The following is a 72,089-nucleotide window of genomic DNA, read 5'->3' on the forward strand; positions in this document are numbered from 1 at the left end:
ACAGAACTGGACCAGTCACAGAGGTGGTTTGATCCATATCCATATTCTACATCTTATCCATTTTTACATGGAATATGCATATTAAAAGTAGAATCATTTATGTCAGTTACTGTTAACACTTTCTACTGAGTGCCAACTCATTTTGCAGTAACTCAGGCACCAGTCTTCCTACTCTAAGTTAATATTCTGCAAAACGCAAAGGTTAGCTGGCTCACTTCCTTTTAATTTTTCAACACTACAAAGATATTCTTGGATAGATTCACTAGTTATTTTAGTTTCTAATAAGGCTACATAAAACTTTAAGCATTCTTTACCCTTACTAGATTCTAAGAAAGACCTAAAAATTCCTTTAAAAAAAAAAAAAACAACTTCATACCACCAGTTCTCAAAATTTAGGTGTCTCAGAATTATGATGAGTGCACGTGACAATACAGATTTTGAGGATTCTATCTCCAGAGATTATCGCTGAGTTTAGGTGTGGCCTAAGGTTTCGTGTTTCTAAAAATTACAAGTAACATTAATGAGATGGTTTCAGATACTACCCTTTAAGAAATGTAGTTTTGTCTGTTTTTTTTCTGAAAATTTATTATACCAATTAGGGGCATAAGAAACATCCTTTTTCTTTACTTTTTCCCCTTTTATCCAACACAGAATAAATATTCACCATTCAGTATGTCTGCTTCTTACAGATTTTTTGTACAATTCAGATATGCCAAATACCACATTGATACTCAGTTTTATTCCTTACTTTCAAATTAACTTCTAGATTGCAGAGCCCAAAAATCCATAAAAATTTTGCAATGACATTTCTGTATTTCACCAGAGAGATGTGCTATTAGAATATTTTAGCTACCCATCAACTAATTAATGAACAAAGAAACTGTAGTATGTGTGTATGTGTGTGTGTATGTATATATATATATATATATATATATATATATACAACTGAATATAATTATACCATAAATGTCATTTGCAGAAAAATGGATGAAATCTGAATCATCATGCTAAGTAAAGTCAGACCTAAAAACTTAAATATTGCATTACTTCTCTTATGGGAGAACCCAAAATAAAAATAAATAAATAAAATGAGAGACGATAAAACACTGAAAGGCAGATGTTTGGAGTTCGTGAAGCAAGCTGCATGGTGGTGGGGATATTTGAAAATTATGTGCACGTACTGGCTCCCTAAGATTAATCCTCCTACTCTGTATTTCACACATACACTAATTTTAAAAAAACAAAACAAGCAAATGACAAAAATATGTCATTCTTTTCTGATGGTTTTTGTGGAAAAGTATTATGGGCTCTGATAGACTGCAGGTATGAGGTTTTGTCCTCAGTTTTAATAATCCTTATTATAGATACTTTGTCACCAGAGGCAGGCTTTGTGATACTTGAAATTCCAAAGGCATAGAAGGCAGCCCCCCTCACTTTCCCAGGGTTTCAAAGGTTGTGAATTTTTGCTGCTAATCTTGTTTTTAGCTCTTTTATGGTAAAGTGCTCAGGTGATGGTTGCTTTACTGTACAAAACAAGAACTAAACACAAACTAATGTGTTTAGGGCAGTGGTGATGAACCTAGAATGCATATTATTTGGTGTTGTTTTAAGACAAAATACATTAATGTATGAATTGTTTTTTTCTCTTTTTTCTAAACTGAAATGTCAGTATTAAAGTTTAATTGCAGGGTTGGCACTTTGAAACAAATAAATAGGTTCTGATCGTTAAAAGATTCACCGTTACTGGCCTAAAAGAAAGATGAAATTCTAAGACGGATAATGCCAAATGTGGTTTTTAGAAAATATGAAATGAACTGCCATTTTTCTTCTTCACAAAAGGAAAAGTAGACTTATCCTTGTGATACATATTTTTCTGTTCCTTGAAGAGCTGTTTAGATGACTCCAGAATTGAGATTTAATATTGCCTGAAGAAAAAATTGTAGTATGCCAGTACTCTCTGCTGAAAATTTTAAAAACAAACATGAAATAAAAAAATAAAACTTGTATAGTTAAGCACATTTGAGAAATGATTACTACTCTGTCCATCTCACAGTGTTTCCTTGCATGGAAGCACACTAGTGTCTACTGAAAGTCTTTAGTAAGGAAGCAATCACTATGCAATCGAATCAGAAAAGCCAAAGCAATAGAACATGTGTGTGTGCGTACACACACACACACCTATAGGCCAGACTGTCATACAGAGATTATCAGTCGCAGAGAGGGAGGCACACAGAAAAAGAGACCAAAGAAACACATAAAGGCAGAGAAAGAACATATTGACTTTGCTTTATTATAAGAAGTTGCTCCTCACACTTAAGGGGGAGAGAAGTTCTAAGATGCAAGTGCAAAATGCCAGTGGGTTCTGTCCTAAGAACCAGTAGAACTGATTTTCCAAGTATCAAAATTAAAGTTCGTCACATGTGATATTTAGGAATGAATGAAACTTTTCCAGTCTAAAGACCAGAAGAAGCCAATGCAGGAAAAGCCGGTAGGCAGTTGGAGTTTCCTGTTAGCCTTTTTGTTCAGTTCGGGTCTTCAGCTCTTTAGATGCGACTTATTTCCCAATAGCGTTAGAATACCAAATCCTCTTTGTATGTACATGAAGTGATGTTTGTCAAATATCCTGAACTCTGTAACTCAGTCAAGTTGACACATAAATTAACCATCACGGTACTTATGCTGTAGCACTTACCTGATTTCAGTGACCAAATGATCCTTCTTTCAAGAAACATCCACTTATGTTCCTCAATAATACTGCAGATCAAGTAAGAAGTAACTAAAAATATGTTATTGGAATGAGTAGGGAGGCCTGGGCAATGAAACCCCTGATATAATTATTTAAAACTTCTGAAGTCTCCAAGATTTTCAATAATAAAGACATGATGATGATGTGAAAACTATTAGGGCTAAGTTCTTTTCATTAATACATTCTAATAAATAATGTGGAAAATTTTTATTTAAATTCACTTAAAAATTTATCTGTCTCATGATGTTTCCTCCAGAATAAATCATTGAAATGCCTCCAGAAGTCTTTGTACTAATTTTATAATCAAGAAAGTAGGAGAATGAAACTGGATTTCACCCCACAGTGACTCACGGAAGGTGAACGGAAGAAATTCAATGAAATAACCTTCTCTTCCATGAAAGGACAATAAGGAATTCAAATCTTGAGACAAAATAAGAAGAGGAATGATACAGCCAAAAATCGGTTATGAAAAGAAATTCCAGGCTTTTAGAGGAAGAAGGGAACTTAAATATTGCAATAAATCCTCATCACGCATCTGCTGCTAGTGCCACACAGACGCTCCAGGAGTGTTCCTCAACCCACTTCCTCGGCAGCATTTCCACTTACAATAACCATCAGGAATAAGTAAAAGCGGAGCAAATATGTGATTATAGGATTACTATATTCAACTCAGAGGTCTTTTAACTCTTTAGATAATGGCAGTTTCAAGGAAATCTCAATTAAAGATCAAAATTCATAATACAAATCACTAATCTCTAATTAAATCTCCTTACATTTAAACTTCATTTCTTACAACTCTCTCTTTTTTTTGTCTGGATTCCAAAAGTTGTAAATAAATTGGCAAATGAGCCCTATAGTTTCTTGGCTAACATTTTGAGGGAAAAAAACAACAAAAATAAATCCAAAATGATTTTATGAAAGATGTGTCTGGTTCACTATACATAATAGAATGCATATTATAAGAGAACCACTTATTTCATCAAATTTAAAATGTCAAAACAAAGAGAAAAAGGGGACTCACAAAACTGTAAGATCCTAAAGGCAACAATTACTTTTGTGTGTGTGCGTGTGCGTGTGTGTGTGTGTGTGTGTGTGTGTGTGTGTGTGTGGTACTAGAGATTAAACTCGTGACTCCTCGCTTGTCAGGCAGGCATTTATGTTACTGAGCTAAATCCCATGCCCAATTATTACATTCTTATGAATTAAAAAGTTTTCCTTTTGATATGTATGTCTCTTTGACTGTAACCAAAAGGGGAGGAAAGTTCTTGACCAACCCACGTCTTTCAAAACACATCTAAGGTAGTGACCTTATTATATGAGTATGTTAACTATACCTAAATGTTTATGACAGAAATGTCAATGTTGCTAGTGTTGCTCATCTCTGTGTTAATTTGTCAGTGAACTCTTTAGGTACCTACTGTGAATACTATGCTAGGAGCAGCTCTGTGCATTGCTCATGTTCATAAAACAATTGTGGGACCCACTAGGTGCCCCTCCATTTACACTCCTGTGTGTGTCTTCCAAGGACTAAGGTACGGTTTGTTCCTCATTTACCAAAATACAAGCGTCCTTGTGTTTCTTGTGGTCCAGAATTTTCCTAACTGTAGCCAAAATAAGCTGTTGATTGCTATTGGCTCCATCTGTCAGTTGTGTGTTTAATAAGCATTCTCTGGGAACATATAATATGTTGGAGGATAAATAAATGAATATCAATAATATTAGCTGTAGTTAAGAAACTAACAGGCAATTACAAAATACTGTGATGAGCACCTGGGAAAGAAGTGCATTGGTAGGAAACTGAGAGAGGTCAGAGAATATTTTCTGAAGGGAGAGGTTTCTGAATCTGAAATAGGAATTGTTCAAAGGAAGAAAGGAAACAGTGAAGGGTGACTGACATTGGAAGAAATATTGCAGGGACCCCAGGAAATTGGAAACAAAAGTCAGAAGACTTCTGTGGCCTTTTTCACCATTCCTTGTCACTTGTTAGATCATCCCCACAGAGGACACAGCTGGGCACGGAGTGGTAAATATTTCTCTCTGTTGTCACTGCAAAAGAAATATGACCTTGGGCTGGTCTAGTGGTGCAGTGACACATGACACTGAAGTCAGTGCTGTGGGAGGCTCAGGAAGACAGATTGCAAGTCTGAGCCCAACTGGGCAACTTAACAAGACGGTGTAGGAAAACATTTAAAAAAAAAAAATAAAGAGAGATAAGGAGTGTAGTTCAGTGCAAAGTCCTGGGTTCAAACCTGAGTACTAGAAAAATAAAAAGACAGAGAAAAATGACCTTAGATTCATTCTTCTGTCAACATGTCATGCTAAGACATCTCACTGAAAGAACATAAACCCAATCCAAAGACGCATACACAAATCAGTCAGGGCAACATGTTTCATTCAATATGGGAATAGATGTTATGTCCCTAATAAACCGTACTTCACTATAGTATCCATTATCCAGATGACTTATTAAAGGCTATGTGGCTATTCAGAATTAAGATGTCTTACAAGTATAAAATATGCATCACATTTGAAATTCATAGTAAAAATATGTATTTGATATTATAATAATAAATATTAAATGGTTGTTTTACAGTTCACTAGATAAGCAGAATCAATGTAAAATATATGCATAATTGTACAAGGAATCCACCAGGGAGGCTCACAGGATCAGGGGGGAGGAATCCCAATGTCATCTATGCACTGGGAGCCCGAGGAGCCAGAAGCAGCCGAAGGTTGAAGACCTAGAAAATCACTACAGTCACCGGTGTGAACCTGCATTTGAAAACCAGAGTCTACACTGGAACCCTCCAACACTGGAGGACAGTATCCAAAGAAACGGCCAAGACTGGAGCTTCTCTAAGGGAAGAGGTCAAACCTTCTTTCCCTTTTTCATTCCATTCAATTTGCAAGCTTATTGTTGGTGCCACCCATATCCAGAGTGGATCTTCACTCCTCAGTCTGTGCAAGTTGTAGGACTCAAGGTTCAATCTCTGTAAGGAAAAAATATTTTTAGAAGAATGCACAAAATAGGAACAGTCACTTATTGTGTACTGTACATAGTTGGATACTCCGTACTTTTATGTGTCTGGCAGCAAAGTTTCTTTACACTAGCATCACAACAAATGTACAAGTTATGTGCTTTATGTACCACAATGTGATGGCTATCATCTCCCTTGGTGAATAAGAACTTTACAGTGCTCTTTGGAACTACCATTAGATAGGAGGCTTGTCTATGACTGTAATATCAGTATGCAGCACATAAGTACCGAACATAGATTCTTAGTGGCAGCTAAAAGCAATTCTACAATAAGACTTGGATAGTCAGGAGTTCTGTAGTTCATCTTGAATATGTTACTTTAATTGACTGTCAATAGATAAGCCTTATTTATCCTATGTAAAAGTAAAAATTAATGCATAATTTTATACATTATAGTATAAAACATTTTTAGTCAAAACAAATATTTAAATGCAACATGTTAGTAGCTTTTCCATTCAAATAATCAGAACTATTTATCAATCCTTTTTTTTTCACCCAAACTATAAAATTAAAATTCATTCTGAAATCATTAAGTGATGAACTGCTTAATAAACTATTCATTTTAGAGTAAATATATATTCTTATATTGTGATACACATAATAAATGATTTATTTTTAATAAATAGTATAAAAAGTATTTTAAATGGACAATATCATGTCCTAAAGCCCTTGTTTTAAAAATATACAGTCTCTTAGATCTGCATTATAAAACATCTTCCAAAATTGAACCTAATTTCTACTTGAAATAATTTTCAGCATTTTACCTGAGACATCATTGATTATCAATTTCAACAAAACCTGTGAAATGTTCTCAATCTTATTTTTCTAGTTTAATGTGTGTTCATTCATGGATTTCACAAGTATCTAAAAGAAAAAATCTTTCTGTAATTATTTTATTGATCTCTTTCATAATTCTGAAAAGTCTGACAACCCCCCTTTACCAAGAAAACATTTAAGTCACCATGAAATTTTATGACGGCTCAGTTATGCACCAGTGTCAGTTTTGCCTCTTCATGAGGATTTTGCGTAAAGCACATCTTCAATGCGGGGGCTGGAAGTGATCCTGAAGCTAGAGGTTTGTTATCTGCCCTGAGTGCTGACCTTCTGGTACTTACACCACTGACTTATCACGCACATTATCACAGCAAAGGACAGATCACAGTATTGGGAATCAACTGTCTTCCATCGCCAGCAGCCGTAGCTGTTGGTAAGTAAGAATTGAAGGTCAGACATCCTGACTTCCGGTTCATCTTCCCTTGAGAGAGATGACTCCAAGGAGTGTCCCACACTTTCTTGCCACACTCCACACCAGGACTGAGTGTCATTTACCCACTGGAGTGGTACCTCATCGTTACATGCTAAGGAATTCCTTGCCTTCTTTACCTCATCACCTCCAGCTGCAGTTTCAGGGTTGGCTTTCAAACACACTAATTGTACTCACATTTCTAGAGTAAAGATAAAATGAAAGTTAGAAAAACAGAAGTGTAGATTTTCTTTGAGATTGTGGTTGAGAGCTGTGTCTGAGGGAAACACAATGCTGATGTAGATGATCTCTTACCTGATAAATAGAAGAAATTATGCCATGATGGATATGAACCCATGCCCCATAGAGATTTTCCTTATTATTATCCATACCAAGAGGTGAAAAAAGTTTAAATATTAACCTTCTCTTTACTGCTATTCTTTCAACAATAGTGTGAGAAAATTAGGATTTCATTTTTGATGATTGTGAAATAAAATAGGTAATGTATGCTATAAGAAGGAAACTTTTCTACATGTTACATATAACTTATTATTTTTTATTAACTTATTGGATTCCATTTACTTAATTCAAAATATATGACTTGAGGGGCTGGGGATTTAGCTCAGCACCATAAGCGCCTGCCTTGCAAGCAGACAGTCGTGAGTTTGATCCCCGGTACTGATAAAAAGGAAAAAGACAAAAAAAAAAAAAAAAAAAAAAAAAAAAAAAAAAAAGAAGAATTATATATGACTTGATTCACATATTTAGCTTTGTTTTTATATGAAAGAGTAAATGATTTGTTTCAGAATCGTACTTTCGCTGGAGATTTAGCTCAGCGGCATAAGCATCTGCCTGGCAAGCACAAGGTTCTGAGTTTGATCCCCGGTGCCAAAAAAGAAAGAAAGAAAGGAAGGACGGAAAGAAGGAAGGAAGGAAGGAAGGAAGGAAGGAAGGAAGGAAGGAAGGAAGGAAGGAAGGAAGGAAGAAAGAAAGAAAGAAAGAAAGAAAGAAAGAAAGAAAGAAAGAAAGAAAGGCATACCCATATCAGAAGCATACTTTCTCACCAGACATGGTGGTGCATGTGTGTAATCCCAGCACTGAGGAGGCTGAGCCAGGAGGATTGCTGCAAGCTTGAGGCCAGCCAGGGTTACAAAATGAGTTAAAGGTAGTCTGAACTGCATAGTGAAACCCTGCCATGAAAAAGACAAACAAACAAAAAATATACAAACACACATTCTGAAGATTCAATTTTCTTGATACTATATTCATGGAAATTATATTACTTTGTAAATCAAAAATTATTTCTTCTTGACTCAACAGTAATTATTATTAACATTTGAAAGAATTAACTAATCATAGAACTCATAAACTTTTCATCAGAACTCATAAACTTAAAGTTTAATCTTCTTATGTTTTGATTATAATTTTTGATAAAGATTAAAATATTAAATAAATACATAAATAGAAGGTACATCCTACATTTGCCAAGTATAGATAGTGTTGAATTCCATGTCTACTTAAATTAACAACCTTCTTGTTGATTTTGTTGACTACTTGTTCAACAAAATGACAAAAATATGTAAGGATTTGTCAGTAAATTAAAATTTTTACTGATTGTTTAATAATATTTTTCTTGCTATTATGCTTTATACACAGAAAATTCATCCTAAATTTTAATATATCATAATCAAATTTCTTATTTCAAAAATTGTCATAAACAAAAAAATAAAATTTGAAAAATTCTGTCGGGAAATTAAGAATATATATAGTTTAACTTAATTTAATTTCTCAAATTTTATTTTTATTGGATAGTATGATTACAGTACATGATGGTTATTTTCCATATGGGTGTTGGCATACGTATATTCCACATTTTAGATCTTTTTACTCCCTCTTTCCCTCTGCTTTCTTATTCCCACAAGATCTGGTTTCCTTTCTTTTTGCAAAATATCTATCTCCATTTTTCTTACTATCTTTTATTTTTCTCTTCATTTGTATTTAGGTGGTTTCATAAAAGAGAAACCACATGATATTTAAGCTTGTATGAGAATTTTCTCCCAGAGTTAAAGACCTCATATTATAGTGACGCATGCACAGCAGTTCAACTAATAACAGCTAAATCTTCGAAGCAACCTATAGAAGAATGGATAAAGAAAATGGGATACCTACACACAATGTGTGAGGAAGAGCTGAGCTGGAGATCAACCACACATTCAGGACTAGAGCAAGGCCAGTCCAGCAGGTGTCCAGCCTTGGTGTTCCTCCCTGTTAACTACAGCACAGATGGTTTTGAGAATGTTTTATTTTCAATATAATCAGCAAAACATTGAGACCTTGCATTTTTTTACACTCTTGTGTGCATCCCCACTTTTTACCATGTATAAATGAAGAGACAGATCATGCTGGGTTTTTGCTCCCTCTTCATTGGAGAGATGAAGTCTCAACTGATCCAACTTTCCTTTTAGTATATGTCTATAGTTTTTTTCTTAATCACCTATTGCCCCTTTTCAGGACCCTGCTGGCTGAGCAACTCATGGCAGGTGGCACCCAAATGTGAGGCTTGCACATGGGGGAGCTCAGAAATCAAGACAAGGAGACAATCCCGGAGTGTGCAACTTTAATTGCCACATTTGGCACAACTCTTCAAACTCTGGAGGTGGGGATGGTGGAGGATAAAGAAAAACAAGAGTCAAGATGCAGAAAACTGAGGTCAGGTGGAGCCTCCTCTCCTGCTAAAAGATAAATAGCCACCCAGTGACTGCAGTGCATTTATTTATACACTCGGGATGTTGATGTCAGTTGAAACCCTTCCACCTAACAACTTGTTTGCCTGACTCACCTTGTGGAGCTGGAACAGCTTGTTCACATGTTTGCTTTGTGCAGTCCAAGTTCTCAGTACTGGCCTTGCTTTAGCCCTGCATGTGAAATCAATCTCTAGTTTCAGCTGTCCCCTACAACAAATAAAGTACAGAGTACATTGAGTAATCACTGGGTGTAGAACAATGGGGAATTCATGATCCAAAGTTAATTCTTTGTATATTGAAATGCTTAAAGCTTTGCTTAAGGTTAGAGGGATGTCTATCAAAATTGCATAGCTTGCTAAATGTCTTGAGTTTATTTGTTTGTTTCCAAAAGAACTAAATTTACGTACTTGGGAGCGGGGAGGAAAGCAGCTTGGATTGGGGCTGGAGGAAAAGCAGATCAGCACAGATCTATGTAGACCCCTATAGACTTTTAAAGGTTTAACAGGGAAAAAAAAGTTCTTTCCAGTATTCTTACCACTTCTCTCAAAACCCCAGATGGTGGAGGAAAAAGGGCCAATTTGCACAAGTTAGCAGCTCAAGGTGGGAACCAAAGTATTACACAACTGAGCCTGGAGCCTGACTCAAACAAGGGGAGTAGGAGGAAACAGGCTGTGCACACCGGCTCAGGGCACCCAGTGGCAACTGCATCTTTGTCTCGGAGAAGATGGACAACCACAGTTTGTCTTTTCTGAGCCTCAGTTAGCCAGTAGTGCACTGGTGCCAACCTCTTCTCCAAGCATGTAGTGTCACTGTTCTTCCATTAAATGGCTGCAGTATAGGCAACTGCCACTGAACTGTTTGGACACAGCGATAGAGATTCGGGATCAAAAGGGTAGTGCACGACCCTAGAAAAAGACAGATTAAAGGTATCAGCAAAAATAGTCTACTTAAGTGATAATATTAACCTAAATTATATTAAGTCTTATAGAATGCTCTAAGAAGAAAAGTTCTGAGTATGTGATAGAGTCTATATAGATAACTGAGCTGAGAGCTACATGAAAGAAAGGACACAAAAGTTGCCAGTATTCTTAAGACAAAGTAAGATACAAAAAACCTATTATACATAAAGAGGTTGTATTACTTCTGAATGCTTCTTATAAGAGATGTCTGCTAATTGACCTATGAAAAGTTCTCAGTAGTCTCTTTATAATTACAAACTTTTAAAATTATTTAAATTTAAAATTGGGCCAAAAATATTTTTGAGTGCATTTTTATTTTATAAACATGTTTGTCTTATGTATGTTTGTCTTTCTGTATGTCCAATATTTTTTTTATTTGAGTGCAATAAATCTTTCTTCTTTTAACCTTTTTGGATTTTTGAAGCAATTGTCTGATATGCTTCTACAAAAGCTGAAAGTTGGTAAAAATGTTATTAAGATTGGTTTTATAGGTGCAATGCAAATTATTGTTTTATACTAAAAATTGAGAGTCTCTTGTTGGTCAAAAAATTAATGTGTTAATTGTTATGATTTGTTACTCATAACTTATCAAACATTGGTAAGGTATGTAAACAGAAATCCCTTGGAAAAGGTATTGAAGCTATTGACAGGACTCCAATTAATGAACAAAGAAGCAGCCTGAAACAAAAATTACCCAGTTCTTGTTCATTAATGGGAGGTCCTACTTATCTCCATAGCCTAGGAAACACCACAATACTTTTGTTCAAAATATATTACTGTGATATGTTTACATCGGTCATTGTCAAAGCTTAAATTTTCTAGAAATAAGACAATAAATTTTTCTGATTTAAAATTGCTCTGGTACAAGGATAAGAAACAAAAGTTTTCATACAGCTATGATGATTGTTACCGATCTTATGATATATTAAACGCATCCATTCCTTCCACATATACAGATCTTTGAAAATATAAGACTGGAATTGTTTATGATGGTAAACATTTTTATTCAGATTCAGACATCTGCCCTTTTTCTTGTGCTCCAGATAGTTGTGATAGAAGGTTTATGACAAGCAAATATGAAGTTACCAGCCAATAAAAACACTTTCAACAAAAAATTTAGGTGATGCATATGCTTTATTTGTGCCACTACACTCAGTTATTAAAGTAAAACAAATTAGATGAGAGATTAGTATGTATTAGATAAAGACAACTGACTACAAGTGTTATTCCATATCACAATGGAAATTACAGTGTTACAAAAATGTCATCATGATTGTCATGCTAAAATATTATATATGGCTTTTTATCTCATTTTTTCTGTGTAAAGCTATTTAAGTGTTGTCTGTTAACAGTCTACAGGGTTTCATCTACTAGAACATCCATGGTTGGAAAAAATTTAAGTTCTTGGTCTATTCTTCATATTTCAAGGTACCTAACATTTAGTTAAAATTATAATAAGTAAGTTCAGTGCTCACAATACAATGTAATGTCATTTACCTGCTCTTCTTGGATGTTCAGCAACTAAACTTTAGAGGGCAAAATTAGAAGGATAGATAGGCTAAGAGAACAGTCAATATTTTGACATTGGCCCTTGAAGGTCAGGATCCAGGACAGGAGGGAACCTTTTCAGTGACATCCTAAAACACTAATGAGTTATATAATCTCCTGACCAAAAAGACTGCTGCACTACCGAGGAAAGAAATCCATGGTGTATAGTATACCTAAGGGGAGACATTTGGAAAAGTTTTTCAAGCTTTGTTGGAAAGCAACTTGGTCAAGCAAAGTCCACAACTCTTCCAGATGGCTGATACTGACAAGAACTGAGAGGCACTGCATGTATTTCCAAGATAAATTTTGAGGAGATTTAACTGATCTTGATAGATAGCAAAAGACTAATTTTAATTAATACAGGTCTTACTTTAACTTGGTCTTGAACATCCAGCAGAAAAGTATAACTACAATATGTATAAAACAATGCCATCCTAATAAACTAGCTATAAAAAGAAGCTCAAATAGCTGACACCTGACAGTTTTCATATACACTAAAACTGACTACTATTAGGTTGTATAGAGCTAAGTTGCTAAACATAGGGACCTGAAGTCCTTGGAGTGGGAATTTTTAGCCTAAATAAGTAAATCTATTCAGAAGGCAAAGCATTTAGATGAAAGAGCCTTCACAGATAAAAACTTCCCCTTGGACATCTGAAGAAGAGAAGCAAAGAAAGCCTTGCACAAGAAAATAGCTTTTCTATGCAGTCCTCTATAAACACAGCTTCTCCAACTGCAACTGACCACCCACCACTTGTGACTAATAAATATATGGAGGGCATGGCAAAGCTGGAGATCAACCACACATCCAGGGCTAGAGCAAGGCCAGCTCTGAGAATACGGAGCTCCAGAGCCCAGCCATGTATATAAATTATTGGGATTAGAGCAAAGCTAGTCCAACAGATGTCTGGCCTTGGTGTTTCTCCCTGTTAACTGCAGCGCAGACAGCTCTGAGAATGTTTCACTTTCAGTGTTCTCAGCAAAGCATTGAGACCTTGCACTTTTGACTGTATCACATGCTTCCTCCATTTTTACTGTGTATAAACAAGCAGGCCATACTTACTGTTCACTTTGTCTCCATTAGATAGATCATCTCCCAACTTACTTTTTGGTGTGTGTCTGCAGCCTTTGCTTAATCTCCCATCATCCCCTTCAGGACCCCAGTGGCTGAACTGGTCACTGCCCAATGTCGCACTAGTTTAGTCTGCCATAAAGAAGGATGTACTTGAGTCAGTAGGAAGATGGATGCATGTTGAGGCAATAATTTAAGTGAAATGGATTTCATTATTATACACCATTTTCCTCTCAGTATTTGAAATAATTTAACTTTTTGCTACTTGCAATTAGTAGATAAATGAATTCTACCTTGGTTCACTATTAAATTACATTTTAAAAAGAATTCAAATCATTTTGCTTCACTGTAAATCTTACTAAATTTAATGAGTATATCTTTAAAGTATCCTTGTTCTACAGTTTGCTAATATTTTGTGCTATCATTTTTGACAAAATTTATGAAAAAGTTTTCTCTAATAATAGCAATGCAATTTTTTAAAATTCTGTATTTTACTATGTGATATTTAGCCCTTTGCTTCCCATTTTCCTGAATTTTAAAGACAAATGCTGGCAAGGCTGTGGGGAAAAAGAATACCTCTCCACAGTTGGGTGGAGTGTAAATTAGTGCAACAATATGGAAATCAGTGTAGAGATTCCTCAAAAAACCGAAACTAGAGATTCCCATTCAACCCAGTTGTTTCTCCTCTTGGCACCTTTCTAAGTTAAAAGAACCACACCACATTATTATCTCCTCACCCAGGTTTATAACAGCACAACTTACAATAGCTAAATCTTGAAAACAGCCTAGATGATGCCCATCAACAGATGAAGGGATAAATTGTGGGTTTTTTATATGCAATGAAATACTATGCCACAAAGAAAGTAAATTTGAGACATTTTTAGGTAAATGGATGCACCTTGAAACTATAATTTTAAGTGAAATAAACACATGTTTAACTGTTGCATTTTTTCTCTGTGTTGGAAACTGAAGACACAAATAAAAGCCAAAATAGACTATAAATATTGGGAAGTAAAAAGAGAATTCTCCTATGGGAAGGGGAACAATGGGAGCATATGAGGGGAATGGAAGAAAGGGAAAAAATTAATTAAGATGTGTTATGTACGTATGCCAACTTCCCATGATGAATACAATCATTATTTTTTACATACATGTATTAATAAATGCTTTTTAAACAAAATTGTACTACCAAGTTCTTTTTTAACATTCTGCATTTCTTTATCTATAATGACCCTTTTAATTTCCTTTCCTGCTGAGCATTCTAAATTCAGAAGTAAACAATTATTGAAAAAATAATGAAGTTCAGATTAAAAGTCCACAAACAGTAGAATAATTAACTATCTTAATAAAGTTTTGGAAACAAGCACTGACTCAGATGCTAAGGAGCAGAAGGTAAACTAATGAAGACCTGAGAAAAGTCAGGCACCAGCTCATGGGAAATGTAAAACCACCCTGTTTCTCTTCTTCATTATCCTTGTTTAATCTTCTTCAGAAGAATCAGATCCCCAGGGTAATTTCAACTATGCACTCTAAAGTTAATTGCTCCTTTTTAAAAGATTTAATGGTTGGAATTTAGTGGGAAAATAAAACTAGCATTTAAAATGTAGCAGAATATGCAAATTATCCACATTTAAATATTGTTTTCATGCACTTTCAATGGTTTTAGTGAAACCAGATTTGAAGAACTGAACTAATCATTTGAATTCAATTTTACTTGCAGAGCCGTTACTCAGTACAGTGGTAACTTTAGAGTGAACAGCATCACTGTATAATGTTCTAAATTAACTCTTAATTTTGTCACATTGATAATGCAAAGTTAGAGGGAAACTTGAAGAGAACAATGCCAACATTTGAATTTCATTTCATTGAATAAATAAGTTGTACAATGTTATAAAATAATTTCATACCCCAGGGGTAGTAGCATAAAATAATTTACTGACCTGAAATCATGAATATCAATTTCTATTTTTCTGACCCTTTCCCCATAAACACAACTCATATTAAAATTACCACTGAATTACTTGAATACTAAAATACCTTTTGCTCACATTCACCTATTAATATATTTTATCTTATTCAGTTTTGTTCTTTGACAAACTACCTAATTATTCTGAATTTGAGTGATTTCACTGTATCATTTTCCATACTCTCTAAATACTTTAATATGTAACTTCTGAGAAAAAAGAATTATGTCTTACATATCTACAGCACCAAACTCCGCTTTTTACAATTTAAATTTTATCAAATGACTCAATAATCTGTACAAAAACCATTTGAAACTTGGTTACAGAAATTATTAGCTGCGTACTGTATACAACATACTGTTAGCAACATACTGTCTGCAAATGCCCACTCCCTGCACCTCAGTTTGCTAGTATGTGAAGCCAAGATAATAATAATACCTACTTCAAGTGGTGCCTAGAACAGAGTAAGGGCCATCCATGTGCTGGTAAGCACAATTAGGAATAAGTACAGTTTTTACTGTGCTTTCAAGGAACAGTTATTTGGAATTTTCTATGATCTTTACATTATCAGATTCCCAACATCTTTACTCTGATGCTCCAAGTCAGGATTCAGCACTGGAGAAATTGTCCAAAACACATTGTTCCTAGATTTGCTTCATTATCCTGTGCCTCTGCCTCTAAATCCTGATAGCTTGTTTCTACTCTTTTATGAATTCATGTCCATGTTTTCAAAATGACATATAGCAAACAACATGCCCCTTTTAGAAGGAAATTTGGCTGAAGACTATATAAGTTTTTTAAATATACAAATCATTGAAAATAAAAATTGAGATCGTGAAGACATCAAAATAGGAAGTTTGAAGAAGCACTCTACAGCCTTTTTAAATATCTAACTTCTATCAAAATATCACATACCTCATTCCAAATTATTATTATTTTATGGTATTTTTAATGGATGTGATTTATGTACCTTAGAAACTATGCAAGAAACAACAATGTCTTATTTTTCATAAATTATATCCAAGTAGTTTGTTCAACATTCTATCATAAACAGATGAGAAAGGGATTGTCACATGAATGATGAGCATGCTATAGGGGTGACCTTCAATTTGTTATTACTTGAAGTAATTTGGGGAGTAAAAATTAGAATTAAAGACCCACATGATATCTGACTGGGATTACTGGTGATGATAGCTTCATCCAGAAATACAAAGCTGAAGTGTTGTTACTTCAATAAGCATTAACCTTTAGTGTTAAGTCTAGGAAATAAAGTCTAGGAATAGGAAATAGTCTAGAAAATAGTTAAGTTTAAGAAAAAGCTGAGTGTAGATGAAAGGTCAGTGATGGATGTATAGTTCATGAGTTCTGAGCACATAAGAATAATATTAATTGAGGAAGAAAATGAATATGTAATGACAACTCTAAAAGAAATGCTTACTAGAGAACACAGGTTAATAAAGAAGTGGACTAGATGAAAAAAGAAAATAAAGGGGGGAAAGGAAATTAAAAAAGAATATAAGTAGACATGAAAATCAGTTTGAAGAAAAGTAATATAAGGAGCCAAACTAGAAAGCTGGAAGAAGAGACAATACACCATAAAGGCCATAGAGGAATCAATCTACATGGACACTAACGCCCCATTGAAAAGAAATGCCACACATGAACTGTGTTTGCATTTTTACGGTTTAGAGTGTCTGTAAAATGGTTCTCATTGCATTAATTTCCAGTGGAAAAAGTAATATACCTTTCAAAATACTACATTTGTAAATACCCTGGAATGTCTAATTTCTGCTATCCACATAATGTCCTGTAATAAAAGATGAAAAAGAGGGCTTTACAAGATGTTTAGAAATAGAGTAAGCAGTAGGGAGAAAATTTCCTTTTCCTTTTACACAAATTTGAAAATGGGAATGCTTCCAACTAATAAAAGAATGTTTACTTCCACCAGATCTACCCAGAAGACTGTTTTTCAGCTTTTGCAATCTTACCAAGCAAGCCCTCTTCTCAGAACTAATGTCAGTCTGTGCTACCGATAAGATGTGTAAGGAAAATCCTCATGAAGATAAGCACAGAACACTCAAAATGTTACCCAGCATGGATACGTACCCCCTATCCTCCAAAGAGCCACTTCTACTTAAAAGGAAATAAATTAAGCAAAAGCAGCCTGATTCATATCAGTGACTCATCGACAAACAGGCATTAAGTATGCTATCAAAGAATAGAATTGAGGCTTACTATACATTAGTCTTCACATATCAGTTTTCATTAGGTATCAATTTAGGAAATGAAAGCAGATGGAAGACTGAGTAAGCATGCATAGTGTTTTGCTAGTACATTTTGTTAATTGAAAAACTGACATCGTTATATGTTGACAATAAAGTATTAAATGGAATTTCAAAGACATGGTGGGTTTTAAACCTTGCTTTGTATCTACTCAGTGTGTAATCCTCAAGTAAGCTCTCTCTGCAGTGCCTTTAAAGGCAAAAAGAAAAAAAATGAACCATTCATTTTACCTCTTCCTAAGAAAATAAGTAGCTATTTTTCCACAGAGAAACCCTTTATAGAGCTCTAATTACTAGGTTGGTGAGTCTTCTCTCACTGTCCTTCTCCAGAGAATTACGGAGCTCCTCAAAATCAACAAGCAAATCACTTTTTGCTAATCATAGAGAATATAATAGGAATAACATCCACCCTGACCTGGGTTATATTATCATTACATACTAAACAATTTATGCTTCTCAGGTACCAAAAGAGTCAGATTTTACAATGAGAAACTCAGAATTTTGATGCTTATTCTTCAGCAGAATACTACTTCTCTCTAAACAAGTAAGTTTTATAACTGTAAACTTTAATTATGCAGCTCAACTCTTTATAGCTAAAGTTGAATATCTTCCAGATACTGTGGTTGTAACTGTGTTAAAATTCCATTGATTTAACTTACACTTAAAGTTGGTATACCGTTAGCCATTTCAATAAATGTTTTTCTTAAATTCTCTTTCCAACGTACTTTCAGAATTTGAGAATTCAGTCTTTTCCTATCTCAAAGAGTGACACTGCTATTATTGGTCCCCATCTAAGCCTGCCTCTTTGAAATCTCCAAGTTCCTAAACATGCTTCTATCTCAAAGAATATGTGTTCTGATTCTTGTTCCATTTCTATTATCTGATTCTTGTTTCAGTTCTATCATCATTTGGAAAACACTCAGCTGGGCCAAACTAACCCAGACAAATGAATGCATATATCACAATTTCATGGCACATTAAAGTGTTTTAAAATAAAGTTTAAGAGTCAGAGTCAATACAGAAGTGACCAGAAAAAGGAAAAATTCCAGAAATCCTTGAGATCCAGCTGTACACATACTGTGAGCCCTGAAAGGCTCTAGGATCTCCCTCAAATTTGTCAATATCCAATACCCAATATCCAATCAGCATCTTTTAGATTTTACCCCCTTGAACTTCATAACTTTTATAAGATGAAAGTTTTCTTGATTCTTAAGAGAATTTGATCTGTCACACAGCAGGCTGTTACTTTTGATATTTCCAAACACATTATATGTGAATCGTTAAGTAAACTTTGACATATCTGTAGTGCTCTTTTATTAATTAATTAATTTTAATGAACTTAATAACTACAGTTTTCTAATTATATTCATATTAAGCTATTAGAGGAACCATTAAGAAGAGAACAAATTCATACTGTATCTAACCAGTGATAAATTGCCTATAATGATATCAAGAAAATTTAATTGATCTTCATTTTCACATATTAATCAAACTTATGGAAGCAAGTTGATTACTTACCAATGTCTAGTTTTTGCAAGTCTGTAGATTTTACTGATTAATTCAGTTATTAAATATTAATCATGACTTAAAATTCTCTGGATTGCATTATTCTCCACAGATTTCCATAGCAGGGTATACATTTTTGCTGTATGGTTTCACCCCAGTAACATGAGTTGTGAGAATCTTCATTGACCAGATGCTGACTATTTCTACATCATATCACATTTTACCTTGTCCTTTTTCTTCCTCCAGCCGCATGTTCTCTTGTCGCTTGGTCCATTGATTTGTGCTGCCTTTTTCACTCTGCTTTATCTCTGATCCTCTTATCATGCATTGCCTTTGTTTACCTAAAGGCAGTTTCATCTTTCTGGCCTCAATAGCACTTTCTCAAGAGATGTCTGTGCTCTCTCAGGTACATTAGATTCATGCTCTAGCTCAGCGGCTTACCTTAGCATTGACATAAACTACTGCAATGACCAGTCCACCTTTCAGACTTCTGTATTGTAAGGAACCCGAAAGCAAGAACATGTCTACATAGCATGCTTTGTTTCTCAGCTTGAGCATCACGATTAGCCTGCCATTGGAAATAAAAAATTAATGTGGAATAAACGAAAAAAATGAGATGACATTTTACTTAGTTTTCCAAGAATTTTAGCTATTTTGGGCACACATGCACACATATATACACATACATATATAGATATACTATATACTTCCTTACACACATGCATACATGTATATGATGTTAAAGCCAGTATATAAGCACTGAGTAATTCATGTATATGTGTATATATGCATACATATATATTTATATTCATATGAGGAAAATGACAACTCTTATTCTGTGTTATAAAACATTTCGGTTTACTTTGCATATATCATTAGCCTTTCAGTTTTACAGCTTACTTTACAAATCAAAGCAAAATGAAAGCACAAAACAGTGCTGGATATATTTGTTTTTATAGGGAGAAAGTTTTAAGTAAAAATCTAACTTGCTTCAAAAAATGGAAATAAACTTTTGTTCAAATTCTGTCTCAGAATATATTTTAAATTAAAAACCAGTTTGCACACATCCTTTATGAATCATTAGATCATAGAAAGCTAGGAAAGAGATGGAACAAAAGTAGCTAATGAGCTGAGACGAAAATGAACAGTGATCTGCTCAGACTGCCTTAGTGTGGAGCCTTTTGTGAAGTTGCTATAGAAAAAAAAAAAAAAAAACTCACTGCCCACAATAAGCAGGGTGAAAATTTCCACTGTATTACATTGCTCCTGCATAGAGATCACCAAGTCACAGGAGTGGTAGTTTTAAGACTTTCTCATTATTGCCAAAAGAGCTCTGTTCCAAAATTAATAAAAATTGCTTAATATTTTTCCCTTCTATACATTTACATGTATGCTGTACATTTGGATCTATTTCTTGAAATACTATTGCAAAGGAAAGTTACCAACCCCACTTGTGTTTGTGAGAGCTATATAAGTGCCAACTGAAACAGGAATGTAATAACATTGTGCAATCACATTATCTGTCAAGTTTCTAAAGCTTATTCAGGTGCTTACTTAAAGCCTTGGAACCTGTAGGGAAATGAACATGTGATGACTTTTCATCCAGGTTGCCATAACATTTCAGTAGTGAAACTTCATAGTGTTTTACCAGAAACCAAAAATAAAGTTTCAGCAGTAAAACAAGTGTCAACAAACCTCATGCTTCTGTGCAGAAATAGCAGCTACTAATAAGGTAACATCAGTACATTATAAATAATCCCTGAGACAGTCTCCAAAGGGGTCTACAGTATCAAACACGTGCAGGAAAAATAAAGACACCTTCGAGGCCATTCAGAATGGCAAAATAGGGTAGTTTATAGTACCGGCTGTCTGAAATATGCCTGTCAGTTTAAGGTGCCAACATCTATGCTTTGGAGTAAAGCACTAGAAATTTTCATTATTCCATGAAACAAGCAGACAACAGGAATGTCTAAGTGTCAGTAGCTTTAGTGAAAGAAATTAATATTCATCAACACATCTTAATTCAGTCAACAGTTTAAAAGATGGAATGAAGCATGTCATTCAGGCTAGGAGGTTCATGGTCCAAGTTAAACAAACTTAGGGAGAATGTCTCGTTATAAAAATGCTTGTTCTATATCCTAATAGGACTATGCTTTCAGCATTAGATATACACAGGTGCTAAATTAACTCTGTAATTTTATTGTGGATAACTTAGTTAAATGAAATTTTATTAAGATTAGAAAAATATGGCATCAATATGTAATAGCAAATATATATGTTTGCCTTGCCAGACTGTGAGTTATTATATGTTTTGTCTGGTAAAACATATGATTCACATATAGCATGTATTCAAGTAGTTTTTCATGAATAAAGAGTTAGTGAATAAAGTTTTGAATCTCAACAAAGGACTAGCTAATAATTCAATTCAATAATTCAATAGCTAATAATTCAATAGGCTATGAAGAAGTTTCATCATTTAACAAAAAGTTAGGAAAACAAACTACCAATCTGATGACCAGTAAAAAGGTAGACTTTCTGTAGTAAAAAATAGCATGTAATAATATCAGCACATCAGTTTAAAAAACAAATGGTTCTGTAATAAAATAAAAATTCTGTCCTTCCATGAAACAATGAAAAAAACAGCAAAAATTGTCATGAACCTTCCCAGAATTCTGAAATTTATAAAGCTCTTGCAGTAACCCAGGAAATACTGATTAAAACAAAGAACAGTAGATTTATGAGTTTTTACAGTGTTAGAGAAAACAGAATGGTTCTGTTTCCCAAAGAATTATAATTAATGATAATTTTTTACCTCTCTGATGGTTTTCACTACCCAGATCAAATGTTGTCTTTGTTTTAAGTATTGTAACTGATTGGACTAGTTTTTAAGTTTATGCAACAATAAGAGGAATCTGTCAAAAATATTTTCAGGTTTCTGCTCCCTAATATATAATGAGGCAAATAATAGGTTAAACAAAATTATAGGAAGAAAGACTGGGGAATAATACCTGGAGGGCTTCGATGACCTTCGAAATTTTCTAGGAAAACTAGAAGGCATGGAACAGGTTCAGGGCTGTGTATCCGCTCAGGAAAGATCTGAGAAGGCCACAATCCTCCATAATTCCTTATAACCATGGAGTTGTATATAATCAGAAAGAATGACTTGGAGGAGGTTTGAATGTTATTCCAGTGCACACACAGAAGCCCTCAACAGCTATCAAAGATCTTTTTTGGTTCTATATGTTTAAATAAATATCAGTTCAAAAATCAGCTGACCCCCAGAAGCCAAACATGGACAAGTTGAATCCAGATTCATGGGGAAAGTTTTGGAATGTCACTCTCAGCTAGCATCCTAAATCATCGGAGAACTCATGGGAGATCCCCACCGGCCTAACTGGGCCATGCCCAGTAACCTCCTAGTGGCTAGCAGTTGTCTGCAATCTTCCCCGGGAGACAAAAGTGGGTCAGGTTATTCCCATCACACAAGGCTTTGGCACATCACTTGTAACCCAGAAATATAAGAAAATGACAAAACAAGAGAGCAAAATGCAATCTCAAACTTCCAGCCTAACCCAAGCTAGCATAAGAGATGTGGACACAGAAGATAATGTAAGCCATACACCTTAAATTCCTGAAATGATAACAACTGAAATAAAGAAACAACTCCAGGAAGCTATAAAAGAACTCAGATCAGAAACAATCTCCCAGATAAAAGAAGAAATGATAAATGTAATGAAAAAAATGCTGAGCACAACTAAAGAAGACATAGTTTAAAAAATCAGAAGAACAGTGAAAAAAGATGGAAACCCTGAATGAACAATGTAAGAAACAAACAGAATGCATGAAGCAGATTCAAGGAGATATACAGGAAACCAAACATTCCATCAAAAGTTGGCAAAACTGCCTCAATGAAAGTGAAGATAGAATTTCAAATCATGAAGACAAGATTTCAGCTAGTGAACAGGAAAAGAAAAATCTTTTAAAAATAACACGGAATTAGGAAATAACTCAACAGCTGCAACATGATGCTAAGAAAAACAACATTAGATTAATAGATATAACTGAAAAAGAAAGTGACAACAAAATAATATCAAGAGGCTATTTACAGAAGTAATAGCTGAAAATTTCCCAAACATGAGAATGGAAACTGATATACAGATCATTGAAGAATATATAGAATCTCAAATAGATATAAGCAAAATAAAACTACACTCAGTCATATAATAAACATCCCAGAAATCCAACAAAAGAACAGAATATTAAAATCTGCTAGAGAGAAGAGACAGATCACCTATAAAAGAAAGCCTATCAGAATCACAAAAGACTTCTCAACACAAACAGTGAAGTCAAGAGAACATGAAGTGAAGTATTTCAGATCCTAAAGGAAAACAACTTCCAACATAGACGAATGAACTTTGCAAAACTGTCTTTAAAAATGGATGTAGAAATTAGATACTTCCATACCAAGAACAGCTGAAGAAATTCATGACCACCAAACCAACCCTGAAGAGAATACTGAAAGACATTCTAGATAGACATAGGAACAAACCCCTAAGCAAGGCAAACAATTAAACAAAGTGGAAAGGTAAACAATCAACAGCAGAAAGATAACATGTCAAAAGTAAACCAATATATATCAATTATAACCATTAATGTAAATGGTCTAAATGCACAAATTAAAAGAAACAGAGAGACAGGATTAACCAATAAACAACATCCAAACACATGCTGTATACAGGAATCCCATCCCATCTAACCCAAAAGGAAACTCATAGACTGAAAGTCAAAGGATGAAAAACAATACTCCATGCAACAGGATAGAAAAAAAAAGCAGGAGTAGCTAATCGATTTGTAGACAATATGAATTTCTTTCTTTCTTTTTTTTTTTTTTTTTTTTTTGTCTTTTTCATTTTTATCGGTACCAGGGATCGAACTCACAACTGCCTGATTACAAGGCAGGCGCTTATGCTGCTGAGCTAAATCCCCAGCCCTGACAATATGAATTCCAAAACAAAAATAATCCAACGAGCTAAAGAAGGTCACTACTTGCTAGTTAGGGGAATACAATTTTAAATATCTATGCACCAAATTTGGGAGCACCAAGCTATACAAAACAAATATTAATAGAAATTTAAAAATCAAGCAAAAACATGATTATAACAGGAGACATCAACACACCATTGACACAAAGGGACAGATAACTAGACAGAAAATCAGCAAGGAAATAACAGAACTGAATCACACCTGTGAACAAATTGACTTGGTGAACATATGTAGAATGCTCCACCCAATAACAATGTATATTCTTCTCAGCAGCACATGGAGTGTTCTATAAAATAGACCATATACTAGCCTACAGAACATGCTTAAGTAAATGCAAAAGAACTGAAATTACCCCATGCATGTTATTGGATCATAAACCATGAAATTAGAAATTAATGATAAAAGAAACTGCAAAAACACATGGAAATACACTCCTGAGAAATCATTCGGTCACAGAGGAAATTAAAGAAGATATTAAATAATATCTACGAGCAAAAAAAAATTCAAATACATCTTACTGGAACCTGTAGGACACAATAAAAGCAGTCCTCAGAGAAAAATTTAATGCAGTGAAATCTCACATCAGGAAAACAGAATAAACACACACACACACACACACACACAAAATAAACAACCTGATGCTACACCTCAAACATCTAGAAAAAGAAGAGCAAGTCAAGCCTAAAGCCAAAAAAAGTAAGGAAATTTTAAAGGTGAGAGCAGAAAATCAATGCAACAGAGATTAAGAAAACACTACAAAGAATCAATGAATCGGAGTTGGTTCTTTGAAACAATAAAATTGATGAGCCCCTAGCCAACCTTATTTAAAAAATAAAAGAAAAACTCAAATTCATGCAATAAGGAATGAAAAGTGTGAAATCACTACAGACATTCAGTGCAGAAATACAGAAGATCAACTTGAAAAAACTCTATTCTCATAGGCTTGGTAATGTGGAGGAAATGGACAGATTCCTAAAACCACAAAAATTACCAAAGTAGGGTCAAGAAGTTGTAAAACTGCTGAATAACCCAATTTCATTTAATGAAATTGAAAATATAATTAAATCCTTACCAACAAAGAAAAGCCCAGGTCCAGATGGATTCATTGTGAAATTCTACAAGAAATTCAAAGAAGATTTAATGCCAACACTCCTCAAACTCTTCAATGAAATTCATTCCTAAAGCAAATAGTACTTTAATACCAAAACCAGAGAAAGATGCAACCAAAAAACAGAACTACAGAGCAATCTCCCTAATGAACATAGATGCAAAAATTCTCAATAAAATATTGGCAAACAGAATGCAGCAACTTATCAAGAAGAGATACACCATGACCTAGTGGGATTCATCCCATGAATACAGGGATGGTTCAACATATGCAAATAAATAAATGTAATCTACCATATCAATAGAAACAAAAATAAGAACCACATGATCATTTATACAGATGCAGAAAAGGGTTTTCTTAAGATCCAACACTTATTCATGATAAGAACCTTACAGAAAATTGGAATAGATAGTCTTTACCGCAATATGATAAAAGCCATCTATAACAAACCTACAGCCAGCATCATAATAAATGGCCCAAAACTGGAAAGTCTTTACCCTAAAATAAGGAACAAGGCAAGTATGTCAGTTATCACCACTCCTATTCAATGTAGCACTGGAATACTAGCCAGAGCACAGAGACAAGAGAGAGAAGTAAATGGAGTAAGGATAGGAAAAGAAGTTAAATTATCATAATTTGCAGATGACACCATACTCTACATAGATGATCCCCAAAACTCCATTGAAAGACTCCTAGGTATAATTAATAAATTCAGTAATGTACCTGAATACAAAGTCAATACTCAAAAATCAATAACATTCTTATACAATAACAACAAAATCACTGAGTCAGAAATAAGAGAAGCCACACCCTTCACAATAGCATCCAAAAATGAAATACTTAGGAATCAATCTAACAAAAGAAGCAAAAGATCTGTCCAGGTAAAATTATACTACCCTGAAAAAAGAAATTGAAGAGGACCTCAGAAAATGGAAAGACATCCCCTGTTCATGGATAGGAAGAACAAATATTGTGAAAATGGCCATTCTCTAAAATTGTTACAGAGATTTAATGCAATCTGAATCAAAATATCACTAGCTTGCTTCGTAGATTTAGAGACATCACTCATAAAATCCATCTGGAACCAGAAGAGAGCTAGAATAGCAAATGCAATTCCAAGAAATAAAGGCAAGGCAGGAGGCATACAATCTCTGATTTGAAGTTATACTATGAAGTTACTGTAATAAAATCAGCATGGTACTGAAATAAAAACAAACCTGAAGTTCAATGGAACAGACTAGAAGATACAACCATAACTACAAACACACTCTGCCATCTTGTCTTTGATAAAGGTGCCAAACACATCCACTGGAAGAAAGATAGTCTCTTTAATAAATGTGCAGCAAAAATTTGTACTTCATATGGCAAAATCTAAAACTAGACCCATGCCTATCACTATATACTAAACTAAAGTATAAGTGAATCAAATATCTAAATATTAAAACAGAAACACTAAATCAAAAATCAAAGTAATCAAAGGAAATCAAAGTAAATAGAAATCTCAAGGACATAGTAGGTAGAGAATTCATGAACAAGAACACACGAAATACTTCACAGAATCAATAACTGGGATCACATTCCAGATGCAAAAGAGTTTTTGCATGTTGAAAGAAATCTCCAACATAGTGAAAAGAAAACCCACAAAATGGGGAAAAAGTTTTAGTGAACTGTCCTTCAGACAAAGGACTTTTTTCTAGAACATATAAAGAATCAGATCACCAAAATTCAAAGACCTAATCCAAAAATGGGCATCTGAGATGAATACACAGTTCTCAGATGAAGAAATACAAATGGCAAATAAATATATGAAAAAATGGTCAGTATCAATGATCATTAGAGAAATGCAAATTAAAACAATACTGAGATTCCATCTCACTCCAGAAAGAATGGCTAGGATCAAGAAAACTACCAATAACAAATGCTGGAGAGGCTGTGGGTAAAAAGAACTCTTCAGCACTGTTGGTAAGAGTGCAGAGTGGTGCAACCACACTGGAGGTCAGTCTGTAGGTGTCTCAAAAAGCTGAGATTGGAAGTTCCATTTGAACCAGTTATTTCTCCTCTAGGCATATTTCCAAAAGAATTGAAAATGTCATATCACAGTGATATATGTGCACCCATGTTTATAGCAGCACAATTTGTAATAGCCAGATCTTGGAAACAACCTAAGTGTCCATCAACTGAGGAATGGATAAAAAATATGTGGTATTTTTATACAATGGAGTATTACTCAGCTATAAAGAATGATCACACTGAAATATTTATAAATAAATGGATGCAACTCAAGACCATACTATAAAGTGAAATAAATGAAACTCACATATGTAAATATGATATAGGGTTAGGGTTAGAGCCCTGGCTGTGACTTCTTTCTGCTGTTGTTCTGGAGAATATGGTGTTTTTTGTCTCTATCTAGTATGTCTTTCAGTACTCTTTCTAGGTTGGTTTGGTGGGCATAAATTTCTTTAGTTGTTTTTTGCCATGGAAATATCTTGTTTTTCCATTAAATTTGAAAGTTTTTCTGGGTACATCAGTGTGGGTTGTAAGTTGTTTTCTTTCAGGGTTTGAAATACTCAACTTAACGATTTGCACTGAAATGTCTACCGTGATTCCGATGTGTTTTCCTTGATAGGTGAGTTGTGTCTTTTCTCTTATGTTTATGTCTGGGATTCTAATTTTTATATGTCTGGGTGGAGATTTATGTTGGTTGTGACTGTTTGACATTCTATATGCCTCACTTATCTGTATATCGGATTTTTCTCCATGTTTGAGAAATTTGAATGGACAACTACTGTGAAGATGACAAGATATACTATGATGCCCATTACTGTTATCCTGGTATCCTGCTGTGAAGTTCTGTACCAGTTTCACTACATTGTCTCAGTTGCCTTTGTTGTGTCTTATTTTGTTGTATTTTACTACCTTCAAAATAAAAAAAAGAAAAGAAAATGTGGTCTGAACACAAGAAAATAAATCAGTAAATTTCAAAGTTTGGATTTTCTCTACAAAGTCTTCAGATCAGCTACTTTAAATATGTTTAATGAGCTCAAGAAAACTAAGTCTGGTAAATTAAAATGTAGATGAGAATAATGTCTCACCAAACTTAAAGTATTAATAAAATAATAAAAGCCATAAAATATAATTTAACAAAATTTTGAATTTGAGAAGTAAATTACCAAAAATAATAATTTATTAGCATCACTATAAATTGGATTTGAGAAGTCAAAAGAAATGATTAGCAAATTTGAAGATAAGTTACTAGAGTTTACTTAGTCTGATGAAAATAAATATATAGAGGAAAATAAACATAGCCATGCAACATTATGATGAACACCAACTTGCACGTAACAGAAGTGTCAGAAGGAGAGAAAAAGAAAAGGGCCAAAATAATAATTAAAACATAATAGCTAAAATTCCCCAAATGTATTGGAAAATATTAGTGTACAAATACAAAACTTTCATAAACTCTGATTTTGAAGAAATTCACATCTAGGTTTATAAGCTTAAAGAAATTCATATCTAGTCACAAGTTAAAAATGGAAGATAATTTTAAAAACAGATAAAGAAGTAATCCATCACATATTACCCTAAAATTAACAGCCTTTTTATCACAAACTATGAAAACCAAAATCCAGAAACGACATAGTCAAAATGCTGGTGAAAAAAATCCAAGCAAAATTAAGATCTATAGTAAAAGTATTTGCTAAAAAAAAATTTTTAAATGTATTAAAACTTTTAGATAAACTTGGTTTCTAGCATACTTTTCCAAAAAGGTACTAAGAGGGTCTTCCATACTGAAATGAAAGGGCACTGAATAGTAATTTAACTACAATAAGTAAAGGATAGCAATAAAATTAACCACACGAGAAAATATAAAGAACAAAATTAGTACACTTTATTTACAATTTATTTTCTCTGCTTCCAAAGACACCAGTGTGAAGCAAGAATTATAAATTATTTTAATGATCTCTGCAATGTAGAAAAGATATAATTTGTCATAGTAACAATATTAAGAATAGGGCATAATGGAAAACAACGTATAAAATAGTGTTGCAACTATTTTGAACTTTTATCTCCCAAGCTAGATTTTTGTAAGGTAAGACATTAATTTCATTCTTCCTTTGAAAATATTTCAAAATGTGAAAGGAATGACAAGATACATTAAGCAATATTTAGTCAACACGTAAAATGCTGAAATAGCTGAACAACAAAATAAGACATGATTTTTAGAAAATGGTAAATGATACAAGTAAATCTTTTTGATAAGCAATTACATTATATATGAATTTATTAAACTTTCCATTTTAAAAGGCAGAGATTGGAAAAACATAATTCATATGTATATTTTGTCTGTAAAATAAATTCAAGGATATAGTACTTGGAATGGCATACAACTATGAGATAAAATAGATTTTAAGAAAAAAAATTGTCAAAAAAGTGAGAAAGATAATATGTAAAGTATAAATCCATCCAGAAAATACTATAAACTACATTCACCTGATAATATAGCTCCCAAATATATTCCATGAAGAAAAACCTAAAAATAAATTGCCAGTAAAAATATAAAGTGAAAAATGATAGATACTTTAATATTGTAATCTCAATATATGGAAAAAATTAACATAATATTCACAAGGAAATAGAAAATTTACTAACACTACATAACACACCACACAATAAAAAAATCTTCCTAATTACACATAGAGAATTCTATTAGATAGATCACATATTAAACACTAGTCTCAATAAATTTTAAAAAGTTTAAGTCTTATGAAGAATGTTTTGTGACCACACAGGAAAGATACTGAAAGGTAAAATGGAAGAAAAATTTAAAAGTTCACAAATACATAGAAATTAACTCATAAGGCAAGGAATATAGTTTAGTGGTACAGCACCTACATGGCAAGTGCAAGGTCCTGAGTTCAATTCCTAGTATAAAAAAAAGAGATAATTAACTCCTAAAGAGATATGGAAAAATTAGGACTTTAGTAAGACACACCATACCTAAAGGTATAGTATTCAATGCACACAGTGTAAAAGTGTCCAAATATAAATGTATAGTTATAAATGCCTTAGAAAATGAGATCTCAAATCAATATATCTTATCTATTTTATTTCATTCTATTTTATTTATTTTACGGTGCTAAGGATTGAATCCTTGGCATACAAGGTAAGAACTGCACCACTGAACCACATCCCCAGCTCCACCTAGAATGAGAAAACTAAGTCCAATTCATGCATAGGATAGAAATTTAAAATATCAAAGCATAAATGAATGAAACACAGAATAGGGAAACATGATGATTAACAATACCAAAAGTTGGCTCTTTGAGAATATAAAAATAAATAGACAAATGCAGACTGATAAACTCGGCATAACCAAATTTACCAAGGAAAAATGTCAATTATTAAAACATGAATTAAAGAATTGTGATTACTAGTTGTGTTACAGAAATACACAAACATGATTATAAGAAATACTAAGAATACTTATATGCCCAAAATTATGTAACCCGGAAATAATTAATAAATCAAGGAGAAATAGAAAATCTCAATAAGTCTATAACAAATAAAGAGATTGTTTGTACTTGAAAAACTTCCAATAAAGAAAATCCAAACAAGAGGACAGCCAATGTTTAGAGAGTTAACAATAATCTTTATAAAACACTTGCAATAATACAAGAGGAAAAAAATTCTAACTTGTTATTCAAGACCAATACCTCAATACTACAGGCAGACAAAGGCAAGACAATTTAGAAAAAGCAAATGTGCTATTACGCGCTACAGTATGTATAAAGTTTGGAAAAAAATGCTAAGTGAAAGAAGCTAATCCCACACCCACACCAAGAGGGAGGGAGGGAAAAAGGGAAAGAGAAAGAGAAGGAGAGAGAGAGAGAGAGAGAGAGAGAGAGAGAGAGAGAGAGAGAGAGAGATCTTAGAATTCTGTGATTCCATTCAGATAAAATGCTCTTTTCAAAATTGGATAATTTTCTGTGAAAAGAAAGCAAAACAGAAATATGAATGTTTACCTTGGTAGTAGGAAAGGCAACTGAATGGGGATCCTGTTTCACTGTTTGAATACTGTGTTTCTTGATCAAGTTAAAAGAAAATTATAGTCATTGAGAACTAATAATGTCTAGTGATTTTATAAGTTTGGAAAAATGGGAAATAAATTCTTACACACTGGAATGATATAATTCTTTAAAGGCAAAGAAACATAAAATTAAATGCTTCAAAGTTAGAAATACCAGTTACAAATTTGACACGCTATATTTTTTTTTGTTTGTTTTCTAAGATCTTAAAAATCAGTTGAAAGTAGGCTTGTGTTCTGTACAATTTAAATGTTGTATATTTTATCACTAGAACTCAGATTGCATCTCTCTGACCATTCTGTTCCTTGTATCAAGGGTAATTTGACAAAGTATTTTGAATATTATTATATTCATCTAAAGTACATGTAGTATACTCTAAGAGATGATATTGTTTCCCTGAACATAAGATTTTTCATGCTTACCAGGCAACATAATATAGAATTTTAAAGAATCAGATGAAAATTTTGGCTGAGTAGAAATTTCTATTTTTGTCACATTATTTAAAAACTTTCAAGTGTACCACCTTGTCTATCTGGGATCCCAGAAGGTAAACCCAAAACATTACGGAAATTTAAAAAAACAAAAGTCAGAAAACTCATGAGGGAAATGATTCCTATCTCTCTCTCCTATCTCTCAATTCCCTTTGTATGCCCTGCCTCTCGTTCCTTTCTCTGACCCTCCAGCTCTGTTCGATTTTAAATTTTCTACAAGCAGAACCTGTTTTTGAAAAGAAGTCTGATATTTTAATAATATACAAAATTTGTTGAAACCATGGACTATAAATAAAGAATGAATACTCTAATAAAATATCTAGATTTATTTTCAGCAGTTGAGTACAGTAAAAGAAAATAAGGCTGCATCATATGCTAAAAAAAGCAATATAAAGTTGCATTGCAATATTCAGAATTTATATGATTTCAATTAAATAAGGAAAGAAAATAATTATTTTTCAATTAATTGTTAATGTTTGGAAAGGAATTCTAAATATAACAAAATTATGTTCTCAAAAGTATCTTTAGTCATGATTATAGCTATGATAACTATAGAAAATTCAAATATACATTGTAATAATTTTTAAATAAATTAACTTTCACTAAATCTCTTCCAAATATTTTTGTTGTTGTCACTTTACAATATCCAATGAATAAAGTCAAATATCTATTCAAATGAATTTTGCACATTGGATAAATTTAAATGGTAAAGTCAGTATTTGGTGTTTTTTTTTTTTCCCCTCCACTCAAAATGTGACTTTAAATATTGGTCATAATGTGGCAACTTAATTATTAATCAACATACCAGAATTTTCCAGCTTTTCTTTTGATTTTAAAATTATTTATTGATTTGCTTTCCCCTGACTCAAGGCTCTTCAAACCCCAGAAATATGTTCCCAGGATGTTTCTTTCTCAGAAGTGTTCTGATTTTGTTTCAGCCAGTGAGAAGAATGAGTTCAGGATTTAGGAAATGGAATGGATGTTGAGACTATTATTTCTGTTTGTTTGTTTGTTTGTTTGCCAGAAGCACATCTGGCTATAAACCTGAGATCCCTGAGCATTGCCCTAGAAATCACCCAACCTCTCGCCTCTGTGGGCAGCATTCCTGACTACCTGTAAACAGAACAAACCTGAGAGCCACTATTAAAGCTACTATTAACTTCCTGTACATCTGATTCTCCAACCTTCCCAACAGCTTTAGCTACATCTAATCCTTGTATTATTTTCCTTTTCTGTTGAAATATCTAACATTTTTTTTTAATTACTGAATCCTGAGCAATAAAAATAATTACCATATCCTAATGAGCAGTCATCTTGGGAGATAGTCCTTTTATTCTAATGAGATGGCAATATTCAAAATGATTTTTAGGATGTTGTTCTAAACAAATCTCTCAACTTCTGAATAACATTGACCAAATTGTAACACTTCCATCATTTTAGCGTGAATTTGCTATTTTAAAACAGAAGTTGCTTAATAAAATTTAAAATGTTAAGTAAAATGCATCCTTGTGGTGCCCTGAAGTTTTCCCACACAATTTCAAATATTGGCAATTTAATCTCCATTACTGCAGAATGTGACTGCATTTGGAGATGGTGTCCTTAAAAACATAATTTAAAATAAGATCACTGGAATGGATCTAATCCCACATGATTGATACCCTTATAAGAACAGACACACACACAGAGAACACTTAAAGAGAGAAAGAGGCAGGCACCTAGCCTCTATACTTTTGACTGAAATTCCAGTCTCCAGAATCCTAAGAAATGCAATTTTCGCTTATGCATTTAATCTGTGTTACTTCTTTATGGTAAATTGAGCTAACCAAAATAGCCATTCATTGAGCAATTCTATCTTGCATGTCAAATATAAATGACTGAAATATTAAACATAACTTTGGAAGAGTCTTACAAAATTATCTAAGGATAATTCTGATAGGTACAGGTATGTATCATGAAAAGACTAAATGTAGAAAAGACTAAATGTAGATACCAAAGTTGAGAAATTTGGTAGAAATAGCATTTACTCAAATGCCACTATAAAAAATTAATTTAAAGTCATTATGTCTTATAAACTCATTTTAAGGAATATATCAACATAAACAAGCTTCACAAATATATCTTTGCATGCCTAATCTAAAATATTGCCCTTTATTGAGGACAAAGATGAGGAATAAGCAGCATTTTAAAATTAGGCAATTCTACCAGAGAATTAAATCAAAAAATGGCCAGAGCCCAACTGAGAGTGGCATGATTTGAAATATGTAATCTAAGGACCTTATCTATCTTTGCTTTTTCATTTCATGATTCAAGAATATTACAAGGTCCCTTCCAATATATCAGTTGGTGACACGCAAAGATAAAATTTTGAAAATTCATATTCTAGCCATGTATGTTCTTGTAAAGAAAAACTTCAAAATTTAAATTGGAAATGTCTGGCCTTTGGTCAAAACTGTGATTTGTGAGATACAAATATGTTTTTAGACATAATAAGTAATCTGCCAAACACATAAAGTAGCACAGAGTAAAAATTGAATGTAATACTCTGATATAATTCAAAATTGGTCCAAGTATTGCCTGTGGGTTTCTTATTCACAAATTATGGTTGATATTCCCTTTGCAATTTAAAGTTACTGAAATAAAATGTTACATATGCATCATTCAAAAAGAAAGCATCAAAAGATATGCAAGGCTGCTTTCTGGTCCCTATGACACATCTGCCCGAGGGTTTGCACCCATCAATCACCATGGGAAGCCCCTATTCTAAGTATCTAATTCTACTCCATGTTTTCCCCATAGATACTCTAACCTAAAAGTTTAGAGGACAGCTCCATTCTTAATATCCTTTCCATACATATGCCATAACTTTTTAACTGAAAAACTATTATTGGAATCTATAATTTCCCTAAACCTTTTCTATAATCAACAAAGCTTCAAATAATAACCTTTAAAATGTTTCATCTTTAGGATGGATAAGACTTCATACAAATTAAATTCTAAGAAGTTAAGTTGCTGTATCAAAGAATAAATAGATTCATAGATAATATAGATACAGACATAAACAGATCCCTTTTGTTTTTATATAGCGAATTCCCATAACTCCATAATTAGGTCCTTAAAAATTTAGCTAGGTACAATACAGTGCTGTAATTTGAAAATTAATAAATCAAGTGTGTATCATTTTGAGAATACAGAAACACAATCATGACACTGTAGTACACAGTCCAGGTTGATGAGTCCGTCAATGTTGACAGCAAAGGAAGTATGATTGTTCAAAGTGATTTTTCATAGGATGTATATGAGGATATGCTATGTGCATTTTTGTGCCAACTAATACCACAGCTGCAAAACTATCCAAGTCCTTGAATGATTAAATATCAGGAAAATTGAATTGGTCATTTTATGTCAGCATGTGCACAGACAGAGTGGCTGGCATGTCTGCATAGTTTCTGGTTTCAACAGTGGTCAACGAGGTTGCATCTGACTGTGTCTATGCACTCTGTCAACCATGGAGAAATTGTGGCTACCTGAAAAATGTCACCGGAACTTAACAATATTTAGTAGGATGTGATTAAAATTACCAGCCTCATTAAAGTTTATTCCATCAGGCTGCAAAGCTAGATGTAGAAAGCCATAACTTAGGACACACAGAGGAACACGGAAATTGGAAGCAGCTGGAAGGGACACAGTGCTAGGGTATACACCATTGACCAATTACAACCAGCAGGAAGGGTGGAGCAGACTCAGCTGTCATACTAAGCAACAGAACAGGTCTTCACAGTGACTTATTATCCCTCCCTATGCTTTCTGGATTCAGTACTGCAGATCCTGGAAAGAAATCACTCATTCAAAACAAAGAAATTTTTCAGACTTAGTTCTCTTTTTCTTTATTGGTTTGTATGGAGTTTGGGAATTTTATCTTTTTGTTTGTTTACTATACTTTCATATCTGCTTTTTTCTCTTTTCTTTTTTGCTCTTTTCTGTTACTTATATCAAATTATATTGACTTTAATTTGCTTGTTAATAAGATCTTTTATCTCATTTATAAATAAACAGATGCAAATGAGACCATACTCATAAGTGAAATAAATCAAACTCACATGTATAAATACCGTACAGTCTCCCTAGTTTAAGAAATGGTATGAATACATAAGATTTTATGATAATCATGGTTTCCCATTGTATTGCTTTGAAGTCATAATACTTTCATTCATTGGTTGGAATCGTTTTTATTGTTTTATTTAATTTTATTATGTATGATAGTATAAATAACTACTTGAAGAAAACAAGACATTATGGCAGCCATTGTTGATTTAATATTAACTTGCTTTGAAGTCCTACAATGCTTTTGTTCTTCTGTTTCCACTGGTTCTACCTATGTTGTGTCTTACTGGATTTTAATAAGTGTGATAGTATAAAACAAATTTTTGAGGAAAATGAGATATTATAGTAGCCATTGTTCACTATTGGTTATTTGGTTCTGAATGTCCTGTAATACTTTCATTCTCTTGAATTGTTTTATACTATTTTTTTTATGTTTGGTATTATTGTGCTTGCAGGTATGCTCAACTATTTCAAAGAAAAGAGACATCATGGCAGCTACTGCTGATATCCGTTTGTCTTGTAAAGTACTATGCTCCTTGCATTGTTCTGCTCTGATTTGCTTTGTTCTGTTCTCTTTTGTTTTATTCTCTTTAAAATAAAAAAAAAATCCTCTCTCTCACATTCCTCTCTTTCCTTTTCTTTATTTTCCAAATTTTACTTCTTTTATTTCCCCCTTCTCCATTCTCCCTATTTTTATGGATATTACTATTAAGCTTTATTATTCTTTAAACACTACGCTACTATTAAATCATTTTCTATTATTAATAGGATTACAGTTGTTGCATTTGTTAAATATTTACTACATGTGAATATTTGTCTTTGTGTCTTTTATGTAGTTAAGGGACCACAGTGATAGGTTTTGTTGGTTTTTAATATCCAGTTTGTCGTTACCCAGTTTGTCTTTGACTCTATTGTTGTCCCTGATTTTGTTGCTATTGCTAAGGTGACATAAAGTTGCTCTTGATTGGTTTTTACCACACCAAAAAAAAAAGGTGTATCATTTAGTCTCTCAATTAGCATAGGTAAATAAAACCAAAAAATACAAAGTTTCCCTGTAAATGGTTTGTACATGCAGGAAAAAGGATCATTACTACAAACTCTTAATTTTTACTCCACTATTCCCAAGTGATCATCAGGCTTTTGATTCCTAACTGGTGTGTAGTCGTTATGAAGAATATAAAACTGTGAATCTGCTTTCACATGAGAACACGTCCAGTTCTAAACACCGTAATGCTACAACTTCTCTGCTTTTATTAGAGCAGATTATGTCATTGCCAAGACACCATTCGCTGTGTGGTGCCACTTTGTTCGTCAAGCAGCAGCATCAGAGAGTTTGTGTTTCCCCAATTTTGCCAACCGAGTTGTATCTCTGTTTTAATACGCTTAGTGTTTCACCAAATCAAAAAATCTTTATTTTATGAATATGTTTTACCTATTTTATTTTTTTACTGTAACTGATTTTATTAGAGGCCCACAATGATTCGTCTCTGTTTAGATCATTGTTGGCCTGGACACGGCTCTCTCCTTCCCTTTGTAAGTCACTATTTGATGAAGTAAGTATGAGATCGTAAACCTCATCAGACGCAGTGATTTCCAAGGAGGACGGATTACTTCTCCGCCTCAGTGCCCTTATTCGCAAGCCCCTCGAGTCATAGGTGTTAGCAAAGGCCAAGCCCCACATTAGGTAATCCAGACCATCCTCTGGCAAGGCTCCCCTCAGAACTATTTGTTGTTTGATTTTGTCTCTTAAGTCCAGTCCTATTCATTTACTTAAGCATTTGAGAATTTAAAAAGTGTCCTGGGAAATCTTGAAATTTCTTCTCAAAGCAAATCCGCAAGTTATAAAATCTTGAAGCATGTGAGAATTTTATTTTTCTAAACCTCAAGAGGCAAAAATATTCTCTTTCAAGAAAAATGCTTATTTATATTCCTGCTGAAGACCTCACTCTAATACATACTTAATTGCTGAATATTTGGGGAATGCTTATAAAATTGATTACTTGTTGCATATATTAATGGTCATCATTAATGAGAATTACAGTGCTGAAAAAATTATTGCACTGAAAAATTTCTTTGAAACGGCCTTCTGGGTGTCAGGTGGAGAAAATGATCAAAATAGTGAGGAAAAGGAAAACAACACAATAGCTATCATCCATCTAAGGCAGAGGGTTACACTTTGAATAGCCAGCATGCAATAGCAATAGAACTCTCATATCTACAATCAGCTAGAAGTTGACAATCACACAGGATAGAGATTGAGTTGAAATTGTGAAAACTGAAAATCCTGATCTCTCTAGATTTTATTAGTGCTGATATTATATCAAAGACACATGTCAATTAGCTAGAATTTCAGGTTTTCTCTGTTTCTAAATAAAGACTCATAATAAAATGTATTTCATTTTGGACAATAACGTCATGGTCTTTGTACCTGTCAGATTTGTTTTACAGTAATGAAATACCTGAGACCATTATTTTATGAAGACAAAAGGTTTCTTTTGGCTCTTTTGGCTCTTTTGGTTTGGAGCTTCCAGCACAGGGTCAGTGGCCTTACTCTTTCAGGCCTTTGCCTGGGAAAGCCCCTAAATGAGGGAGCCTGTAGAAGAGAAAGCTGATTACATCATGAATCAGCATAGAAAGGGGGACTGAGGCCTGGGTCCCACCACCTCTTTAAGGGTGCCTGGCCAAAGACTTCCGGACCTCCCACAAGCTCTACCTCCGCAGGGTTCTACCCGCTCTCCTTCTCATCACATGGGGATCAAACCTTTAACACATGGACCTCGAAGGGATATTCAAGTTTGCAACTACAGCAACCTCAGTTAATGACTGAATAGTGTGTTATAAACTTGTCCTCTGCCAAGAGTAACTAAAAAAGCTGGGAAACATTTTTACTATGTTTGAAAGTCTGAGAGCACTACTGATGTAGTAGCAATTTGAAGGATCCTGAATGAAGAAGAACTTAGAGAAATGAGACTGACATAATGAACCATTATATAGGATTTTCATATGTGTTTAGATAAAAGTACACATGCTACATTTTTTCTTTTGCTTTCTCTTTTGTTTCTGTGTGTGTGTGAGAGTGTGTGTGTGTGTGTGTGTGTGTGTGTGTGTGTGTGTCTGAGGTAACTGATCAAAGTAGTTTAATGATTTGTATCCGCTGGACCACAGAATCACCAGTAATTGGCACTACAAAAGTATTGTTTAAATTACTTTGTTAGTTTTCTAGTTTTATAAAGGAGTTGTCCTCAAGATGATACATATTTAAGGTATAGACAATTGAGATGATTGATGTTTCCATCATCTCACATAATTTTTTGTGATGAGAATATTGAAAGTGCACTTTCTTCACAAGTTTCAAAAATATAATTATTTGTAACTGTGGTAAACCACCCAACACATCAGATTTCCAGAACTCATTAGGCCTGTAGAAAAGAAACTGTGTCCCTCTTGATGAAACAATTCTTATTTCCCATCTATTAGCTGCTATCATTGTATTCTGTGGTTCAATATTTTTTGGATTTCACATATGAGGGACACTATTGTCTTAATTACCTTTCTTTCTATTGTTGATACAAAATACCTGGCATCCAAAGTTAAGGGAGGGGAGATTTATTTCTTACAACTTTTGAGGTTTCAGTCCATACTGCAAGTGGCAGGCCTCCAAGTGGCAGGGTGGCATGGTGGGCTACCATAAGCTGCAAGTGAAAATGGGCAAGAGACAGAGACAACTTCTTCAGGGGATTCATCACATCCAGCCTCCACCCTGGGTGGGTGAAACACACCACCAATCTGAACGCAAGACAATGAACCAATCACAAATGCTAGATTTGATTTTTGTTTTTTATTTAAAGAAAGAAAAGAAAAAAAATTAAAACAGAAAAAAGGTAGAATAATACAGAATTCAAAAAAATTAATATCTGTCATGGTTTATGCCCCCAGCCTCATGAGTTTGCATTGTGCATTTGTGATGGTTCATTGTCTAGTGCTTGGACTGATGGACTACACCCACATAGGGGTGGAGCCAGGATGTAATGTAATGGCAGGAAGAAGGTGTGTCTCACTCTCTTTGCTGATTCCTGCTTGCTATTTGCAGCCGCCATGAACTGCAGCCCAGCCATGCCTGCCTGCCTTGGAGCCAATTGAGTATGGACTGAAACCTCCAAAAACTGTAAAAAATAAATCTTTCCTTTCCCAACTTGGGCTTCAGGTATTTTGTCTCAGCGACAAGTAAAAAGCAACTAAGACAACATCATAAAATTGCTAGTTTATACATTACATACTGTCATTTTAAAATAGTTGTTAAAGTTACAAAATCAAAACATAAAAAGTGGCGAGACACTCAACCATTGACAGTGCAAATCCTTCTGTTCAATGACCTAACAGAAATTTAGTAATATGGTCATCTATCCTACATACTTATAAATACAGTTGTATCCTTTAGCGAACTTTCTTTTCCTTTCATTTTTATAGTATCTATTATACTTTTGGATCTTATTGTACTCTTTTTTATTATTTTTCACACTAGAGAGACAATGTGATAATTGCTAATGTGAGTCTTCTTTATTTCACTAATGAGAATATTCTCAAGTTGCCTCCATTTATTGATAAAGGCCTCAGGATCATCATTTTTATAGCTGAATAGTATTCCATTGTATACACCAAATTTTTTTTTCCACTCTGTGGTTGATGGGCATTTTGATTGTTTCCAAGATTTAGCTTTAGCTATCACAAATTGTGCTGTTATGAACATGGGTGCATATATAATCACTGTGGCATGACCTTATCAATTTTTCTGGGAAAATACCCAGGAGGGGAATGGCTGAGTTGAAAGGAAATTCTTGTCCTACTTTTTTGATGAATCTCCATACTGATTTCCATAGTGGTTGCACCAGTCTGTACTCTCACACCCCGCCCCCCGCATCCTTACCAACATTTGTTATCAGTTGATTTCTTGACGGCAGCCATTCTTTCCTGGTTGAGGTGAAATCTCAATGCTGCTTTAATTTGCATTTCTAAAATGGCCAGTGATGGTGAATATTTCTTAATATATTTTTTTGACATTTGTGTATCTTCATTTGAGAACTGTATGTTCATCTCTGATACCCACTTTTGGAGTGGGTCTTCTAATTTGGAGGGCTTGATGTCTTTCAGTTCTATATGTTCTGTTATTTCTTTACTGATTTTGATCACTAAATCTGTATTAGATATTGAAATTAGATTGTTACCTTAATTTTATTCTTTTTGTTCAAGATTCCTTTGATTATTGGAGGTCTTTCTAATGTATATGACTTTGTCTTTCTTGTTCTTATTATATCTACATCCATCAATACATTATTAAGTAGAATTTTCTCTTTCGAGTGTCATGATAACTATGGGCATGTTATACATGTGTGTTTTGTACTGATTTTCATCTTATTTTGCTAAATAGTTCAGTGTTACATTTTTCAAGAAAGAATTCTTCAATGCTTATATGGATATATTGAGATGATAGTACTTTGTTCTGTTAATGTGGTTTATCACTTTTATTGTTATCTCTATGTCAAACTACTCTTAAATCACAGGGATAAATTTGATTAGATCATGATATATGATTCCTTTAACATATGGTCAAATTCAGCCTACTAGGATTTTTTTCAATATATTTGTATCCATACTCAACAAATTTTAACTTGTCATATAATTGTCGTGTGGCATCCTCATCTGGCTTTGTATCAGGATTATGTTAACCTCATAAAATAAATTTAGAAGTGTTTCTTCCTCTTCAGTGTATTAGCAGAGTTTAAGGAGCTTTAGTGACAATTCTTAAATTTGTTTACTTGTTTGTTTGTTTGTTTGTTTGTTTTTTGGAAATCACTAGCAAGCCAATCAGGTCTTAAACATTTTTGGAGGAGGTATTTGATTACTGATTCAGTCTCCTTGTTAATTTGTCTGGTTAGATCTTGTATTTGTTCATGGTTGTATATTTCTAAGAATTTATCCTAGTCTGAATCATCCAGTTTGCTGGCATGCAGTGTTTACATTAGCCTTTTATAGTCCTTTATATTTTGCAGTGTCATTTGTAATGTTTCCTCTTTAATTTACATTTTGCTTTTTTAATCAAAGTATTTGTCAATTTTGTTTTTTAATATAAATTCTTACTTTTATTGATATTTTTATTTTTAAGCCTATATTTCATTTACTTTTGTTTTGATTTTTGTTATTTCCTTTTTTCTGTTATCCTTGGGCTTACTTTACTTTTCTCTATTAAACATTAACTCTTTTGATGTGATGATCTTTTGCATGTCTGTGTGTGTGTCAGTGAGAGAGAAAGAGAGAGAGAGAGATGGCATATTTTATCTTTGATTTGTCTACATCAAGGGTATTCTTTATAGTTAGCATGGAGTTTACATGAAACATCTTATCATTGTGTTCATTTTTTTAAAAGCTGAGAACAGTGATAGTAAACAAACTCTGTTAACTTTAATTTCTCTTCTCTTACATTTTGTTACTGATGTCACAATTAATATCTTTTATTTGTGTTCCCATTAACAAATTATTATACATACAGTGACCTTTAATCCTTGTGCCTTTAAAATATTGTTAAATTAAAAAGTGATTTACAGGGGGCTGGGGATTTAGCTCAGCGACATAAGCACCTGCCTTGCAAGCAGGCAGTTGTGAGTTCGATCCCCGTTACCGATAAAAAGAAAAAAGAAAAAAAAAAAAAAAAAAAAAGTGATTTACATACAACCAGTAGGGATCGGAACACTTTATCTGTGTAAACTCCTGGATCCTTGCTGTCTAATTATCTAAAAGACGACTATTTTGAATTCTTTTTCAAGCAGTTTCCATTCACGTTTCTTTATAGTGAGTTTTACAGTTTATTTTTTTTTCCACATTGTTAGTTGCTATCCTTCTGTCTCAATTAAATGAACTCCGTTTAGCATTTCTTGTATGGCAGGCCACTGTGATGGGTTTCCACAGTCTAGGCAAGTCTCTATTGCTCCGGTTGTAAAGAACTGTCCTGCTGAGTGGAGGGTTTCTGTCTGGCAGGTGTTTTATTTGTTGTCCTTTCTTTTGGGTTTCTATTTCAGCACTTGGAATATATTATTTTGTTATTTCCTATCTTCAAGTTTTCAGAAGAGAAATCTGATGATAGTCTTTCATATGTTCCACAGTATGCAAAAGACTAGTTATTCTTGCTACTTTCAATTGTCTCTTTTATATTTGATCTGTGAGACTTTGATTATAATATTTCTCAGTGGAGATTTCTGTATGTTTAACATAAGATTCACTGGGCTTCATGAATCTTGGTGGTTTTCTTCTCTGAATTTGATACTTTTTGGCATTATTTATTTAAATAACTTCTCTCTTGTCTCCTTTCTGTACTCCTTTGGAAGTCCACACTGGATATAGATTGGGTACATATTGGACTTGGTGATATCCCATGAATTTCATGGGTTTCCTTCACATCTTTTATTTTTTATGTTTTGTAAGACTTCTCTTTCAGTTCACTAATTTCCCTGCTGGATTGATTCTATTGCTGAAGCTTTCTTTAGAATTTTTCACTCATTTTGTTTGTCACTGCCTGCACATTTGTTTGGGTTTTTTATGATTACCTATCTTGGGATGAGCTTCTTATTTTGCATTTTTAATTTTATTTGTCTATCTGTGTTCTTTTACAGCTTACTGGAGTTCTTTAAAATAACCATTGTGAATCCTTTGTCAATGTGAATCTTCATTTCTGTAATACCAGTAGCTCTAACATTATTTTGTTCCTTTAGTAGTGCCAAATTTCCCTAGTTATTTATAATTTTTGTGGATTTTTCTCACAAATGTCAAGTTACTTAAAATACACTCTCATCTAATATAAACAAAATTAATGGGAATTTTTGCATAAGTATGGACATGTAACTAAATATTAAACACCTTTATTACTGTTTGTATCAAAGGTTGCTCATTCCCAATTGCTACATATCACTTCTTAGTCTCTTTAATTTCAGTTCTTTAGTCTTTACTTTCATAAATCCCACTTGGTTATGTTATGCCTTTTCTCTTATGTAAGCCCCAATCTTTTTCTTAATAGTTACCGCCAATGTGAATTACTCCTGTAATGAGATGACAATAAAACAATGTGACATAAAAGTGATAAAACCAAGCTAATAATACCTGAAGGGCTTGAGGGCTATTGCCTGTAGAGTCAATATAGGATTTTGTTTTGTTTGTTTAGAAAAGGAAAGATGAGGAGTAAGTGAAAAAAAAATGAATGACCTAATAATAATTAGCAAAACATATCTTTGTGACATCATAGATTGATTTGGAAACGAAACCTGCTTTAAAAGACTTTATACTAAAGAGGTAAGAGTAAGATATGACAATTTCTGTGAAAAGAAAAATCAGTGAAAATGTGGCAAGGCTGACGAAAATGGTGATAAAACTTAGCTAGTTCTAGTCTAAAAGAAGAGATTGCAGAGTGACAGAGGCCTATAAAACCTACAAATTCATGATGTACCAGAAAAGCCAGGAAGCTGACCACAGCAGCAAATATTGCATACAGAATCTTAACACCCAAACTTTAATAATTACCAATGAAGGTACCAGGTTCTAAAGACTGTTACTGAATAATAACTTATACAAGTTATTGGTTTAGTTGTATATATGCATATACAAAGCAAAATTTTATGCAGCATAAAATTTTACTATCAATCTATGCCAAAAATTCATATACAAAATACAGACAGAAAAATTATATATTGCTAATTTTTAAAATAATAGCCATGTGGGAAAAATGATATTGCCCTTGTTTTATACAACAGCAAAGAAAATATATTAAATTTAGCTATTTTCTCAAGTAGTTTAGTTTCAACTTTCATTCTATTTCTATGTACTTTTGACCTTCAAATTCTGTAGTATTGTATTTTTAGAAAGGATATTCTCATAGAATTTATCTATGAGACCAACCTTGAATTAGGTCTTCTAAGTTACAAAACCAAATTTTTCATTTGAAAACAATCTGCACATAAGAAATACACAAAATAAGTTTTTTACTTTTTCTTGATTTTTGATTGCACCATTTTTATTTCCTCTGTTGCTTTTAAACCCACTCAGTAAGAATACTCATTTCAAAATATTATGGTTTAGTTATAAATTTTCACATAGTTTCTCTTTGGTGAAAAAGTCAAAGGATATAAAATACAAACTAAAACACAGATTATAGGAAAAATAAGACAAAAGATTGAGCAAGTGTGTCAACACAATCCTTTGACATGTTTTACATGTTTTTGGCCTACTAGTTTGATTTTCAAACTGTTTACATGATAATTAACTTTATAAGGTCTTATAAGGTAAATAAATGAAACTGATGCTGGAAAAAAGGGGGATAGAGGGCGGGGAAGGGGATTGAAATGTGTTATGTACATGAAGCAATGCTGTACAGTGAATGAAATTATCATGTACTGCGAACACATACTAAAAATGTAAAAAACAATAAAATTTTTATCTGGGTTTTATTCTTTTCTATTTTTCTGTTGAGATTTTCTGTCTTACCAAACTTTATTTCTTTCCTACATTAGGGATCATATTTAAGTCAGATTTATCTCAGATTTAAACTCTCCAGTTCTAATTCCTAATTTTCTTATTCTATTGTGGGGTTAACTTCTTTATGTTGTCCTGACTGTATCAATGAAAATTTCCAATTTTCTTCCTTGTGGGGCAATAAATATTGTTTAGGAAAATCATTACTTAGACTATTCAAGCTAATACATTTGGTCTCATAGGCATGAATTCTTATTCCTAAAATGAATTGTTACAATGAACTACACTGCTTGTTGGAAGATTCAGTGTTTGGGTTATAAGATACAGTAGTTATTGAAAGAATAATTTTTGTACAGTGGGAACAAGACAGCATGATTTATTTACATAAAAATTCAAACACATAGATAAAATAATTGAAATTAAAACTAAAAATTGCAACTAATTTATTTCATTGCTCCTACCTTAAAGTAATTCAGAGTAACTCTAATATTTTGTCACAAAAAGCTCATGTAGCAAATTTCTGTCGTATTTCATTTCACCATCATGTCTCATCTCTAAGTACTTTATCTAGTTTATATTTGTCACTATCGAGTCTCTTTTCTAGAGTTCTTTCTTATACTACTGTTTCTAGACTGAAAGTTATATCAGATTTTTCCAGATCTGAAAGAATGATATAACCATTGAAAACTTTGAGATAATTTGTGGAAGCACTGTATTTAAATGTTTGTATATTTCTATCCAAGCATCTAAATTAAGGCTTTAAGCAATGTAAATCTAATAAAGAATTTTTATATTTTCAGCATGAAATATTTTGTTTAAAAGGAAAGAAGAATGGAGAGGGGCACATTTAAAGGAGGAAGAAGAGAATAAGTCAGTATATAGAAATTCCTCGAAATAAGATAGAAAATAAGAAAAAATGGAAATTCCAGTTATTGGAGTGTCAGAACTCTAGCTTTACCTTTTAACAGTTTGATTTTCTGTTTTTTGTTAAATAAATATGAAGCAGTTTCAGTGATTATTGCAGAAGACGTATGAAAAAAGAAAATAAATTTAATTTATTCTAAAGTAACACTAATAATCTAATTTCAAAATACTATGATGAATACCTAATTACAAAATATTATAATTACTTATTTATGCACATATGTGACATTAAGGTACTTAAATTTCATTACCTACCAGCAAATGGTGCCCTACATTGATATGCATATAGATGATGTACATCTCTTATTTTTATTGTAATATGAATATTACCAATGTCCATAATTTGTCTATTGATGCTCATCAGTTTCATTTTCTTTCTCTTTGGTTGCTTCTGAGAACTGTTTCATCCAAAAGTAATTTTAACTCACTCAAATACAAGTAGTTATTTGTGTTACTTTTATTTTTATGTGTTGCTTTTATTATATGTTGCTTTTCTGTCAAAAATCCTCACTATAATATTAAATACAAGCACCGATTATTTAAAGGTTAAAATATTTTTTAATCATGGATTTCAGAAATCATATAATCCTATTATCAAACCTACTTCAAAAGGCAGAAATGTTATCAATCTCTGGTATAACGCTTACTAATAAATGTAGGAAGTGTGAGCAAAATGGATAGTCAACATTAATAGCCGATAGACATAAGGCTCACTGTTAAAGTCAAGGGGTGGATATTTGTTGAGATAAAAAATATTAGAAATGTTAAAATACCATCCCACAGAACACTAGTTAAGTACAAAAGAGAAATTGGCAACATTACACTGGAGAAAAGGCACAAATAGCAACCAGCTTGGCAATAAACATTAGTGCCCCAAAGTATGGAACAGACTGGCATGACGTCCCTCCATGGTGGACTTTACACTCATTTTTGTCATGGCCTGAGACTGACCATAAAGACACAATAAGGTAACCCCAAGTGGACCCAGGTAAAGGACAGGACACAGGCAGAGAAAATTTCTCTAGACCCAGCAAGAACAGAAATAAGGAAAGACTCAGGAACAGTTCAAAGATTGATGGTACCTGAAAATTAATTGTTGTGTTTCTAAATAAGATCTCAGACAAGAAAAAGCAAAGACACATTGTTGGAACTGTGAATGAAATATGAATAAAATCTATAGTTTGAATGATAACTATACTACTGTTGATTTCTAGATTGGGAAAATAATAGAATGGCAAGGTAAGAAATTTTGTTTTGGGGAAGAGGAAATTAAACAAATGTGTTTATGTGTTAACTACTAGAGGCTCTGGATCTAGGATTACTTTGGGAGGAGAATCTGGCAAAGAACATGTAAACTGGAAAATATTTCAAATCATAAATAAAGTTTCAAATAATAAACTAAAATAGGAAAATTCCAACTACGTGTCTGTCCTGTGAAATTTAGAATGGAACTACACTATTATTGACATGAGCATCTGGCAAATATGATAACGTCTTTGAACTTTGTTTCATATTTCTGTTTTCCCTTTTCTGATAAAAACAAGGTAATTTTTGCCACATCTATAATGTTCTTCAGAATTTGGCTCTAGAACACAGTGATTAGTTGGAAACCCTTTGGAATTTAAGGAAGAGTCAGGACATCTCCCTTCCAAAATGGAATCAGCAACACTGGGCTGACTGAGGCTCAGTAGCGGAGTTCATTTGTTTATCACGTATTGGCTGACTGATGCCTGACCCCTTGGAACCACTTGAGTCCCTCTGGCTGGCTGGTTGGTTGGCTGAACTTCTGATGTCTTTTCTCTCAGCCCTCCCCACCAACTCCTGTTCTGCCTTCACTCATTTTGCTGGTTGGCCGCTCTCCCTCAGGCGACTGAGATGTTGCCAAAAGATTGAGAATACCATTAATGATAATAAAATTCACTCAGTACAGGCTGAGACCTCAGATAAAATAAGAAGGAAAACTCACAGTAAAAATTCATTGCAACTCACTAAAATGCGTAGCAGTAAATTTTCTCACTACTTGAAACAATTGACATCGTTCCATCTATTGTGAAGTAGCAAAGCTGAGTCATAATTTCATGTACAGATCTTTCTGGACAACAACACTAGCACTCTCAACTAGTAGTAAATTAACAAAATGTAGCAAGAATAAAACAGATAAAAATATTTAATGTGTAATAAATATTTTACATCTAGGCACTAAGCAAAGTTTTTGATGCAGTTATAATGGTCTTAGATTTCCTTCACGTGGTGAGGAAACCAAATTGCAAAAGCCTACAATCAACCATGTAACTAGACAAACTTACCTTCCTTGAGAAAGTCTATTTATAGTACATAGCGTATTACACCAAAGTGCTACTACCCATCAGTCAATTCAAAACATGGTTAGCTATAAAGTGAATAATCAATTAGTTATACTTTCTAATTTTCCCATATCCTAAAGTTATCAGTGTACTTATTCAACTTTTAGTTATTTAATATCTTATTATTACACTCATTTATAGTATATACATACTGTATATGTGATAAGAAGGGAGTCATGGTATTCCACATTATTACTCCCTTCCCTAGATACTTTATATTTTTCTTAAAAACTTACATAGTTATCTGCTGAAATACAAATTAATGGGATAATAAATGACAATGAAGTTGATTAGCCCTTTTTAAAGGCATGTTTGCATTTAATAAATTTAAAAATCTTGCTATCATACTAGATATGAAGAGAAAGAAAAGAGGATCTTCTCACATGCTCTTAGAAAGCCAGGAAACTGTTTTCAAATTATGAGTTGGTTTATAAAATTAGAATATATTTCTCATTGTACTGATAAGAATGATTAAAACAAACCAAAAAATTGTAAAAAATAACACTGTAGAAGACAGGACTTGGATACCTAGTGTTTCTACTTCTGTATCATATTCTCTGCTTGCAGATAAATTCATTAGCTGAGTTAAGACATTTATACAGGAGGAAAAGTTAAAGCTTGAATAGAAAGAAATTATGTCACATTCACACAAGGAATTTTTCTATGTTTTGTCCATGTCTTGACACTTTATGTGAGGCTGAATTTAAAGGTGTGAGGCTAATTTATCTGACTAAGGAAATTTCCAGGCAACACAGAACTCAGGAGGAAAGATGGACATTGCTGGCCATTTGAGCAGGTTTGAGTAAGAACTGTGAGCAAGAAGCAGAGCACACAAATTTGAAAAACTTTCAGTTTGGTTAGAGAAATATATATAAAGTTGGAAAAAACTGTGATTACTGGAGAACCATTGAGAAACCATTGAGAAGAAACCAGTGCTTTGCACCAGTACAGCAGTAAAGATTACTTGAGGGCATTTTGGATGTAAGCAACACTTTACCTCTCACAGGCTCAAAGGCATAAACGTATATACTTTTTCTTTGAGAACAGAGCCCTGTAGCACCATGTTTGTGCAAAGGAACTTAGAAAATTGGTTCTCTGTGATTTGCTTTCTCATATGAATCAACCACGGTTCAGAGCTGTTGCACAGATCAACCAAATGGACCAACCCACTTCCTGAATGATACAGGTTTTGTGCACATGTAGAATACAAGAGCTGTGGAGTCACAGTCTTCTGCCTTTATTTCAGAGGAAGAATTTGGAGGTCAAGCAGTACATAGCAAGATCCAAGTATCCACGTGAAGCCCTGCGACAGTGATGCATGGATGTGAAAGAGTGAACTCGAGGCTGCAGTGCAGAACCCACACACTTAAATGGTGCCAGGAATGAAGCTGAGGAAAGCTGCAGAGAGTGAGTGGGGCCAGGCAAGAAGAAAGGTCCTGTGGAGACAGCAGGCAGTCGGAGGTGCAGGGCTCCCGAGGTATTTGGAGCTCGGCTCATGCCTCCAGGGGCCTCAGACACCACACAGGATCCTATGAACTTAATACTTTCTCTTCTGGGATTTCATCTTTTGTTGGTTCCATCCCTCTTTTTGACATCTTTGTTCACCTTTGCAAAATAAGAACATTTAACATCTTCCATTTGCATTTTGAAAGTATTCAAGGCATATTCAAGGCATTACCAGGAAGGAAACGGATTTTTCAAACTGACTTCGGTTTCTATATAAATTGGCCATATGCTGTTTGATAATACACTCTGTAGTGTTGTAAGTTTTTAATGTAACAATGTCACCCCAAATTTTACCTATTATTTGGGACCCTGTTAAATAAAATATAACAGGTACACTCTATGTTACTTCCTAATTTTATGTGTGACTTGTTTTGACACCATTCCCTGAAGGTAATCAAAAGCCTGCGACATCCTAAATGCTTACATATTAAGTCATTCCAACACTTGATAATTTGAAAGAATATTTTTTTTATATTTCCAGCTTTCACAAAGATACTGGAAAATGCAAACTTGGATGTCCAAGATTACAGAATAAAGAGTGACATCATAAAATGAAGAAAAGAACAACAGTATTAGTATTCTTTTAGGTGGAAGGCTCAGTTTCAACTAAATGTTTAACAAAATAAAATTGAATAGAATGTATTTCTTTTTTCAACAATAAATTGTGATTTCAAATTGTCCATAAACTTTTAAGATGTCACAGCTCATTTTCTTCCCTTGTCACACAAATTTTCATCAAATGGTAACCAAATAACTAGCTAAATATATACAGTTGTATAGATAGGTATTTGGCTAAATATATAGTTTTATAATCTTAAAGATAAACATCATTATCATAAAAACAATATTTTTCTCAAAAGCTAAAAACATGGAAAAGAAAGGAAGCAGAGAAAGAAGAGAAGGAGGAAATTAAAAGAGAGGGACATAAGAAGGGGAGAGAGAGAGTCTGCTTAGCAGCATTTGATGACTCATACCTGAAACCTTGCAGAAAATAAGAACAAAGTAGTTTCTCGCAAGCATGAAAATAAAAGAACAAAACGGGTCCAGCGTAGCAATCTAAACTTTAATATAAATTTAGACCCTGAGTATATTCTTGTGGCCCACAAAACAGATTTTTTTGAACTTCATGAAGCAGGTTCAAAAGCAAACAAGAGTAATAAGAGTTCAAATTCAATGGAATACAATATGAAGACAGTTATTAGTGTTATGGGACAGTAGATTGCACTCCAAAAATGTAAGTGTAGTTGCAAAGAATGTGTTTTAATATGTTTCACTGACTGAAGCTTTGTAATAAATATTTGTAGGGTGAGAGTTTTGGAGTTTTAAAGAATCTATATACGAGCACTTTCATATTAAAAATCAAAGTCAGTCATTGTAATTTAATGAATAGTGATTGTGGAATATAAATAGTAGACTTTAAAAACAAGTAATTATACTTTGTGAGTTTTAGGAAACACATTTTAAATTATTAGCAATGTGTAATATTTTCTACCCTCTTATTAACACATTCCATCAAAATGCAAAATTTAAATTCATCTTGAAATATAATGAGATAAACTGAAAAATTTTTCATGAATACTTCCTTCAATAATTCGCCAATTTTGGCTTTGTAGGAGTTAGAAAATCCAAAATTCATGTTAAAATTGTTCTTTGAATAAAGTTTGCAATGTTAAGATTATCTGATGTCTGTGGTCATCACACCATGACATTTGAATTTACAATCTCTGACGCAAGAAAATGAAGTATCGCCATCATTTTCTAAGGAAATGGACCTGTTAGACATATGCCAAACAAAAAGCCACTTTCTCTTTATTTAAAAAGTAACTCATAGTCCAGCTGAATATTTTTCCTAAGTGAATATCAAAACTGTATGACTTATCACTCACAACTAGTATAGAGAGAGGCTAATGATTTCATTGTTCTTACTTGAGAGCCCTATAGTAATATGCAGAGTTGCTGGGTTTTAGTGTTAGTATTGGTTGTCGGTTCTCTTTATTTTTGCTACACACACATAATAACAACTACCTTGAATAAACAACTATGTAAAATTAAAATTCAAGACAATAGAAAAAACTAGGAAGATGAGCCTTATGGAAATATATTTGGAGATAGTATAGGTGAACACAGAAATCAATGTGAAAATGGTTCTATATTAATATAGATCTATATTGAAGCCATTTTTATTTTGTTTTGTCATTTGTTATTTCTGGAAACAGAATGTCTTGCTATGTAGTTCAGGCTGTCCTCAAATTTATGGCAATCCTCCTGCCTCAGCACTCTGAGTGTTGGGATTCCAAGTGTGTGGAACTAAAAAAATCTAAAAATAAAACATGTCACTGTATACTGAGAAAAATTCATTCATCCACCTCAAGAGAGCAAGTTATTCAGTGCTACTGAGTAACTTGTTCTACTACTAAGCAAACTTCATGTAGTGCTATAGAAAGACACTACATCTACCATTTATGAGTTTCCACACTTTTAGGGGAGGCAGATATGAAATAAGCAATTATAAAATTACAATTATAGAGAACATTATGATAAGAAAATATTGGGTACTGTGAGATAATATGGCTAATGGAACAATTTCCCTAATAGATCCAGTAAAGTCACCCTGAGAAAGCAGCCTTTAAATTAGTGCACAAAATAAAAGTAGTGGCTACTCATTGATAGTAGGGAAGGAAGAATTTCAGGCAAGGAATAGTATGAGCAAAAGCCTTACAGCATAAAGAGTTTGAATCAGTTAAGAAACCAAGGGGAGGAGAATGATATACATCATGTGTATTAGTCAGAGTTTACTAGAGAAGACAGCCATAGCATGAGATATAAAAATATATAAGAAATGACAAGATTGGCTTATGATAGTCAGCCATAGAGTCAGATAAGGAAGAATGCAGAGGGTGTCTACACGCTGGAGGCCAAAGGATTCCACTCAAGGTCTGGAGTTCACCCTTTTGTCTCCTGCAAGTCCGCACCAGCAGGCTGATTGGGTCTATGACAGAAGTGTGAAAACTTTATGGTGGAAAGCTGAAGAGTCTACACTGGAAGCCAGGAGATGATGTCCAAATCAAAGGTGAAGACTGGAGCTTCTCCAAAGAATGTAATGAATTGGTCTTTGGTCCTTTATTTTTATACCTCCCAGTAGTGAGCCACCCTAGGATGGGTCTTCTATAACCTAAAGTGTAGAGTTGCTAAACCCTTTTAGTTAAGCTTCTAAATGTCTCAAACTGACACAGTGTCAATCAATCACTACAACCCACCCCCTTGGCAACTTGGCAACCAGGCACATTTCTTTAAACTAGTTCCAGATACACAGGCATGCATATAATTGTGCCTAACATGTTATAATTCTTTCTTACTTTTTTCTTGTTTCTGGGATAAAATATCCAACACCCAAAATGAAGGAAGGAAATGTTTGTTTTTTACAGTTCTTGGAGATTTCAGTCTGTACTCAGTTGACTCCAAGGCAAGGTGGCATGGTGGGGTAGCAGTTCATGGCAACCACAAACTGCAAAGCACAAATCAGCAAGAGAGAAAGATGTACTTCCTTCACACCATTACATCATATCCTGGCTCTCCCCCTAGGAGGATGTAACACTCACATCACCAATCTAAGCACTAGACAATGAACCAATCACAAATGCATAATTGCATGAAGCCTGGGGCCATTGTCATAAACCAGGTCAACATGCATGACAAGGGTCAAAGGTAAAGTAGAAAATAAACCTGAATAAAGAAGGAACATAAAGGGGCATCTTATTATTCCAGACCCTGTATGATCTGTGTGGGATTTTGGAGCACTGTGCTTAGAAAGAGTAACAGTGGTCAGATTTTAACATAAATGATGATATTTACACTGGAAATGAACCCTTCTGTGTGTTCTATGCACCACGTACGACAGGTAGAGAGTTCAAAAAAGGGCTAGTGAGTAATCTGCCTTATTCAGACAACAAGTAACAATGGCTACAACTAACTGATGTCAACAGAAAATCCAGAGAGAAGGACTTTGAGACACAGCATACAAGTAGACACATCAATTTATTGGGTAGGAGGAAAAAGAGAATGTAAAATCAAGATTAATCCCATTCCAGCCTTAATGAAATTATTCAATAAGAGATGCAGAGTTAGAAGTTTAACACCAAATTTTTGACAGGCTGCTACTGAGATGCTTGTATTAGAGTATTCAGGTGAAACAATAATAACAAGTGATTGGAGATCAAAATATAAATTTATGCTAATGTTGCAACTAGGCAGGCTGTCAAAGCCATAAGAGTAGATATGACCACTTAGGTGGATTGTGGAGAACAAAGAGAGAAGAGGGCCAGAACACAGTCCCCCCAACATCTATCACTTAGAGGAATGATCAATTCAAATAGATCGCACAAGCTCTCAGAAGTAATGTGCTTTTTTGAAAAAATTTGCACAATTTTTAAATAACAGAAATTTGAGTGTTAATGTGAAAAAACCAGAGAAATTATATAATAAACCAATGTCACTTTCTATTTTTTTAATTATAAGGAATAAGGCTAAACATAGAATGTATAATGACAACATTAATAAATTTTATGATCAACATCATAGACAATAAAAAGTGCTTTGTGAAAAAACTAATATACCTGAAGTTGGAAGAATAATTGCTCCTTAAAATTATTCCATAATTTGCTAATGATTCAACTTGTAGTTGCTGGTTTTCGAGATAGATAAAAGTGAACATTACTCAAGGAATAAGTCCTTGTGTTTGCAAAAAGATCTTCAGAATCTCTTATATACAGCTTGATTTTCAGTGTTTCAGTTCAATTTGTTCAAGGTTTGATGTTTACTCTCTTTCAGGCTTTAACTTTTTAAAAGGCATATTATTTCTAAAATACTTTCTCATTGACACACCATAGGGTCATATGTATATAATGACACACACACACGCACATCAATGTTTCAGTACAACAATACATCCTCTCTAATGTGACTTTTATAAGCACTCAAAATGATCTCATAGAATTTCTTCAAATATTTAAGAAGAAAGAATTGTAAAACTGAAACTATTGCCTGTAGTTATAAATTTTCACCATCGAAGCGCTAAAGTACAATTTGATGTACTCCCACAGGCAGTCTTTAAAGTTCTTTGGCAAGTAACAAAGATCCAGTTCTGGAGAACGATTGTCTTAAGACACACTCCATTTCCCTTCCTCTATGGTGAGCTGTGGAAAAGGTTACCATGGAGCTTAACCTCATGGTCAGCTACATGCTGTATCTACAGCAAATGCTTGATCAAACATTAAGAAAATATTGGGAGCACATTTATAATAATAAATACTATATATTTATATAGTAAATATATATGTTCATATATGTGAATTTAAGTGTGACAAAACATTTATAATATTTTTACCACACATTTCTTTCCCTTTGGGCATTTCAAATACCCTTTTAAATATATTTGGATTGTGGAAATGTTACAATATGTACTAATATATGTGCTTTGTCATATAATAAAATGAAACTCACACCTCAAATTCTAGCCAATTGTGGCCTTGTAATATTTCTTTCAGCTTTCATGAAATTTATTATGAAAATTATTATTATCTAAAAGACTGCATCCACAGTATTTTTAAGTAAGATTTCAGGATACTCAGTTATACAATAAATAAACCTAGGATAGAACTTAACTATACAAAACCATTAGCACAAACAATGTAAAGATAAGGAAAAGTTCTAGAAAATAAAATACAAACAAGATAACTTTGAAGTCTGCTTCATTTAACAACTTCAAGTTCTGAAAAAATTGCTATAAAATTTTTAATGCCAAAAATTTAAGTGCTAATAGCACTTCTCTATATAATTCAAATAATACTATTTGAAATTATAATCATTTTATTTTAAATTATTGCTATTATAAATTATTAAATTATTACTATTATATCATTACTATTATAAAGATGTTATGGCCACATCTTTAGAGAAATATCAATAACTTCTATTTTTCCAGAATAAGGAAATTCGGGGTTTAGAAATCTGAAATCTAGCCCATTTCTCCAGACACAGTTTCCTTAGAGAAAGAGAGTAACTTATGTCTACAATATTTCAGAGGACCCCTGAGTCAGGCACAGAATAGTCATTAGCCAGGCCTTGGCTCCAAAATGCTCTCTCTTCCTCTATTGATTTAGAACTAGTTAGAGAATTTGCAGTGAAGACTGTGTTCTTTTTATGTTATAATAAGTTAAAAATAACCAAGATGATCCAGATGCTGCTCTAAGAACTTCTCATGCACTAATTAATCTAGTTTTTATGACAACCATAAATCTAATTTTACAGATGATAAAACTAAGGCTTAGAGGAGACAGTTCGTTGTCTCGTGTCACTCAGCCTGGAATTTAGGAATTTCATCAGGGCAGTTTGACTCCATAGAACACACTTTTAGCCATTATAGTACATCGCCTATGCCAAGATCCAGAAGAAGTGGTGAGGAGAAGAGGAACACAAAGCAATTCCAGAGGAAGAAGTGCCAATACTCACTTCACAGACAACTGGATGCCCGCAGCTCACAGCTCCTGTTAGAGTTTGAATCTAAAATTTCTCCCCAGTTCTAGATGCTTGCAAGATGCCTGGGACACGGAGCGCCACACTCATCAGTGGGTTCCAGAATTGAGTTCAGGAGCTCAATGCGCAGTCAGCAGGTGGGCTCTGATTGGCAGTGGGTCAGCAGGTGTGAGACTTGGAAGGGTGTGTCATTGGCCCCTACTGCTTCTCTCTCTGTTCCCCAGCTACTTTAGGTTAAGCACTTTTTCCTCCACCATGGCCCTGTCACTCTCATCTTTTTTGGAGCCAGTCAGCTAAAGCCTGAAACCTGAGCTGAAATAAACCTCTTCCTTAAGTGGCAGGAGCTGAGGTTTTGTTCCAGCGATGTGAAAGTGGCTAAGGCAGCTCCTTTCTTAGAAACCCTGTTCCTAAGCACCTAATTTTGATTGTAGCAAATAAGAAATTTTACTTTTTGGGACACTGGCATTAAAGTATTGTTGTTTAAAATATTGCAGGAAAATATTAATGGTTTTGGAAGAGGGGTTTGTCTTGTATTTTTCTTTAAATTTTGTGCCTTAACTAGTGCCTCACATGTCACAATCTGGTCCCAGCTCTCTTAAAGGTCTGAGATCCTGCATCACAGAAATGTATTCTCTAGGCCAAGGCTATAAATGTCAGCTAAAAATAACAAAATGTCAGTACCACTGTCACTTCACCATATGCACAGTCCCTATAAAACTACTGTCAAAGTCAGCGCTGGAGTAAGCGTAGAGAAATCAAAGTCTACTATTGCACATCTTTTCTTGTAAAGATATTTAATTTTTAACTGACAATATTCACAAGGTCCTTGCAATCAATGTAAAACAGGCAACTTAAAAAAATGAATATGTGAAAAGTTAAAAATGCTTCTGTTTTTAACATTAATAAAAATCTATGTAATTATTCCTTTTCAGGAGAAATAGAAGTGATATAGTATTCAGCTATAAATAAAATCTATGTGTATTTAAAACCATTTACTTTTATTATATAGATGATATCTTTATTATAAAAATTCTATCATAAACATGAGAAAAAATTTTTCCAAAAACTTTTATCATCTAAAAATAAATCTTTCAGTGTTTTCCCATAAGAATATGAAAAAATTATATGATACTATGTTATCATGACTTTTTTAACCTAAAAATTTTATTAACATATTTTTACATCACTACTTTAATATTTTATTGTGTGAATTAAAGTATTTGATTTGATCCTCATTTGGATTTGAACGCTGCTTTCTTTCTTGTGATATGAGGGTACTCAGATAAGAGCCTTTTCTCTACATTGTTATCTAAATCTGTCCATATCACAAATTCTTACAAGTGGAATTGATGGAGTAAAGGATGTAAAGAAATATTTCCATAAATAGGGAAACTTTTTCTCAGTAAAAACTGTACCAATTCATCATTATTAAGTAAAATGCCTCATTTTCCTTAACTCCAAACAGTCAAGCCTCTTACTATTCTTTGTAGTTATAAACTAAGAGATAAAAACTGCCGTAGTTCATATGTTATGTTACTGTTGTAAACACTTTTGTTTGACTGGTTCATTTTAAGTTTTTTGGTAGTGTATTTTTTACCCCTTACCCTTTTCTTATATTTATGACATCACTTCATACTCTTCTTTTGACTTAATATAAGTTCCTAATTATTTGTATTATTAGTCCTATGTCAATTATTCTTCTAAATTTTAAAAACGGCAATAAGCTGTGTTAAATTTTAAAATATTACTACGTTCAAATTCTTGCATTTGTTTCTTGGTGTTGGGCCTAGAAAACGCTTTCTCTATATAAATATTCATTATATTTCATTCCTGTATATGTTAGAAGTTTCGTGTTTCAGTATTAATATTTAATGCATCTGTACTTTAGCTGGTGGAATGTGTGAGGCTTTATGCAGCTCTCCATTTCTGATCCAGCTGAACCCTGAAATGTCATTTCTGTCATATTTGCGTATTCTAGGTCTGGTGGGTCTGTTTCCATATTCCTCCTAGTTTCACACATCTGTACAGTGTGGCACAAACCCACTGTAGAACTATTTTTATGGATTAATAGTAAATATAACAATCTGGTGAGAGCATTAGTTTTGTATAAGAAAAACATGTCTGGATATTCATTAACTTATGTCCCAGAGAAACTTTAGGATCCTTTTGACGAATTCTAAAAGCAAAGGCCCCCACTGGGAATTTGATCCAATGTGTGAAGTTTATAGGTTAATTTGGAGAGAGTTGACTTCTTCCTCTCCAGTAATATCTTTCTCATCAGCAACAAATACTTTTCTATCCCCCCTAGTAAAATCAGTTTTCAAATAGACCATCGTAGTTCTTATTAAATTTATCCAAATCTAATGAACATTTTGTTACTATTCTGAAGGAGTTACTTACTCACACATTTTAACTTTGTATTTAGGCTATTTGGTAAAAAAAAAAAAAAATTAATTCATCTCAAAATGGAAAGAATGTGGTTTCCCAGTAATGCTTGTTTATATTTTTGCCTCTTCTGTTTACTGGTCACATAAATTTGGACAAGTTTCTAAATATATCTAGTCTTTCCTTTATCAAAGAAGAAGGGGTAGATTACTGGGAAGCAAAGAGGAACTAAAACTACAGAGAAGCTGGAGATACGGACCATCAGCAGAGACCACCAAGCAGTCTAGAAGCTCTACTTAGCTCCCCATGAGATATTATAGCATTGCATAATGCACATGTATATTATTAAAACAAACTCACACTATAAGCAATATGAATGTTACAGAATGTGATAAAAAAAACCACTAACTCATTCTCCACAAATTAAAATGAAGAATCTAAATGAGACAGTTAAATAATTGAATAAATGTCCTTTTATTGGAATTAACCAAATCTTATCTAATTTCATTTATATACGCTAATATTAATAATGATACCCTCTAAGAAACAGAAACAATAGAAATAAACTGATGTATATTTTACTCTAGTATATCATCACATTTGATATACATATTTAATTAAAATCACATCATGAAAACATAAAAATTATGAATTCTTTAATTCTTTCTTAAATGAAACTAAAACTATTTCCAAAATAGATTCATTTGTTTTGGCTTAATGTGAAGATTTATACATTAGACTGCTTTTTCTTGTTTAATTTATGCCATATATTAGATATAAAGGATAAAAGAGAAATGTATAGCATCATTAATGATACACAGTGAATTTAAAAAGAATTACATAATTTTATTTACTTGTAATTTCCTTCCTTTTATGAAAAAAATATGAGATTATTGCCACTAGAATACTCATTGTTTCACTAATCCAGACTCTGAGAAACAATTTTCAATGAAAAATTTTAAATGTCTATAAAGAACTAAACTATGATTTAATGTTTCTGGGCTGATTTGTGTAATCCTATAAATGGCATAAATATATTATTGCAAATAAATTACATAAACATAAAGAAAATATCTCATTAAAAAGCCAAACAATCATATAATAAACTTATGAAAAAAGCATCAATGTCTTTTTGAACATCTTTCAATGATAAAAAATACATAGGTGCTCAGAGTTAGGACTAGTTTAAAATTGACATCAAATTCGTTAGAAAAACTAGGCCATCTATATAAAGGAAATTTGTCAAATTATCTGAAAAAAACAGCCTGACTTATTTTCTGATAGACCTTAGTAATTCATAAAAATTTTGATTTTTCTGTCCCATTAAAACAAAAATATTAATAAATCCCTCAGTATATGTACAATAAAAGTTTTCTGTAAATAATTAATGCCCACACTTGCCCATTTCTGCAAATGAAAGAATTAAATTCCATCTTATTGTTATTTGATCTTCTTCAATAACAAATAAGCCACTAAACACATAAAAATACCCCAGAGCTAGTGTATGTTTCAACTGGTAACTTCCCTTTCATTGTCTAATATATCTATCACTGCTAACTTTTAAATCTAACATCAGAATTTTAATGACAGTAGTGATTATCAATTTCCAAAGAAAGTTTGATATGAAGTTATTTCTTCTTTGCTGTGTAGCACAAAAACCAACAAGATGGTATCGATTTGTGGGACTTTGACAACTCACCATAAAAATAAACTCTGATGAAAAACGTAGGCTTAAAAGTGAAGGATCTTCAAAAGCAGTCTACTTGGTGATTGTGTACTGTACTCCAAGGTTATTTCCAATCAACCTGTTGCTGTGAAGTCTTCTACATGTAAATGTATCTCATCTATCAATTACATCAAAATTTTTAGATAATTTAATAAATGAAGACGATTACAGCAAATGAGGTGGAAAATCACTTTTTTAAAAATACCTACATCATATCCATTTGTTATGACTATATTGAGTTAGATACATTACTTGGAGTCATCAAACTTACAGGTTTTTAAAAATTTTTCATTGGTGGAATCACTCCAAACATCTGTAGCCTTCTGCCTTTCCTCTGACTATAGAAATGTCTACTTTGAAGAGTTACAACGCCAAGTTCAATAATTTTAAATAATCAGCTCTACCCCAAAATGCATTACATTTTTCAGATAAAGGTAAATTGTTCTCATGTTTTACCTCATAACTCACCACATAATTTAACATGTATTTGTCCAGTTGGTTTTCCCCTGATGTCGAGGAAGTCACTAAGTTTGATATGATAAGAATATTTTACATTCTACTCATTGTAGATATTTCTATTTAAATGTCCTGCAGTCTTTTAGAAGTCAAAAAGAGTGATTTTACTTATTGAATTTTACTTCTAAAAAATTTGTCAAAATTGCAAAAACTTGCAAATCTGCCCTTTCATGCTTTAAGTCACAAAGACTTTTTTAAGTGAAAAAAGAAGCTAAAAAGCCTTGCAAGCAAGATGTAATAACACATCTAATTTAAAAGAGATTAATCATTACCAATTTAACATCAAAAGAATTGTCAAACAAAAAGAGTTCCATGTGTGCTGTGTCATAGAAGGCTCAAAAGATGATCCAATCACCTCCCCCCTGCCCCAGCTATGGATGAAAAGAAGAATAAGTAAATCAACTTGAACCTCTGAACATGTGGGTTTCTTTTAAATCAGGCCCCTGTGAGCAGGATTCACTCTATCAGTCACTAAGTAACATGGGGATGGATCTATACTTGTTTTCACAGTAGAGCCCTGAAGAAGCCACTTGCAGCATGTCCATTCTGCTACCCACATGTGGCCCTTTTAAGAAGTTACTGGATTGACTTGATCTTCTCCAGCGTGGCCTCTGACATGAGACAGCTGTCTTCATCCTTCCTTCCCATTTTCCTTTTTTTGTTCCACCACAAAGAATTTTCTGGGCTACAGTTAAGACACTGTTCCTTCTACACACAAGTGAGTAAGTGCTAGAGGGAAAAGACAAGGGAGAAAAGGAACACAGAGAGCAAATTCAGGGACTTAAAAGTCAGACAGGAGGGCATTTCAATACCCTTCAGCTTCTCTGTGATAACAGTGGTTGACTCCCTCTATTTCAATGTCAATGATCTAATCTATAAAATGGATTGGTGTACTTGTCTCTTATTGTTATTAAAAGTGTTTAGACTATGTTAAAGTCACTGACATGCAATAGATTTTTTTTCAGTTAATATGAATCTACCAAGAAGCCTCTTGGGGAAGGGATAATAAAAGCAAGAAAATAAAAAAAAATATCTAATATAAAGACCGTAAATTGTTGATGTGATATTTAACTGATGGTGTCATCCTGAGTTAGAAACACCGAACTTTATACTGGATTAGCGCAGTCCTGTCTGTGGAAGACCTGTAGCCCAAATGATATAAAAGGCAAATGAATAAAGGAGGGTGCTTCTGTTTCTTCAGAGGACTTCCAGTCTTCACCTTCACCTTGGACGTTGTTTTGACTTCCACTTCAGACTCTAGCCTCCTGCAAAGACCCTTTAGCTTCTTCCTACAGACTCAGACAGGACACCACACTGAGCTTGTGGTCTTGGACTGGCTCATTTGGCTAAGGGCACAAGCAGATATTTTGCACTCTTCCACACCTGACTCAGTGGGCAGCCACTGTGAGCCAATCTTGTAAATACATGTATATATGTATATGTATATTGTGTATTAAATGTTTCTCTAGTAAGCGCTGACAGATACAGTAGATAATAAGGGGAAATGAGGACGGGTTGTACAAAGCATGACTGAAACATAGAGAATATTTCAGTAATAAAAATTTATGATAGTAAAGATGCATTACCAGTAATCTCCCTAAAAATAGTCTCCCTCATTTTGAACACAGCACATTCCTGCCACTTTCCTAAGCGGTTCTGGCAGTCCTCTTTCTTGAGTGGCTTTATAAATTGTGGGGAAACAAATATAGTGAGTGTAGTTGCCCATGCCCTCGAACAGAAAGGTAGTTTGAAATCTGAATATTGAAAAATATTGCAATATGTCCTCATCGACTATATTCACTAGATTCGATACGATGAAGCTTGTGGCTCTTCCTCAAAGTTAAAAAGACCATGAAAGGTAACATCAAGGCAGCCATGGCAGCACAACTCAAGACACTCATGAAACGGGACTCCTGGAACTGCTTCAGAAAGTGACAAGAGCAATGGGATGAGGGGGGAGTATTCTGAGGGGAGATTAATACCGATGCATTTTAGTGTTTACCATATTTTTCAACCATACAACATATATGGTATTTTCATATTTAACTGTGAATTTACAACTAGTTTAAAAATAAATACCTATTTGTTTAAAAATGCTATTGAACTAGTATTACAGCAAAATTTCATTACATTTATGAAAGCTATCAATAAAAAGTTCCACAATAGTAAATGTTAGATTCATCATAATACAAATTAATAATCAAGCAATAATGCCCAAAGCATTTTCAGGACTGTCCTAATACTCCAAGCCAATACATCATAATAAGATAAAGAAATAAATTATATACTGTGACAGTCACTTGAACAGTTGTCACTTTCAGTGGGGAACGCGTATCTCAACTGCATGGTCAGGGCATGGTACTGGCGTGGAAGAGCCACTTAAGGAGGCTGGTAGCTGGAACAGTATAAAGGGAGGATGTGAAGAAAGGATTTCATGCTGATTTCCGTGGAAGAGCTTCACTGCTAGACTTTTGTTCCTGTTGCTTTTCTTCGGAGAAGCTAAGGCTGTTCTGTTCGGCCGAGCTGTCTTCACCTTCCACAAGGATGGTTGCTGTTCTCTTGGAGGAACTCTGGTCTTCTCCTTCACCTTGAGTTGTCTCCTCCTTCTCAGCACAGATTCTTCAGCTTCCAGCACCAGTCTTTCAGCTTGCCAGGGCAGACTCTGCCTTCAACACTAACCCCCCGACAGGTCACTGCCCTAGTGCAGGCCCTCAGCCGTATTCTTCTGATGTCTACAATGCCAGCAGATCTCTTGCATTCTAATTTGACTCTGTGGCCAGATAGTGTCTGCTAATCGTGTCACTTTCTGTGTCCTTATTAAATCTGTCTCTTGCAAAAACTGACTGCAATATACATGAATGACCAAAATTTACATGTAGCACTTAATGAATTATAAATAATGGTGAATAGAATCATTTTGACGTAGAGCATCACAAACTAGCAAAAATCAGTTGAATTTCCTACAGGGGAAGAAAAATTTTTCATGTTGAATTTGTTCATGGTTGCATTTGTGTGAAACAAACTACTCAATACTGTGATTTTCTTTAACCTTGTAGCAATGAACAAACTCATATCTCATAATTAGATAAGTTGTTTTCAACAGAGCAGTGTATTTTTTTTTTTTTTCTCTCAAAGATAGTTTCTCTATGTCTTGAGTTCACTATGTAGTCCAGGCTGGTCTCGAACTCACAATGATCCTCTTACCTCAGAGTTCCAAGTGCTAGGATTTCAGGCCTGCACCACCATGCCCAAATAGAGGAATGTATTTCAAATTTGCTTGAACATTTAGAAAAAAAAATTATTATGTGTTTAGAAGAAATACACCCAAAATACAGTAATAGTTTTATAAGTGTTGTTGGGCCAAATTCAGCAAAAGTAAATTTCTCAGAAAAAAAAAATTTACTTCTTTGATCACTCAACTTTTTTAATAGCTTTTAATTTCTAAAAAGATAAAGCTCTTTCACATACTGTTAAAGCTAATATTTATCATGATTTAATCTTTTTCTATTGATTCAGCATCTTTATTTAAATATCACATGATATATATATAGTTTTCTATATTAAACATTTTCTAGTCACAGATGTGGATTTGGACACCAGTTTTAAAAACTTACTCCTGATGTTTATACTTTTGTGTTAATGATGCTTGTATTCTTTCTTCATGGCTAGTTGCTATTTTGTTCAACAAACGTTAGTGGTACTCCTACAATTTGCTGGGAAGATTCTCATACTGATGATATTGTAGTGAACCAAACAGTAAATTACTGTCATCCTGAAGCTTTGGTTCAGTAACTTCATACACGGTCAAGGTCTTTCTTCTGCTGGCTTTCCTACTCCTCAATGGCAATATAACCTGTTTATTGTAAACTCATAAAACCTTTAAATGTTAATAAGAAAATCAAAGTGTTAACCTCATTAGATCAGCAACTTTAATCTGTTACAAAAAATGCTAAATCTGTGAATAGAAGATATGTTTCTTTCAAGTTAAAAAAATGCTGTTCACTAATTTTGCCAAAGCCATTATGGTTTTTACATAAAAATGGTATTGGAATGATATAAATAGGATAGGAATTAGAGCAGAGGCTGCCAAACAGACAAAACTATGAGGCAACTCAGCTTCCAAGTCGAGTGAAAATACTTCTCTCATAGTTACACTTGCAAGCTTTCCCACACTTGCTATCTCATCAGAGACTTTTTCCCTGCAACAGCCATCTGGAAATGTTCTACTAGTTCTTAAAGACCTTGATTTTCCTCAGACGAGTTCACTATCCTAGAGACTCCTACAGACTTTGGTATGTACAGTTATTGATATATACAACTGACAGTGTTTTAATTTAAACAGTTGTAGTTAGTCTACACCAGCCCCCAAAGAATCAGATGATATGATACTCCTGATTCTATGCTTTGGTCACTTTAATGTTAGGGCATCCCTATTTCCAATAATGTTGTGGAGTAGTATGGTCTGCTGCTCAGGAACATGTGCTCCAGCTCTCTTAATAATACCAGGCCTTCATCCAGCTCTGCCAGCCGACCCATCAAGGTAAGTCTGCAGTCTCACTAGTACTGTATGTCAGTGTTAGCTTCTGTAAATCTGAGCTATAATAGTTTCTGTCTCAGGAAGTCACTGTGTATAATGAAAGAAATAATACACATAACATATCTAATGAGGGCCTTAAGAGAATTTCACTGACATTAAGTTAGTATTATTCTTCAATTCATTTTAGCTGAACTTGCAATATTTGATATCCAGTTAGGAAGGCAGGAATGCTTATTGAATTACCAATGTAGACAGAAAAATAAATTCCGCTGGAAAAAATATAAGACCTAATTCTTCTCTGAAATAAGTTCATAAGCCTACAGTTTACTATGTGTACTTGCAAATATGTGTAATTGTCTCCAATAATTATGCAGATATATTAATTTATGAGTAGCATATATAAACTATATACAATTTTGGCATATCTTACAACAAATACTACATTATATACAAATATTTAAGTGTTGATTAAATTAGAGTTATTGTGGGGGGAGGGACCTGGGAAAAGGCATTCTCTCTTTCCCAAATTTTTCTGATTTATAGATTAAAGCTGATGATAGCAAGTAAGGGTAACAAAAAATACTCACTTTAATAACATTGCTAGAGTAAACACAATAGCAGAGAACATTTAGACGCTATGTAGGGTAAAGCACAGAGGGTTTATAATGTAAAGAAATTTTATGTATCATCAGACATTAGATATATAGAGAGCTCTATATATCATTTTGCTTATGGTAGACATCGCAGGGACAAATGTTTCTATATAAGGTTGGTCATGTTGGCAGTGGAATAAATTTTAAAAACCAAAGACTTTTAGTTATGGACTTCATGCTTCTCTACATGTTTGTGGCTTCTCTGCATACACTGCAATATTGTTTTTCCGCAGCGCTGAATTTTTTTTTTTTTTTTTTTTTTTTTTTTTTTGTCTTTTTATCGGTACCGGGGATCGAACTCAGGACTGCCTGTTTCCAAGGCAGGCGCTTATGCCGCTGAGCTAAATCCCCAGCCCCTGAATTCTTTTTTTAAAATCACAATTAGGGGAGCTTTGATTTGCTGTTGAATTCAGTGTGCCAGCTCAGTGCATTACAAACACTTGAAGTAATGGTAGCAGCCGCATCTTTGCAAATGATGATGTGAAGTTTATGGCAAGAAGCAGAAGCTGAACTCACCTCTGTCCTGGTCAGTAGGCTGGGCGTGCAATGAGCAAAAAATTGTTAAAAAAAATTAAAACAATGTGACAATAATTCAGTCTAATATGATGCTTCCTATCAGAGGAGAATAAAAGGTGATATCCAAATAATACTTGGTCCTAGCATAGTCACTCGAAACATGTCCAATCTTTTTATTACCAAGTCACAACGAACCAAGCGCTCAAGTCCAGTTGTCTCAGGCTTTAAACTTCAACACAAAGCACACTGTGTCATTCATTGTTGTATGTTCCTGTCCTCTGATAGGGTGGCTGAGGATTTGGAAATCCTTTGTCCAGTTTATCGATTTTAAGTATTCTCTTAGGCATTCAGTAATCTGGAGCTCTTGCCACCTTCCCCCCATCAGCACCGGGAGTCATCGAGCTGATCTGATGGAATTTGTGTGGAGAAATATTCCATCCCCAAATTTCCTTCCCCCAAAAGTCAGGGAAGGCAAATACTTTTCAACACTTTGTTTCCCTCAACAGGCATTTTGGGCAAAAACACGGAGGAACATTGTTGAGGAACAAGATAAGCATCGTCCTGGTACCTGTGGGACCTGGAGAAGGTTACAAAGATCTTTGTGAGCCACCAAGCATGGAGTTTAACCATGCAGCTGTAGAAAGAAAGGAAAGGAGAGAAAAAGTCGTTAAAAGGAGCAACAACACATTAAAATGAGCGTAGTTTTGCCAAGACTTAAAAATAGGACTTGTCCATTTACAGTTAAGGGTTTGTTCATGTTGCACCACACATAAATTAAAAATGCAGCTAAAGATACTGTAAATCTAAGAAATATTATCTAAAAATTGTATTTCCCTTACAATTTTATCTTTCCCTTCACTAATAGGACTATTATAGCATGTAACCCTCACTTGAGCCTTTTTTTCTATTCATTAATTTACCAGCAGCTGGAAAATCACATTTGTTGTCAATATTGTACCAGAGTATAGGTCACTATGAATTTTAACTTTCTCAATTCATTTTAAATTGACAGCTAGAATAAACTTTGAACTCTGACATAAAATGTAGCTTAAATGCTGATTTTCACTTAAAATATAGGTAATGTATTATTTATGAATCAAGAATATGTTTTTTCCTGTGTTGCAATCCATTAAAAAAATTTGCTCAAGTTTTGCTTATTGCTAAAAGGTGAATAATTTCACTCATGGGGTTTAGGATATTACAGTAAAGTTATCAAGAGAAAAATAAGTTTGGAAACACATAAAATAGGGATCAGGGATACATATGAAATAGGAATTTGAATCATATTAAAACACAAATAGAGAAACTGTCTACTCTAGAAACTAGTTTTTGAGAAAACATTTCTTGAAAACTTAAGGAAGGTGCAGACAAGAGTTTTGATTGTTTTAGACATTTTCTGTGCACTTTCCAAAACGTTCTTAGATAGCATCATCACCAAGTTGCATTTACATATCATTGCGCAGCTTATCTTCTCCCATTCCACAGGGGAAAAAAATCAGAATATTTATGTACACAATATACCATCCAATATTTTAAAAAATACTGCCTATTTGCATCCACACTGATCCATCTACTATTATTAATAAAGTTAAATTGACACTTTCAATGTTGATAAAATTATGGTTGCAGTCTACCACATGGCAAATCAACTAAAGTCCTCTGCTTCTCTAAGGCTTGTTTGGCCCTAGCTGTGGTCCAAGGGTCCAGCTGAATGATCCCAGGTATTCAACCCAGCACAATAGGCAAATATTTGTATCAAGGCTTATCAGTGAAACAGTTACATCACTAGGAGAGAATTTTAAAAATATGTCCTGGATCTGGCAAGATATACCTTTTCTAATGCAGCAGTCAAGAAACTGTTTTAACTAAATTCATAGTATTAAGTTTGAGCCCTAAACATAAATATTTATTAAATCTGGCTTTAAACAGCAATAATAAAATTTGTTGTAGTTTATTTCCTTCCGAGGATATGAAAATACTGCACTGAATTGATGAAATAAACACATTAGCTTTGGGTTTAGAAGTCAGAAAGTACATGTTCCAGTAGTGCTACAACTAAGAAAGGAAAAGCAAACGTGGGCAAGCTCTCTGGAAATCATTTGCATAGTCCTATGACGTCAGATAAATATTATTCAAAGTAAGTGCCTCAGCTCCACAGTATCTGACAGCCATATCAAACGTCCTCCTCCTAACAGATATCTCTTGTTCATAACACATGCCTATATGAAAAGTTATTGTAAATTTCTTATAAAACTGAATAAACTTCCACTCATATAATCCAGCAGTCATATTTCTTGTTTTTAAACCAAAGGAGTGGAACACTTATGCCCACACATCAACTTGCATGTAGATAATCATAACTGTTTTACTCATAACTGTCAAACATGGAAGCAATCAAAATGTTCTTCAGGAGGTAAAATAAAACTGTTGTAAATCTAAGCATCAGAATATTGTTCAAATATTAACAAAGGAAAAATCTCCACAACCATGAAAACACGAAGAAATTAAAATCCCTGTTGCTGTATAACAGAGGTCAGTCTCCAAAGGCCACACATTATGTGATTCAAATTAAATCACATTCTAGAAAAAGCACTCTGGAGACAGTAAAAAGATCAGTGGTTGTCAGGGAGGAGAGAAGATGAGTATGTGACAAAGATGATTTTGAGGACAATGAAAATGATCTGTATGAGGCTATAACGGCGAATACCTGTCATTGTATATTTATGAAAATTCATAGATTATGCAATACCAAAAATAAACCATAATGAAATTAGTGGAATTTGAGTGATTATTAATGGTGTCCATTCTGGTGGGGGATTTTGAGAGTAGAGAAAGCTATGCAGGGGCAGGAGCTACAGAAAAATCACTGAACATTTTTTTCAATTTTGTTGTGAACATAAAACAGTCCTTTAAAATGAACTCCAATTTTTTTTAAAAAAATCAAGTATTCATAATTTTTAACAGTAATTTAAAACTACTGTTTGGGTAATAAAGTAGCAAACTATATCAACACAAGTCCAAGAAACCGTTCAATTTAGAACAATTGTTCTAATTCTTGTTAAGCAACATGCTTTTAACATAAAAACAAGAATTGTTAACACCTTTTGCTTCACTTCCCATTATTGTTTTTATTTTAATGTTGAAATGACATTAATATAATTACACTCACTTTTACAACATTTCACAATTCTATAGGTGATTCTAGAAAACAGCTTTATACCAGAAGAACAAGAAAATAAATTTTAAAATGTGTAAGCACATTTTTATTATAAATGTGTAAATGTTTCTGATAATAACTCATGTAGATTAAGCTCTCTGTCTTTGCATCATTCCAGTTGAATAAACATTAAAATGGAAAAATATGACTGAAATCTATTGAATTCCATATATTGTAATACTGCTTGTGTTTTACAGACCTAATTTTGTCTCTGTTTACCATATATAAGACATATATCTCTATGATTATTTGTTGTATACATGTGTGTATGTGTGTGTGTGATACAATTATTACAGTCCAGCAAATAAACATCTCCTCACATAGTTACCATATAGGATATGCATATGTGTGTGAGTGTGTGTGTTGAGAACCCTTGAAACCAACTCTGTGAATATATTTCCAGAATACAACACAGTATTGGCTATCATCAGTATGCTGTTAATTAAATCTCTAAACATCTTGCACAACTGTTTTTGATCAGTACGTTTTGCAGTTTTGACCAATATTTTCCCACTTTCTCCATGTTCTTAACCTGGTAACCAATCCTCTGCCCTATTTCTGCATCAAGTGTATTTTGATTTCATATTTAAGAAAGATCATACAATATTTTTCATTCTGTGCTTGGTTTAGTTCACTTAGGATAGTGTTCTTCAAGTTTATCCACGTTCTCACAAATTATAAGGCTTCTCCCCTTAACGGGTTTGATAATGTTCCAGTTGTGTGTTTATGAATACATTTTTTACCTACTTGTCTTTTAAGAGGTATTTTCAAATTATTATATCTTGGCTCTTTTGAATATTACTGCAATGAATATGGGGGTGTAGGGTGTAGATAACATTGTGGAGGTGCTGATTTCATTTTCTTTATGTTTATTCTCAGAATTGCTCCACCGGGTTGTATGGAGCATTTAACTTTAATGTTTTCAAGAAATGTCATACTTTTTAATACTGGTAATACAAGTTACAATCACGTCAGCAGGGTTCCATTTTCTCCACAATCTCACCAACATTTATTTCTTATCTTTTTTTATAATAGTCATCATAACAGATTTGAGGTGGTAGATCATTGTGCTGTTGATTGGCATTCCCTTGAGTATTAGTGATGTTCAGAATTTTAAAAAAATATTTGTCAGTTATTTGTACTTCTGTGGAAAAAATGTTTTTCAAGTACTTTGCCCATTTTTAATCAGCTCAGTTTGTCTTTTGCTATTAAATTATTTAAGTTTCTTATGCATGGTGGATATTAAATCTATCAGATACAAGCTGTAATTATTTTCTCCCAAACTGTAGATTTCCTTTAAATTGTATTTCCTTTCCTGTGTAAGAATTCTGAAGGGTATATACACTGAAGATGGTCTTAATCAGAAAAATAAAAGTCACAATTAAAGAGTCAATTGAGGAATTTGTAAATTTACTTTAGACCTAGATAATTTTATGCAAATATTGTATGTTAACCTTAATCAGTTAATACATTAAATCACTTATCAATATTTAAACAAAATATATGAATTGGAGGACAGCAAAAATATTACAATAATCAAAGTATAAAAGAATCTCCAAATTTATGACTTTCGGGAATATGACTTTGCCTACTGTGGTGAGACAGATCTTTAATGCCAGTACTCTAGAAGGCTGGAGTAGGAAGGTCCCTAATCTGAGATCACCTTATGCTATAAATACCAATTTAACAAGACCCTGTCCTAAAATTAAAGAGCTGAGGATACAGTTCAGTGGAGAGGCCCTGGATTTACTTGCGGTATAGAAAAAAGAAAA

At 33.6% G+C, this 72,089-nt stretch overlaps 1 long non-coding RNA gene across 5 annotated transcripts; it reads right to left on the reverse strand.

The window, feature by feature from the left end:
- Window positions 1-5,139: 5,139 nt before the first annotated feature.
- Window positions 5,140-57,023, reverse strand: LOC134478681 (uncharacterized). 5 transcript variants are annotated; one of them, XR_010051456.1, is made up of 9 exons: window positions 56,744-57,023; window positions 19,543-19,669; window positions 13,383-13,481; window positions 10,556-10,675; window positions 9,866-9,977; window positions 9,196-9,298; window positions 8,091-8,216; window positions 7,167-7,228; window positions 5,140-5,736 (listed from the first exon to the last, which is right to left on the reverse strand). It is a non-coding gene; the product is annotated as an uncharacterized LOC134478681 (long non-coding RNA). The 5 variants fall into 5 exon arrangements; XR_010051453.1 differs by having other exon boundaries at window positions 6,899-7,228; XR_010051452.1 differs by lacking the exon at window positions 5,140-5,736 and having other exon boundaries at window positions 6,458-7,228.
- Window positions 57,024-72,089: the final 15,066 nt, after the last annotated feature.

The sequence above is a fragment of the Cavia porcellus genome, unplaced genomic scaffold (assembly GCF_034190915.1).
Source record: "Cavia porcellus strain 051 isolate PalLab524CR breed Dunkin Hartley unplaced genomic scaffold, mCavPor4.1 scaffold_14, whole genome shotgun sequence".
In the NCBI taxonomy this organism is placed as follows: domain Eukaryota; kingdom Metazoa; phylum Chordata; class Mammalia; order Rodentia; family Caviidae; genus Cavia; species Cavia porcellus.